The sequence below is a fragment of the Aphelocoma coerulescens genome, chromosome 23, assembly GCF_041296385.1.
Source record: "Aphelocoma coerulescens isolate FSJ_1873_10779 chromosome 23, UR_Acoe_1.0, whole genome shotgun sequence".
NCBI lineage: Eukaryota > Metazoa > Chordata > Aves > Passeriformes > Corvidae > Aphelocoma > Aphelocoma coerulescens.
The window spans coordinates 4,609,439-4,670,754 of record NC_091036.1 but is presented as its reverse complement, the minus strand read 5'-3'; the positions used below and the strand labels follow the sequence as shown (position 1 = coordinate 4,670,754).

The following is a 61,316-nucleotide window of genomic DNA, read 5'->3' as shown; positions in this document are numbered from 1 at the left end:
ACCCCCGCGCTCTGACAGGACCAGCTGGGTTGGAACCCTCCGGGCTGGGCCCCCCGGTCTGCCCTGCCCTGCTGCCCAGCCCCAGGCCCTGCAAACAAGCACCCCCAGGGCAGAACCCCCAGCTCTGCTCGAAGGAGAGCATGTCCCACGGGGTCCCTGTGGGAACAGGTTACAGTGGGCTGCAGACTTTGGTAGTACCGCAGATTTTGCGGTGACAGAGGGGCAGGAAGCAGAGGAGCCAGCAGTGCCAGCATTCCCAGTGTCCTGGGTGAAGCATGTTCCTGCTTTCTGAGGCAGACAGTGCTGCCCCTTCCCCTGCACATTCACTCCCCTTGATCTCGCTCTCTTCTCACTGAACACTTCCAGAACAGTGGCTCAGCAGGGAGCTGAGCACAGACCAGAACCAGCCCCTGCCCAGCTCAGCAGCAGCGGCTCCATCTCCCAGGGAAGCCACACTGGTAACAGCAGGTCCTGCGCTCTGTGGGCAGGGAAAGGCTGAGTCAGGGGCAGTGGGATGGCAGCTGGGGTCCTTTGGCTACTTGACGAGGGACATGAGTAGCTGCCAATGAAACAGGAAATGAGCAGAGAGACCACAGAGCCTTTTAAATGGTGTTATTCCTTACAAAAACCAGCCCTGCTCCTCCGCAGGCACCAGTGAGGGGAACAGCAGAACCCCAAGTCCCTGGGGGAAAATGTTCCTGGGGGGATGTCCTTGCGTGGGATGTCCGGCGTGGAGGGGGCTGGCAGTCCATCAAAGGGGCATGCCCATCGCAGGTCCACCCTGGCTGTTGTGGGCAGCACCCGGTGCTCACTTGTGCTTGGCATGAAGGAACTCCCTGCGGCCCTTGTCACGACCCCCAAAGCACCGCACCCTGTGGATGGCCTGGAGCTGCTCCTCGATGGTGGCCTGGATGTCCACCTCGTCGGGGATGTGCACGTAGCGGATGTTCCTGCCAGTCACAAAGAGCTCGTCCAGGTGGGACACGGCGCCCTGCCTGTCCGTGAAGGTCACCTCAGCCAGGCGCACGTTCATGAAGGCGTCCACGCTGGTGACGCGCCCCGCGGCCGCGCTCTCATCACGCAGCTCCACGGTGGTTACGTGGCCGCGCAGGCCCTGCAGCAGGATGACCAGGCTGTTCTCGGAGATGGTGCGCTCCTTCACCGAGTGGCTCACCTCCATGGCGGCTGCGGCGGGACAGGGCACGCAGGGCTGGGGACACTCGCCCACTGTGCCTCACACGGACCGGTCCCTTCCCATGGGCCAACCCCTGCACATTCACCTGCCCACAGATCAACCCCCGCACACGGAGCAACTCCTGCACACGGAGCAACTCCTGCACACGGACCTGCACACAGATCAACCCCTGCACACCGAGCAACTCCTGCACACGGAGCAACTCCTGCACACGGACCTGCACACAGATCAACCCCTGCACATGGAGCAACTCCTGCACACGGACCTGCACACAGATCAACCCCTGCACACGGAGCAACTCCTGCACACGGAGCAACTCCTGCACACGGACCTGCACACAGATCAACCCCTGCACACGGAGCAACTCCTGCACACAGACCTGCACACAGATCAACCCCCGCACACGGAGCAACTCCTGCACACACACCTGCACATGGAGAGACCCCCGCACAAACACCTGCACATGGAGCAACTCCTGCACAAACACCTGCACATGGGACAACTCCTGCACAAACACCTGCACACCGAGCGACCCCTGCACAAACACCTGCATACAGATCAACCCCCGCACACGGAGCAACTCCTGCACACACACCTGCCCACAGATCAACCCCCGCACACGGAGCAACTCCTGCACACACACCTGCACACAGATCAACCCCCGCACACGGAGCAACTCCTGCACACAGACCTGCACACGGAGCAACTCCTACACACGGAGCAACTCCTGCACACAGACCTCCACACGAAGCAACTCCTGCACACGGAGCAACTCCTGCACACACACCTGCACACAGATCAACCCCTGCACACGGAGCAACTCCTGCACACACACCTGCCCACAGATCAACCCCTGCACACGGAGCAACTCCTGCACACAGACCTGCACACGGAGCAACTCCTGCACACACACCTGCACACGGAGCGACCCCCGCACACGGAGCAACTCCTGCACACACACCTGCACACAGATCAACCCCTGCACACGGAGCAACTCCTGCACACACACCTGCCCACAGATCAACCCCTGCACACGGAGCAACTCCTGCACACAGACCTGCACACGGAGCGACCCCCGCACACGGAGCAACTCCTGCACACAGACCTGCACATGGAGAGACCCCCGCACAAACACCTGCACATGGGACAACTCCTGCACAAACACCTGCACACCGAGTGACCCCTGCACACACACCTGCATACAGATCAACCCCTGCACACGGAGCAACTCCTGCACACACACCTGAACACAGATCAACCCCTGCACACGGAGCAACTCCTGCACACACACCTGCACACAGATCAACCCCTGCACACGGAGCAACTCCTGCACACAGACCTGCACATGGAGCAACTCCTGCACACGGAGCACCTCCTGCACACACACCTGCACACAGATCAACCCCTGCACAAGGAGCAACTCCTGCACACGGAGCAACTCCTGCACACACACCTGCACACAGATCAACCTCTGCACAAGGAGCAACTCCTGCACACAGACCTGCACATGGAGCAACTCCTGCACACAGACCTGCACATGGAGCAACTCCTGCACACGGAGCAACTCCTGCACACACACCTGCACACGGAGCGACCCCCGCACACACACCTGCCCACAGACCAACCCCTGCACACGGAGCAACTCCTGCACACAGACCTGCACACGGAGAGACCCCTGCACACAGATCAACCCCCGCACAAACACCTGCACACAGACCAACTCCTGCACACACACCTGCACACGGAGCGACCCCCGCATAAAGACCTGCACACAGATCAACCCCCGCACACACACCTGCACATGGAGCAGCTCTTGAACACTCCCCTGCACACGGACCAAGCCCCGCACACGCACCAAACCTCACACACTCGCCTGCACACACACATCACCCCTTGCACGCTCACCTGCACATGTATCACCTGTCACACGCCCACCTGCACACGTACTACCCCTTTCACACTTACCCGCACGTTCATCTGCACTCATAACACTCCTCGCACTCCCCTACACACTCCTACCACCCCTCACACACCCACCGCACGTCGCTCCTCTCCCCAATCTCTCCCATTCTCCTCGCCCACCCCCCTGGCACACCGCCCCCGGCCCCCTGCACGCTGGGGCGCTTCGTGTCCCCCTCGCACTCTCCCTGCCCTCGCCCCCCCCCCCACACTCGCTGTCCCTCTCCCAGCTCCCCCCATTGTCCCCGTGTCCCCTCCCCTCCGCACACCGGGCCCCCCCCCCCCCAGCGCGCGCCCCCCGCGCACTCACGCGCCGGCGCCTTCCCGCGCGCCCGCTCGCGCCGCCCCGCCCCCCGCGCACGCGCGGCCCCGCCCCTCGCCCCGCCCAAGGCTGGAAGAGGCGGGGCGGCCCCGCGCTCCCCCCGCGCGATGTCCCCATGTCCCCATGTCCGGGTGTCCCCATGTCTGGGTGTTCCCATGTCCGGGTGTCCCCATGTCCCGATGTCTCCATGTCTGGGTGTTCCCATGTCCGGGTGTCCCCATGTCTGGGTGTTCCCATGTCCGGGTGTCCCCATGTCCCGATGTCCCCATGTCCGGGTGTCCGCGTGTCCCGGTGTCCGCGTGTCCCGCTGTCCGGGTGTCCCCCTGTCCCGATGTCCGTGTGTCCCGCTGTCCCCGTGTCCGCGTATCCCGATGTCCCCATGTCCCGCTGTCCCCGTGTCCCGATGTCCCCGTGTGCCGCTGTCCCCGTGTGCCGCTGTCCCGCTGTCCTGGTGTCCGCGTATCCCGATGTCCCCATGTCCCGCTGTCCCCGTGTGCCGCTGTCCCGCTGTCCTGGTGTCCACGTGTCCCGCTGTCCCCGTGTCCCGCTCAGAGCCCGTCCATCAGCGCCAGCAAGTCCTCGCCCTTCTCGGCGCTGCCCGGGCGCGGCTCCGCCACCTCCAGCTCCCCCAGGATGCGGGACAGCTCGGCCCGCCGCCCCGGCTCCTGTGGGACAGACACCGCGCTCAGCCACCGCCGGTGCCCCCACGCTGCTACCGCGGCCGGGACTGGGCTGGACTGGGACGTGCCCCTTCTACACCCAAGTCGGCTAAACACTTGCTCTGGTATTTGTCAGGATACAAGTTTTCTTAGTAAATAATCACCAATTCCACTGTCTTGGCAGAAAGTTGGCCATTACTCAGTTATGAGCTTAAGTGAAATGGGAAAAAATGTATTTTTAAGTCCCTGCTCTGGGTGAAACACAGTCCTTAGAAAGGCAGGGACGGTGAGAACCAGTGATGTGAAACATGTAACGTACCTGCATGGCTTCAATGTTGATAACCTTGTAGGACAACTCCTCTGGTCTGGTCTGTGCTGCCTGTCTTGATTAAAAACATGAGAAGAGTGGTTAATCTCATGAAGATGTACAAGGAAGTGATAAAAATCAGACTTCATGAGGCTCCTGTAGGCACAAATGATGCTCAGAGGATGCTCATAGGGCCAGATTGGATGGGGCTTGAAGCAGCCTGGTCTAGTGGAAGGTGTCCCTTCCCATGGCAGGGTGGAATTAGGGAACCCTTAAGGTCCCTTCCAACCCAAACCATTCTGTAATTCTATGAAGTCTGAACAATGCCTCTCTTCCTACTTGGCAAATTAACGTGTTCACCCCAGTTTGGAGGCTTCTCCCCATCCTAGATTTTTTTGTTAAGTGTAGAAGAGCAGGAATATTTCTGTAGCTGAGATTAAAAGCAGGTAAAAACATCCTGCTAAAAGGGCTGAAGGTATGTTTCTGTCCCCCCAGACAGATCCCAGCCAGCGGCATTTGGAGCAAGGCTACATCACAGAAAACATCTGGAGCAGGATAACAACCTGCTGGTCTGACCCTAAAGCTGTTGAGGGCCAGCTTTGGTCTCCAGGGCTCCCCACAGGGCACCCCAAACCCAAACCAAGAAGGACTCCAGCATACTCTTCCTCCTCGTCAGTCGTGAACAAGTTCAGCCGAAATCCCGTCTCACCACCAGCAGGTTTCTGGATGTCCAAACCTCCCAGCAGCCGGGCCAGAAAGTTCAGCTCTTCTTTAGCAAGAGGGTTGGGGACTATGTTCTCCTGCAGGAAACAGCAAGGGGCCCGCTGGGCAATTACCTGGGAGATGGGGCTGCAAGGAGCTTTGATATTCCATACATGTCCTTCAGAGGGATATAAACATATTTCCCTGTTGTTCCTGGGACAGATTGTGCAGATAACCAGTAATCACCAGCTCGATATTGGAAATGGTTGCTTGGATTTATAGACTCAGCACAAGATGCTTTTCCAGCTAAATTGGACAAATGAGAAATCTGTAAAGCAAACTTTCTGTTTTCTGAGATTAAAATGGAAGCAAGCACATCCTTGCACAAATGTGTGGAGTCTTTGGGAAAATGTGCCCTTCCCCTGGCTTCAAAGGACTGGGGAGGATTGCATGAGGCTCTGAGAACAACAGAAAAGCTTCCCTGAACTTATCCCGTATCTAGAGACTAAGAATTTGGCCAGTTTAAGCAGTGATAGGCACAGGACAACACTGACCTTTGCCTGGGATGCCAGCTTTTTGGATGATCCTGACATATGTGTCTCCACTGGCCGGGTCACACTGTACCTAGAGGGGAAAACACACGGGGAAGAACAGCCTGTTACTGGGACGAGGTACAGGAACCAGAGGGAGCAGCACAGGATGCAGGATTTTAGGATATTTTTCTGAAGACTGAACAATGGCAATGAGAAGTTACAGCTCAGTGTGGTGCCACAGTGGGGCATTAAGGCATGTGAGGGACAAAGCTGTGAGAAGGAACATGGATCTCTTTGGATGGAACATGTACATTAAGGCAAATGTGGAGAACAGAGAGAATTTCTTGACTGTGGTTACATTAAATCCTATTTCACATAAAATGTAGCACCAGGTGAGAACACTCTTTCCTCAGCTCCACTGCGGACATAAATCAAAGTTTTGCTGTTTTCCACAGCTCTTTAGACACCATCCACACATGTCTGGGTGCAGGGCAGCACCTGGTAACAAAGTCAATCTGATAATTAATAGCAAAAGAGGCCAAAACCACACCAGGCTGAAGATGTGCTTCAGAACAATCCATCAGCATTTGGTTCAGGTTTCTACATATAACAAAAATTACTTACATATTTGTTCCAAGTTTGAGGACTCTGTCTCCATAAAGCTCAAAAGATCCTTCCCTTTGTGGAGTAACGTAATTCCCAGCAGTGGTGAACTCAGCCCTTTTAACTTCCACTCCTTTGTGATTGAATATCCTTAAAAACAAAGCATAATTGAAACATTTAGTAGTTTTAGTCCTGATTTTCAGTACCTAGTTCCTCTGCTTCCTGCACAAGGGGAATAAAAATCTATTCTGTACATTGGTAAATGCCTCTGTTACAGGTTAAGTTACTAACAGCTAATTTACTGGGATAGAAAACTCCAGAAGCAGCTCAGCATTTCATTGCTGGGTGACTTAGTCCCAAATCCTGCCCTTTAAATAGTGTTTACTGGAGGTTCAGCTATCCATGCAACAGGAATGGCACTTTGAGCTGAATTCCTGAGCCCTCTGGAATGAAATGCTCCTCCCTGAGCAGCCCCACACATGGCACCAGCTCACCTGATGAGCCCTGGGACCTCTGTGCCCCACGGGACAGGCCCTGAGATTGGCAGCACAAAGCGACCGTTCGAGTTTTGCACTTTATCCTTCAGAAAGATGGAGACCTGCAAAAGGACACCACAACATCACACCTTGGGGAAAACCTCTGCGGACCTTCCCGTCCAAATTCCCTGAAATCTGAGCTTGAGCCTCTCTGCCTACACTGGAGAAGGTTTCCTAGAGCCCTTGATGTGTGTATAGGGATGTATTTACAAAGCCAGTGATGTGGAATTGTGGTCCAGAGGATGGGCACACTGATCTAACATTAAAAAAACTGTATTCAAAACTACATCCTGTTTGTGCATGTGAGTGTGATCAATTTATTTAGAGAATATCAAGACTTCCTGCTCAGGTTTCATATCAAGTTTCTTCTAAAAGGAAAAATGGATTTATCAATCAGCAGATCATACCAGTAGAGATTCCTTTTTTCATAGCATTGTGGAATTATTCAGCATTATTGTAGTAGATGTGCTCAATTTGCGAAATTTGAGTGTAATTACAAGCACATCAAGATGACTGAAAAGCACAATTAACAAACCCAAACCTGCAGTGTTTATAAGCAGATCCCTTTGTACTCCAGCCCCAAACTTCCTGTCATTCTCCCTGCCTAGTTGTATTGGGCTCTTACCCTGATGTGCATATCCTGGAAGAAAATGAGGAGTGTTTGCCTGATGAGCTGGAATTCACCATCAGAGAGACAGTTGTAGGTCTGGAAAAGGAAAATCATCATGCAAGGGTTTACAGGGGTTCCATGTCCCACCCAGGGAAAGGGAGAACAAGAACATCTGACTATTCTGATCCACAGTATATACAGCATATTCTGATCCACTTGCAGGGGGAGCAGAGATGCTCTAAGAGGGCTGCTGGTCATTATCAGTAATTACTGTCACTAAAACTGATTTAATTTCTGCTGAAATCAGTGGAGACTTAAATCAGGCTGAATAAGCAATATATTGATTTAAACTGGACCAGTAGAAAAATAGCACTTGACTCACAGCCCTCCCCAATGTAGTAATTCATCTCTAAGATGATGAAAGAGGTAAAAACCCCATAAAATCATACCCCAGTGTGTCCCACCCTTTTTCTGAGGATTCTTACTTCGATCAGCTGCCGGAAGGTCTCATCCACCTGGTTCAGAATGCCAGGGGAGTCGGAGATGAAATCCTTGATGGCATCCAGGTGGTTGAATGTGACCAGCAGAATGTCCCTGGGCCGAGGGCACAGCAGCACTTGGTATTTGAAGGCCATAGTCATGAGGTCGTACAGCTGCAAAGGAACACGGGAACGTTGGTCCTGTCACACAGGAAACTTCCCAGGGATGGAGAGAGGGATTCAAGCACTCAGGCCAGCACCTGCCTGTGGCACAAGGAACCATTTTAGCTCCGTTTCCTAAAAAGAACAAGACCTCTGCAGTCCCACCCCCAGCCTTCTTGCTGGGTCTCCAAAGTCACCAATGCTCAGGTGAGGTCACACCTTGAGTGCTGGGTCCAGTTCTTGGCCCCTCAGGACAAGAGAGATACTGAGGGGCTGGAGTGTGTCCAGAGAAAGGAGTGGAGCTGGGGAAGGGGCTGGAGCACCTGAAGTGACTGAGGAAGCTGGGGGGGCTCAGCCTGGAGCAAAGGAGGCTCAGGGGGACCTTCGGGGTCTGCACAACTCCCTGACAGGAGGGGGCAGCTGGGGAGGGGTCGGGCTCTGCTGCCAGGGAACAGGGACAGGAGGAGAGGGAATGGCCTCAGGCTGAGCCAGGAGAGAGTCAGGGTGGACATCAGGAAAAATTTCTCCATGGAAATGTTTATTAAACACTGGAAGGAGCTGCCCAGGGAGGTGGTGAAGTCCCCATCCCTGGAAATGTCCAAGGAACGACTGGATGTGGCACTCATTGCTCTGGGCTGGGTGACAAGGTGGGGATTGGTCACAGGTTGGACTCGACACTCCTGGAGAGCTTTTCCAACCTCAGTGATTCCATGAATTTCAGCAGCACTGACACCTGGGGGGAAGGCTCTCTGGTAATCCCATTCCTACCATTTTTTCCAGAACTGGCTGTGGATACACTGCTTGCAGGCAATAACTCTAACACTGTGCCTGCAAGACAGTGGGTGTCAGTACAGAAATACAGATGTTTATCCACACCCACAGATGGGTATATTTCTAATATATGAAAACATCTGCTAAACTTATGGAATGCTTAATGAACTTGTTCAAATCAAAGATTTAGCTGTTCAGGCAGAAATACTCAGTTCTGAAGTAGCTGATGCCACCATGGATTTTCTTGGCTGAGAACCATTTTCACAAGGAAAGCTGTTCCAAAATGCTTCAACATGGTAAAGCCAAAGGTTAATTATTGCAACAGAAACTGCTGGAGCGCAGCTGGGGAGTGCAGCAGAGCCAGGCCAGGTGGCAGGTCTGTGTTACCTTGTCCATGCTGGCCTGGTTCAGTCTCATGATGGAGGTGTGAGCCAGCCGGTCGTACACAGTGCGCAGGGCTTTCTTGGAGTAGAGATCCTGGGGTTTGAACAGCTCCTCCATGAAATTTTTCTTGAACATGGCAGAGATGATGTCGTTCATAACTGCAAAGACAAAGAGGCTTTGTGGTTTGCTCCAGAACAGCCCGTTCCTGGTCCACCCCAGCTGCAAGGTTCACACCAGGGTTACCTGTGCAGAGCAGGGACAGAGCACAACAGGAGAGGGGGAACAGCACCTCTGGATCCAGCACTTCCTCAGTCCCACCTGGGCTAAACCAGCTGATGTCCCCCAGGGCACAAATGCCACCTGAGCTGAAGGCAGCAGTCCCTGTTTCCCAGTGGGAGTAAGGCTGGCTTTGTTGTTCTGGTTTTACAGCTATGCCTGGCACTTTTCACTTTTAAATAATGCTGCTCTGATGTGCTGTTATCTAAAAAAGCTGCAGTTCTGCTTCCCAAGGAGACTGTTTTGCATTGTGGTAGATCTCTGCAGATTGCAGCTACATGGCTGTGCCTGTTCCTCGACAAGATCTGACACTATCAGTCTATTTTTTAACTTCTCAACGGAAGCTCCTGCAGGGCTCCCTGTAATCTTTATTCAAATGGATTAACACTGGCAGGTATTTAATAAAGCATTTATATCCCTGAGATCTCTATCAACCCATTTATGGCTCTCACAGCTGAAACTTCTGCAGGCCCTACAGTTTCAAATGCAGAACTCCAAACTTCCTGACTTGTGGTTCATTTTTTTCTGTGTAAATTTAGCCATGGAACTGTTATGTGACTTACTGAGGAGTTCTTAGAGCTCAGGAGTGCTGAGGGTGAGAGCTGTGCTCTGGTTATTGAGCTCTTAATACAAACAAGATGGAAAACACTGTGCAGTGGTTCAAGCAGATGCAGCATCTGAGCTTTTGTGCTGGATCTGCTCCTTTTATTATCTCCCTGATACTCTACAGAGTTGTCATCAATAAACATTTATTTCTCTAACAAAAAAAAAGGTAAATTAATATGTCAGGTCACAGACTACTGTACAAGTGTGGATTTTCCTAAGCAAATGACTGTTATGAAGCCCACAATGCCAGACAATTCTTGTGGATTTGAAAAATCTCAGAATAAATAATTTAAAAAAAAAAAAGGAAAAGGAGAAAAAGTGAACATACAGAGAGTGGTAGTGACCAGTGCTTTGAATTATTGTCCCAGTGATTCCCTGGGGGTCAGACACCTGGCTTTCCACACCTGTCCTACACCAACAGACAAAACAAAGGTAATTTCCCTCTCATTTCACCTCTTCCTAGAGGATTAACTCCCCGGGGACTGCTGGGAGCCTGGGCAGGGAGAGCTGTGTTCCAAGGGTAAGGGGCCTCCTGAGGTGATTCTCTCTCCTCCCTAAACCTGCCTGTTACAGGTTCCTCATGCACTGGTCACACACAGCTCAGCAGCCCCTGCGCTGAACCTGACGGGGCTCCCTACTCCTGGTTTAAACACCCCAAAACCACAGACAGATCTCAGCTCCTGAGCAGTCTGGATCATGAATACATCTAATTGCAAACAGGAAAAAAAATCCCTCCTTCCTCCCAAATAAACTGGCCATAAAGCAATCCCTACTCGCAACCCCAGGCAGAAATCCCCTATTTTTTTGGGGAGAAAATAAAATATATTAGTACTAGTAGATATTAGTATTTAGTTAATTTTGCAGGGAGTTCAATTAGGACAAAAATAAGAACTTCTGCTTTATACTGCTATCAAGGAAAATATTTTTCAGCTGCTCGTGTGTGCTGCCCACACAAAGACTTCTCGTGCCTTTGGAGAGTCACAAAGAACTCAAGCCACCAGGAGACAGACATGTCCCAGTACACTGATTTCTCAACAGAATCGAAGGTCTGTGTGAACCACAGGCATAAATTATCTTCTTAAATTAAAACCTCTTGTGTGGGCTATAAAAAGAACTGAGAAAGACATTAAAAAAATCACAGTAAAGGGCAAATTTATAATAAATCTCTCACGTGTTTGATAATGAAACAGCAAAGGCCTCAGGGGGGCCCTGGGGAGCTGCTGCTCACACCAGTGTGGCCATGGCAGGTGACACAGGAGCACTGGCCCAGGGACATGGCACAAGCAACACAGAAAAAGCAACTGAGCAGACGGGGGGGGTCATCAGCTGGGATGAGAGGAGGGACACCAGTATAGCCAGTGTGATGGACAGGCCTGAAGCTGGGGGTGACGGTGGCTTTGGCCTCCCCATGCCAAGTCACTGGTGACAGGCAGCATGTGTCACTTGCTTGGCTGGGATGCATGGCACGAGGCTGGAGCTATGCCTGGGTGATGCTGGTGCTTCCCAGAGGATGCTTGGGGCAGCAGAAGGAACACTGCGAGCTGTGGACAGTCACAGCCTGTGTGCCACAGGCTCGTGGTTCCTAAAGGAACCATGTCATGGCACCATCAGTGACAGCCCCAGGAGGTGACTCCAGGACCTCCCGAGATCCTCTGGAGCACTGAGAACAGGCAAAGTGTTCTCTCTCACAGGAGAAGTGATGGATCAGCCTGGGACCTGCCCCTGAGCCACCCCTGCCTCGCTACGTCACGGATCTGGGCGGCTCCTCGATGTTTTGGATGGGATGGAATCTGTTCCTAGACTTCTGAGATGTTAAAGGCTGGGAAAAGGGTGTGCTTGGAAACAGGATGTAATGGTAGGAAAACAGCTGGGGTAAGCTCCAGGACACCAGTGTTTACCTTCAATAAATATCAAAACCTACCAATGATGCTTATTTTGCAAAACTTCAATCACAACCTTGATCTCTCTTAAAAAAGGGCTGCTCAGAAGGACCCTGTAAATTCTGCTCATGCTCACCGAGCAAAAACCTGAGATTCAAGAGATTCATTTCCTCGTTCCTTAGCACAAACCCTTGCTGGAGGCTCCTGTTCCCGGGCAGATTCCAGAGGGAAACCCGTTCACACCTCGGCTGCTCCCCTGCAACACCAGAGGGCTCAATCCCTCCCAGGATCACTCCAGTCAGGGTGAGCTTGGCTGAGGTGTGGGCATCTGCTCCTTGGGGATCACTCTGCCAGGTGACCACCAGCACAGGTGGGTAAAGCAGCTGGGATGGGAATGCCTTTGATCATCCCTGGAGTTCACCTGTCCAAACCCTGAGCAATGAATTAGACAAAACCTTAGAAAAATGGAATATACCCAAAATTCCTGCATTTAAGCAGAAAAACGACCTGCACGATGCTCACACAATTACATGCTTGCATGAAAACAACAGTAAAGAAATACAAATACCATTTTTGCAGGCAAGACCAGCAGGATAAAGAGTTTTGATCCATTTACAGTCTTGGTTAAATTAACAGCTGATTTTTGAGGCCATACGATTTTAAGATATGGTCTGTTTTTTCACTGATTTACAGTCAAAAGTGCATTTAAGGACCAGGTGAGCATTACTGTTCATTTGTGACACTGACTGAAGGCTGCAGGAACAGCCTCAGGTGTTCAGGCACGATGAGCCCCAGGTGTGCACGTGGGGTTGGACTGGTGCATGCAGCCAGCAGTTACTGTACCTCGTTTCCTGTCCACATCTGTCCATTCATCTACACGAAGCATATAAAACAAAACAGCAGTTCAAGATGTAAGAACAAGAGTTGCAAGGAGAAGAAAAGAAATAAACTAAAAAAAAAAAAAGCTAACTAATGGATTTTGTCACTTCTCATCAGCATTCAGCACTGAACATTCAGCACTGAGTATTCAGAATGAGAACCTCACCCTCCCCTTGGATAAAATCCTGCTGCTTCAGTGCTCATCAAATTTTACCCTTTGCACTGAGCTTGGGTAGTTTTCAGCTGTATTTTGCCTTACAAGTAACCAGTATTTGAGGGAACAGCTTTAAGCATCAACAAACACCTCAGTGTGGATGAACCACATCTCGGTGAAATTAACACACAGTTTTTTGCAACAAAAAACAATCCATGTGTGGACAAACTAAAACAGTCCAATTCTCCTGCTGAGATGCTCCAAGACTTAATTTAGCTAAAATCCTAAACTTGTCCCTGTATGAACAGCAGTAAACTTCTCTCAGATCATTCCCTCACCGGGACACACATGAATAATTACAAGTTGCCCCCTCACAAACAATACAATAATTACACAGTGAACCCTTTATTGTTTAGCACTTCATAAAGGACAGGCAGAAGGGATAACAATACCAAGCTCATATCAAGTTGATTCTTTATCAAAACATCCCAGAGCTTCCCGAGGCACATTCCCCATCCCCTGACAGAGAGGTGCAAGGACTTGTAAAGTAAAGCTGTGGTAATTTGAAATGGTAAATACAGAGGTGCTTGGCTGTGAGCTGGAGTTTCATGGCCCATGTGAAGGCACGAGGCTGTCTGTACAAGGATTTTGGCCAAATGGGATTGTATAAAAGCCAGACAAGGGTTTCGGGAGCCGTATTGGTATTTTAATTTCACACAACTGCATGTGCTGTGTCTGCACAAGGTTTACAAATTTATTCCTGGAAACTCCTTCCCACTGCAAAGCAACCTGGTCTGCCCGAAAACAGTCCAGGACCTGGGCTGACAACCAAATCCTGAGTTATTTTGAGTCCAGAAGTGATTTCTGAAGCTTTAACTCCCGAATTTAGCACAGAAACACCGACACGGACTCCAGTTTCTTCTTCTGTGTGAGAAACTCCCAAACCAGCCTCAGCAACACCTTCGGGCTGTTCTTACCACAGGAACTTCACCGAGCCGATCAACCCAATGGGCTGCGCTTCCAAGTGGAGACCACAAAACACTGAGGGCTGATTACTGCGATAATTACCGTGGTAATTACTGCGATGGAGTCCTGAAATCGGGGCAAGGAAACTCCTGCCCCGGACGGGCACTGACGCCCTTAGCTCGCAGCATCCTCCGCTGACAGCACGGAGTGTCCCTGCGTGTCCCGGGGCGGCACCCCGGGAACCGGCACCCCGGGAACCGGCACCCCGGGAACCGGCACCGCCGGGCGGAGCAGCCCGGGCCGGGGGCACGGGCAGTGCCGCCAGCCCGACACGGCCAGCGGCTCCCGGCGCGCCGCTGGCACCGGGACGCCGGGAGCGGAGGGACCCGCGCCCGGCCCGCGCCCGCCGCTCACCTTTGCGCGCCTTCTCTCCGGGGATGCTCTGGGCGCGCAGCCGCTGGTCCAGGATGTAGAGCATCTCCCCGCCCAGGTTCAGGAACAGCAGCGGCAGCGTCCGCGTCGACATGGCCCCGGCACGGCCCCGGCACGGCCCCGGCCCCGGCACGGCCCCGCACCCGGAGCGCCGCCGCCGTTGCCCGGCAGCCGCGGGGCCAATCGGGGCGCGCCGTCTTGGCCAGCGGGGCGCGCTTGCGCACCGTCCCCGGTGCGTGTTCCCGTCATCCCGGTCTGAGTGTGCGCGTCATCCCGGTCTGAGGGTGCGCATCATCCCCGGCGCGTGTTCCCGTCATCCTGGTCTGAGTGTGCGCGTCATCCCGGTCTGAGGGTGCGCATCATCCCCGGTGCGTGTTCCCGTCATCCCGGTCTGAGTGTGCGCATCATCCCGGTCTGAGGGTGCGCATCATCCCCGGTGCGTGTTCCCGTCATCCCGGTCTGAGTGTGCGCATCATCCCCGGTGCGTGTTCCCGTCATCCCGGGCTGAGGGTGCGCATCATCCCGGTCTGAGGGTGCGCATCATCCCCGGTGCGTGTTCCCGTCATCCCGGTCTGAATGTGCGCACCATCCCCGGTGCGTGTTCCCGTCATCCCGGTCTGAGTGTTCCCATCATCCCAGTCCCTGTGTGCATCGCCCCTGGTCCGCATGCGCATCCTCCCCGTCTGTGTGGGCATCATCCCCACTGCGTGTGCAGAGCATCCCGATCCATGTGCACGTTGTGCCAGTCTGTGTGTGGATCATCCTGGCACACAAGCACGGCCCCTGTGCACGTACAGAATGATTTGGGTTGGAAGGGACCTTAAAGCCCATCCAGTGCCACCCCTGCCATGGGCAGGGACACCTTCCACTGTCCCAGGTTGCTCCAAGCCCCGACGTCCAGCCTGGCCTTGGGCACTTCCACGGATAGGGCAGCCACAGCTTCTCTGGACAGCCTGTGCCAGGGCCTCTCCACCCTCACAGGTAAAGATTCATTCATAATGTCCAATCTAAATGTCTACGTTTCAGTTTTTAAATATCTAAGAAATGTGACAGCACAAACCTCTGGGCGGGCTGTGCTGACAGGACACAGGCAGCCCTTGAGCTGTTCCCACTGACAGACCTGCCTCACAGAGTGACCTACCCAGCACCTGGCCTGAAATTAAACTTCTAAACCACTTAAACCACCCCCTACCCTTCCCAGGTGCTCAGAACAGTGCAGACCACATCACATGAGCAAAGAGGCTTGAGGTCTTTGGGCAGGTGTTTATTGTCAGCCTGTCTGTGCCATCCTGGCTGTGCCACTACACAGGAGTCCCCTCCTGTGCCTGCTTCTCTTGCACCTGCTTCTCCTGCCGTGCCCGTGCTGCCCTTGCTCTCGCCTGCCACTCTCTCCTCTGCTTCAGTCTCTCTGCTGCTTTCAGCTTCTGCTTCTCCTGGAACACCTGTGGAAGCAGAAAGGAGAGACAGAGCTGCCTGCAGAGCTGCTTCCCAGGCTGTCTGCTGCAGGCAGAGCGGTTCCAGCAGGAGCCAGATCAAATCCTCCCTCTGTGCCTTCCTTGCTCCAGGGAACCATCTGGGATTACTCTGTTACAGCCACCCAGTCACAGAATCACTGAATCATTCAGGTTGGAAAAGACCTCTGAGACCAGAGTCCAACCTGTGACCAATCCCCACTTTGTCAACCAGACCAGAGCACTGAGTGCCATATCTAGTCATTCCTTGGACACCTTTGGTCCAGTCCTTTGGTTGTAATTTCATTGGACTGAAATTTAGCATTTACAAACCGAAGGCACGTCCAGCTTTTGGTTCTGCTCAGTTATACCAAGATCTACTGCACGCAGCAGTTACACCCATATATTCTGAGCAAATCGGGGCAGACAGTGGGTGCACCCACGCTTCTGTTCCAAACTGCCATCAAATTATCTCACATATCAGTTCCCATACCAGGATTTGAGAAAAAAGCTGGTTTGAATAAAACATTTTTGAGCAAACCAGTAGCCCATCCCAAAGTGCCTGAGTACAGCATGTGTCAGTGCCCATGACATAAATGTCCCCCATGGAGCTCTTGGCTGAGCTCAGGCAGTTCTCTAGAGACAGGATCAAAGTCAAAGCCTGGCCTAGGAGGACTCAGCTATCAGTCACTTCTAACTTCTACAGAGGGGTTCTTCCCTGTCCAGCCTGCTCCGTACCTTGATGCAGAGAGCCTTCTTGACCAGCCAGCGCTTGGTGACACGGCGGATGTAGGGCTGGGGGGGGCTGTACTGGATGTCCAGCTGTTTGCAGGTGTTCTCAAAGGTGCTGTAGTTCACCCGGCGCAGGTAGCCCAGCATCTTCCTGCGCCGGTCCAGATCCAGCAGCATGCACCGACGGTTACTTTTGTCCTGCAAAGCACCCAACGTTCACTCCACTGCAGACAGATCGTCCTGCCATTCCAATAAATTACTGAGAACACACCACATTTTGGCTGAAAGGGAACAATCAGCTTAAGGACAGCCTTAGAACAATTTCTGTTGGCAGATGCTGCGAGTACATCAGGTCAGCACAAGATGATCCAAGGAGATATCATTTACTTTGCACTGGAATTGCTTTCTCTGTTTCATGGCTCCACCTTCACTTTCCCTGAAGACTGTTTTCATCTTCTGTACAGTTTCAGGCTGTGCCAAAGCTGCAGGGAAGGTCTTCTGGCTAAAACCTGCTTCCCCTGAAGTGTGCTGCTTCAGAATAACACAGAAGCATTTACCTTTGTTTTGCCAGAAATTAAATATGAAAATAATCTGTGACTTGGCTCTGACTGTCTGGTTGTTCTTTGGATGGGCACAAGTGTAGCCTGAGCCACACCAGTCACGGCAATCCCTCATGAGAGACATCTCCCTGTCCTACACAGTGATTTGTGTAAAGAACAGGCTTCAGCCAAGGAATTACAAAAGGTCTCTTTGCTGCGACACCTGGTACAGCTTCTGGCTTGTCATAGAAAGATCAATTCTGTTCTCTTGTACCCTTCAAGTTTTCATGAGTAACAATTATGCACTTCTTTCAGATGCAGTTATCAATCCATTTCCCACCTTCTACCCTGCATAAAGAATCTTTAATATCTCTTGTTCATAAATTCAGTTGAGATGTCTCAAATTTGGGCCTGAACCCAGGCTGCTGCAGGCAGGGAAGCGGGACATTCACACAGTGTTGTCCACCAAACATTTCCATGAGCAGAACAAGCGTGGACTTTGCTCTTTGCTTATCACTGCAGCTGCATTCATTAATTAGTGAAAACTAAGTTGTGAAGCCACATCTGCAGTGATGAGAAACAGAGCTCAACTCTGCCCAAAGGAATTTGCTCAGCCATTTCCTCCACTACAGGAACAAACCAGAACACGGAGTCGGCGAGAATCCAGCTGTGCCTGAGCCAGCAGCTCCCCAAACTGGCACCATGGAACAGCTGTAACTATTTTATAAACCTCCTGAGGAATGCCATAATCCCCAGCATTAAAATCCTTTTGTTATAAACTGAGAAAACCACCTGAGCAGCTGCTGTGTGTGGACTCAGATCCATGAGTTACCTTGGGATGCCTCTGGAGGTGCTCCTCGAGCGTGCGTATCCTGGCAGTCAAAATAGCAACTGTAAAAGGACAGAGAGAGAGAGAAGCTCTGTGAGAGCAGCAGCTTTCCCAGCTGATCCACGTTCATCTGCCTCGCCTCAAGCTGCCAGCTGAGCACTGCTGCTCCTGCAGGTACCCACAGCAGCACAGCAGGGACTGCCCACAGCAGAAGAGTGCCCACAGGAAACACTGTCCACAGCAAGCACTGCCCACACCAGCCACTGCCCACTGCCCACAGCACAACAAACCACAACACACAACCTGCAGAGCTGTGACTGTTACGAGGCTGCTTAATTAGAGGGTAAGATTTTAGCAACACATCCTATAAATTTATCTGTGAATTTATTCCTCTTGCACTCATTCAATTCCCAGTGATTTGACATCCATTTCACCTCATGGGATTTAAGCTCTGGGGAAGCAGACAGCAGGAAAGGTTTTTTTTTTCCAAGGGCAGCAGCCATGTCCCTCTGGTGGCATCCTGCAGAACCAAAGGGCTTTACTGATGACAAAGGGGTGGTCAGTGTTGGTCAGTACAACATGGCCTTTGTCCCTGCACTGTCCTCACTGTGCTTCAGTCACAGCTCTCTGATGCAGAGAAAAATCTGGGTTCCATGGCTGAATTTGGCTCATTTTGGTAACAGCTGCAGCTCAGTGCTTCATGTCACAGAAGCACTCCAAGCAGAATAATGCACACTCTGCCTTTGGAGGGTGGATGTGGAGCAGGAATTTGGAAGTACCCCAGCAGCCTCTGCAACTCTTCCAGACCTGGAGCAGTCCTGCAGGGCATCCTGCAGGCTCCCTGCCTCCCAGGGGCTCTCCTGGAGGAGATTCTCCTGAATTATACAGCGAACTGGAAGTGCTGGGGTGGGAACAGCTGAACAGAAGCAGAGATGTTTCATCTGCCAACAACATCCTTCCCTTTTCAAACTTGCCTTGCACCTCAAAGGAGCCATTGTCATTGGGAGACCTCCTGACCTTCTCCACCAGCTGCTGTGTCTTTACCTTCATCTTCTCCTTCTGTGGGTCACAGAAAAGAGGTTGTCAATGTCTCAGGAACAGCAGAGGTCGGAGACACTCAGCTCTCTTCCCAAACACCCAGATAAAGGCTTTGTAATTCAGACCTTTACTCAGTGCTTTTGCATCTCTTCAAGCTGAAGTGGCAAGCACAGAAGAATGGTGAGATCTTTGTGCCACTTTCATACCTGTTCAATTTGTTTTCTGGGCATATGGAAAGTAAAAATAACTTGAGGAGGGGTCGGCCACGAGCAGCAACAGAACAGCTCATTGCCCTGTCACCCCTGAATACTTTCTTCTCTCATTTTCAAATGCAACTGTTAACATAAAGAAGACTGTGGGATAAATTTTAAGAGCAAACCAGACTTATCACTGTAATGTATTTCATCACCCCAGATTTACAGTCACTTAAAAATACAGTAAGTGAAAGACATTTAACAACATAGACAAGTCTCACATAAAGGTGTTCATTAAATCTATTTTTTTTCAAGCAAGCAGAATGACACTGACCTGGCTTGCCATTTCCAGGGACAACAGCCGTTTCACTACATCATCCACGCTGCAAGGACATGGCAAATTAGCTTATAAACTAGAAACAAGTCTATTTACCAACAGAAATGAGCTCAGGTTCTCAGAACATACTCACTTTTCTCAGCTTTAATTTACTCTACAAATTTACAGGGACTCTCCTCCCCTCCCAAACCTGGAAGCCATAAACTGGTGCTCACACTCCTAAGCAAAATCATGGCTCAGATTACAGGAGTATGGAGCAGTTTTGCTGCAAAAATATTTCATTTTAAGACTGGTTCCTTCAGAGATCAGTGAAAGTCACAGTCGGGCCACTGGGGGCCCTCCCTGCACCACACAGGAGCAGCTCTGCATCAGAGCACAACAGTGCTGAGCCCCAGATCCCAAATTCAGCAGCAGCTGAATTCATGTTGAGTTGTTTAACGACACTCTCCGTCACCTGAGTTCAAGACAGGCACAGATTATTTGCAAGATGACTATTTCCAGTATTTCAAGATTATTTCCTTTTTTTTCCCCATGGACTACAAAGCCCACAGAGCATGTGGGCAACCAGCACTCGAGCTCACACGGAGTAAACAGTCAAGCCCTGACCACTGACTGTGTCTGTAAATTTGACTTTCAAACTGACTTTGCAATTTTTGTGCCCACAGAGCATTAACAATTAATTACTGAGCAGGTGACAACTTCCACATACCATGGTTATATGTAAGATACAAACCCCTGCAGTGAGCAGCCATTCCCTCTCCCTGTTCATACCTGTTCATTATCGGGAGATTGGCATAATCCTTCTTCAGCAAGGTGGGAGGGAGGTCATCCAGATGGCTGGGGATGTCTACAAAGAGATAAACATTTGAGGAAGAGCAGGACAAAGTCAGAGCTCTGACCTTGCAAATCAGATCAGAGGAAACATGTTCTGAAGGAAACTGACTGTGTGCTCCAAATAAGAACAGCAGATTCAGCCAAGATGGCAGGAACTGAGTGAAAAAAAGTCTCTTCCCTTCAGCACTCTGGATTTACAATATGGTGTACATAATCCACTGAGCTCAGAGGCCACAGAATACCATAACAGTTTGTGCTGGAAAGGACATTAAAGCCCATCTGATTCCACCCCTGCCATGGGCAGGGACACCTTCCACTGTCCCAGAGTGCTCCAAGCCCCGTCCAACCTGGCCTTGGACACTTCCAGGGACGGAGCAGCCACAGCTGCTCTGGGCACCCTGTGCCAGGGCCTCCTGACCCTCACAGATCTCCTGCTACTGACAATCATTCATCTCCCCACATTCAGGAGCAGAGGAATCTTCTGAGTAACTTCTGAGCTTGCAATGAACTATTTCTGGAATGATTTCTGTGCCATGAGGATACAACTCTGAGCATGTCAACAGTAAAACATTTGGTCCTGTGGATCTTGACCTACCTTTCCTCTTCCTTGTCACACGTCTGGCATAACCCCTGGCTGCCTGGAGCACAGGACTGCAGACTGGGTGGGAGAAACAGAGAGACATCAGCCTTGCGTGCACTTCTCCAGCTCTGTACACGTCAGATGCTGCTCAGTCTGTCTGAGGTCAGAGCACTGAGCCTCTGAGGTGATCAGTGACCAGACACATCTTTAGTCCCAGAGCAGTGTGGGATAGTTCAGAGTGGCTCTCACAAGGTGCTAAAACAAACCAAGCTGTGCTGCTTGAGAGTGAGCAAATGCTGAGGCCGGAGTGGCAGAACAGACCGCACACACTGAGAGCCGCGAGGGCTCCCTGCGCAAATGTGCTCATTTAGAGGGTTTAAACTGCTCAATTAACTGCTCAATTAACTCAATCTCATGAGCGACGTGGAGGGGCTGCTCTGGACCACCCCAGTGTCAGACCTCAGGGGCAGAGATACCTGGGGAAAGCCTGGGGACAACCTTTGTCTGACACAGCTCGGTACAGACGGGAATATCATCACCAGCCAGGACTTCCTCATTCTTTGACCTTTCAAGAACAAACTCTTCCAGCTGCTCTTCCAGGGCCCTGCTGCTGGAATCAGGACCTGCTTCTGGCCATTCACCTGTGCCCAGCTCGGCCACCGCCGCTCGCCCTCGGTGCTCCAAGGGACTGCCGGGACCCTGCCCGCACCCCGGGTACCCCCAAGGTCACCCGGCCCCCTGTCTCGTTTCAGCGGGGACAGACCACGGGGCCGGCGTGTGGCCCCCTGAGTGACCCCCGGCCACCCCCGACCCCGCGACCGCCCCTTTCCCCTTTCCCCGCATCCTCAGCTCCCACTCCGGCCCCGACCCGGCTGCTCCCCAATTCCTCCAGCGGGTCCCGCTTTCCTTTCCACCCTCCCTCCCAGCGGCCTCCCGAGCCCTCCGCGCCCCTCACCGGGCTCTGCCCTGCCCAGCACGGCGGCCCCGGCACGGGCCGGCCCCGCCAGGCCGCGGCCCAGCAGCGCCAGCATGGCCCGCGCTCACCGGCACGCCGCCATGGGCGCCGCCATCTTGCCCAGGCGCGACTGGCGAGTGCCGAGACAGGGCGGAGGGAGCGAGCGCCGAGCGCGTCGATGGCTGTCCCGGATTCCGGTCCCCTCCCCGTCTTCGTCCCGGTCCCGGACCCCCTCCCTGTCCCCGTTCCCGTTCCCGTCCCCGTCCCCGTCCCCGTCCTGGTCCCGTCTCCATGTCCATGTCCGTCTCCGTCTCCGTCTCCATCTCCATCCCCATCTCCATCTCCCATCTCCATCATCTCCATCTCCGTCCCCGTCCCCGTCTCGGTTTCGTCCCCTACCTGTCTCCGTCCTCGTCCCGGTCCTGATACTCGTCCTGTCCCCGTCCCGGTTCCGGTCCCGTCCCAATCCCCATCTGTATTCCTGTCTCTGTCTCGTCCCGGTCCCGTTCCCGTCCCGTTCCCCGCGTCCCCATCCCCATCCCCGGCCTCCCGCAGAGGCGCCCGGGTTGTTCTCAGCACGTCTCCGTTTATTTCGGAGGGAAAGAGTCGGGAGGGGGCACACACACAGAGCGGGGTGGAGCCGGGCAGTGCCCCGGGGTGCGGCTGGAACCCCGCGGGTGGTCCCCGCATCCCGGGGCTCCCTCTGGAGGACCCGGTGTCGCTGCCCGGCTCCATCCCGCGCTAGTCCGCCCGGCACTCGTGCAGCTCCTCGGCCCCGCCGATGCGGAGCCCCTGCAGCAGCGGGAAGGTGGCGGGGGGCTCCTCGGGGAACCCCCAGTCCCCCGCGCCGCCGCCGTCCCCGCGGCCCCGCAGGTTCTCGTAGAATCGGGGACCAGGCTCGGGGAGCAGCCGCTGCCCCCGGTACCCCGCGCCCCCCACCCGCGCGTACTGCACGGGCTCCCCGGGACCCTCCTGCCGCACGTAGGGCCGGGTCACCGCCGGGAGGGCGACGAGCAGGGCGGGGGGTTCCTTCCCCGGCTGCTTCCCCGGTTCCCCTTCCAGCACGGTGACCGTGGAGATGGCGGCCGGGCCGGGCTCCCTCGCGGCGGGGACCTGGATCGGCTCCTGGGGACCAGCGGGAGGTCACAGCCGGTGCCATCTGCCCCTGCTGTCCCTCACCTCGCGCCCCGGGGCCATGTGCAGGGTGGGCACTGGGGGGCCAGGGAGCAGCCGGCCGGTCTCACCTGCGGCGCCGCTGCCGGCACCCACTTGCCCAGGCTGCTGTTGGCAGGGTCGGGGACACTGGGCCACAGCTGCTCCTTCATCCTGGGGACCACGGGATGAGAGGACTCAGCAAGGCGGGCTGGAATGGGTGGCCTCAGTGCTGGACCTGCTCCCGCCAGGCTCCTGGAGGGATGTCAGCACTCCCGCAGACCACCCTGTCCCACCGGCAGCCCAGCCTGGGGCGGGGGGCTCTGCTACCCACCGCTCGTTCTTATGGAAGCAGATGAGCAACACCATGAACAGGACAAAGATCAGCCCCAGGGTCAGGAAGAGGAACTGGATCTCAGTGTCATCTGGAAGTGGGACAGGGTCACAGGGAACTGCAGTGGGCACTGCCAGCTGTGCTGTGCCATGAGGCTGGGGCAGGAGCAGGGTCTGCGGGTCCCCTCCCATCTCCCCCCTGCCCCGGGTGGCTGCACCCCTCACCCAGCACTGTGGTCACCAGGGTCAGGCTGGTGCCATTGGTGCCGCCGGCGGCCGTGGATGCCATGATGTGCACCTTGTACAGGGTCGATGGCTTCAGCCCCCGGATGACAAAGGAGCTGAGGGAAGGATTCACGGTGGCACCTGGGGGGACACATGGGGCTGTTGGTGTGGTGGAATCCCCTCACCTGCACAGCCCCTCGGATCTCTGCTGGCCAGGGCCCTGTGAGACACCAGAGGGCAAGGTCACTGGTGCTGCAGGCAAAACTCACTGGCCACGTCAGCAATGCTGTTGGCCCAGAAGATGGTGTAGCTGGTGATGAAGCCGTTCTGCATATCCACTGGCAGTGGCTCCCAGCACAGCTCGGCCTCTGACTTGCTGATTCTCCTGAGGTGAAGCTTTGGGGCATGGGATGGTGCTGGAAAGAGCAGGACAAGGGGGACCAGGTGCTGAGCAGAGCCACTGCCTCGGGTGGGAACTGGTGCGGGGGTCCCACTCCCGAGGTGTGGGCATCAGGACCTGCCCATGCTGTGGGGGAGCTGAGAGCACCTTCAGAGATGGGACAGATCCAGCCCCCCAAGCTGAGCTCTTTGGCACAGCTCCTGGATTAGGGGTACATGGGGGAGGGGGTGTTCCTCCTTTTGGAAGGGCAAAGTCCTGGTGGTGGGGCACCCTTCCCACATACCCTTCTGCTGCGAGTAGGCTGTGGTGTGGATGGGCACCCCGACAGTGTCCTCATAGAGGGGGTACAGTGAGATGTTGTACAGCTGGAAAGGCTTGATGCCATCTACAACGGAGAGCAGAGGGGGCTGGGAGTTTGGGGCACTGGATGCTGAGACCCCCCAGCTGCCCCTGCCCGTGCCCCACAGCACCAGCCCACCTACCCTGGGGGTGGATCCAGAGGAAGGAGGGAGGGTGGGAGGTGGGCTGGGGGCAGGGCTTGGTCGTGGTTTGGTCAGGATGGGTGCCAGCCCCCTGGGACAGATGACCAGGGGGTCAGGGTCCCCTGGCAGCCCCCGCTTACCCTGGATAAGGGCTGTGGTGGCTGCCCCGTCACACTCCATCTGCCAGCACGCGCTGCAGTGCCCAGGCTCTGCTGTCACCCGCTGCCACTCCAGGACATAGGCGATTACTGGGGCCAGCGGTGCCTCCCAGTGCACCCAGAGGCTGTGCTCGCCCCCGGGCACGGCCCGGAGCCCGGACAGGGGCTGACCTGCATGGGACAAGCAGCCGGCATGATGGGAGAGGGGAGCACCTCTCCCACATCACTCCCGGTGCGCCCGGGGTTGGAATCTGCCCTCTCCCTGCCCTGGCTGTGCAGCCCATGGCAGCCTGCTCGAGGGGAGCAGAGCCCCGGGGGACACGCGGAGGTTTCGGGCACTGCCCTCACCTTTCCTCTGTAGGAGGACGACCTCGGTCGGTGCCGATTCGCCGGCGGCGTTGTAGGCTGAGAGATAGACCCTCCTGGTCCTCGCGGGCACCGAGAAGTTGCACTGGGTGTGGGTGGTGTTGCAGATGGTGGAGGGGTCCCTGCCCCTCCTCCGGGGGCTCAGGGTGACGCGGTACCCCAGCACTCTCCCGTTGGCCTCCCGCTGCCGTGGGGCCTGGGTGGGGCAGGGGGTGCGGATGTCGGTCCCTGCGGGGATCTCAGGCCCCAGGGCAATGTCCCGGCAGCTCCCGCGCCCCTCGCCCGCCCCTGCTCACCTTCCAGCGCAGCTGCACCTCCAGCCGCTCCCCTGCCCCGGCCGGCTCAGCCTCCCACCACGCGTCCAGCTTTCCTGTGGGGGCTGCAACGGGGGGATGGCAGAAGCTGAGGGGCCAGCGTGGCTATGCCCCCAGCGCTGTGCCGCTTGCCCTCAGTGCTGTGCCGCTTGCTCGGGCAGAGGGGACCCCCTGGGCAACTCACACTCACCTTTCTCGTGGGTGGTGTAGTTCCTGCCCGGGCTCCACTCGCTCCAGTAGGCCAATGCCGACGCTGAGCTCCGCCGGCACCGCATCTGGAACTGGTACTGTGTGCCAAAGAGGAAGCCGCAGCGCTGCGCGGTGCCGGCCCGGCCGATGATGCCGGTGACCTGGTGGCAGCCAGAACGAGGGCTGTGCTGGCTCCTGCCTCGGGCAGGGGCTGTTGTGGGTGCGGGGGGACACTCTGCCGTCCCACTCCCACATGGCGCTCCCACTGCTTGGAGCAAAGGGAAGGTTCCGGCTGCTGCCCGGTCCCACTGCCCCAGCAGCACTCACCAGGACCCAGGCAGGGTCCTCGGGTGCCCGGTAGCGCAGCTCACATTGCAGCTCCATGTGCTCTGTGCCCCGCGCCACATCCCAGGCCAGGGCGATGCAGTCGGTCTGGAAGGGGATGGACTGGATGCTCTGCAGGGTTGGGGGGTCCAGCTTGGCTGTAGGGGGAGCAGGGGAGAGCTGGAGAGGTGTGTGGTGGGCAGTGCCCAGAGCCACGACTTCACATGTGCCTGTTGTTAATGCCAGGAGCTGCAGCCAGGGTGCTGCAGCAAGAAATGGTGGGAAACCACCCCAAAACATTTAGAATGGCTGGTGGCAAGGGACAGGAGCTGGGGTAATGGTTGTGAGTGCAACGCTGGCACTGCTCTGCATTAACACCTATGCAGAGAAAGTGGATTCCATGGGGGCCTGGTGTCTGGAACACCCTACATTTGGGTCTGCTCAGGGGTGAGAGCGTGGCACAGCCATGGGAGGGCTCAGCTGGTTCCTGGGCAGTCTTTCCCCAGCCCCAGATCAGGGAGGATAAGTTTCTGCATCTGGGAAGGCTCCCTTTATAAATAGTTTATAGGCACTGGATCCATTATTAATAGACCTCCTGAATAAATGGGTAATCAATTGCTGGAGGAGCTGTGGAGTGCAGCAGGTCAACTGGCAGCTCGTAACCCGCCGCACGCGCTGCTCTGTCTGTAACGCGGCGCTGGCACTGATTCATCCCGGCAGGACAATTCATCACGGAACCTGCCCGTGAAATGTGACCTCAAAGCCCGACGTGCTTTAATGGCACTTTAATGCCCCTGTCACCGGTGATGAGCTTCCCTGGCCCCTGACCTCTGCACCGTCACTCACCCACGTCCATGGGGTCGATGCAGAGATGCTCTGACTCGGCTGTGCCCAGGGCGTTGGTGGCAGACACCCAGATCTCCATTTGCCGGTACAGCTGGAGCAGCCGGCGTGGCACCGTGCAGTGGCTGTGCCCTCCTTGTGGAGTGCAGCCCGTCACCACCTGGGCTCTGCTCCTGCGGCAGCCAGAGCAGTGGGCTCGGGGTCCCTCTGGCAGAGGACGAAGCTTGCTATGGGGTTTAGCAGGGGACCATGGTCCCGGGACTTACCCGGCGCACTTCAGCACGATGCTGGTGGGGAGGTGGCTGTCAGTTCCCTGCTCCCACTGGCACGTCAGCCCGTAGTCACTGAGGTTCAGGACACAGCTGAGGTTGAGGGGCTTTGCAGGAGGGTCTGGGGGAGAACAGCAGGGAAAGAGCCTGAGCAAGTGTCCGTCCCTTGTGGGGAGGAGGGTGACCCGTGCTGGCAGCAGACTTACAGCCCGCCCTGATCTCGGCCATGCCGATGCGCTGCTTGGTCCCATTCCACTCCACACAGCACCACAGCCTGGCCTGTGTGTGGTTGAACCGGGGCAGGGTGAGGTTGGACACCTCCGTGCCCCCTGGACCCTGGCGCTGGCTCCCGGCCACAAGCTTGTTGTCCAGCATCCAGCTGATCCGGACCTTCCCCTGCTCCAAGCCACGGCAGAGCTCTCTCTGGATGGTGCAGGACGCCGTGACAGCCGAGCCCAGGGGCACAATGGGCGAGCCCACAGCCACCGAGGCGCAGCCCAGTGTCCCTGCAGGCAAGAAAAGCGTGTCACATCCTGGGCACAGCTGTGACAAAGCCATCTCAGCTCCTCAGTGCCCAGGCGGGACATAGGGAGGAGCCTCTTCCCTTAGATGGGCCCCCCAGCCCAGGAGAGGAAGAGCCGAGCGTTGGGCAAGCCACCGGCACGTGCCAGGCCCCATCCTGCCCGCGCCTGCTGCGCTGCCGCCGCTCCTGCCTGCTCCGTGGCCCGGCCAGTCCGGCTGGGGCGCAGGGTGCTGGGGATGGCGTGGCTGTGGGACAGGACAGGATGGACCGCACTCACCGCCCAGGTGGAGGAGCAGAAGCAGGGAGAGCTGCAGCAGGAAGGGTGTCCCAGCACCGCGCCTGGCCATGGTCTCCTCCGTGGCTTTGGCATCACCTGGAACGGAGAAAGCGGCTTGTTCTGGGGATCGGCAAGGGCTGGGGACGAGGTGGGCTGAAGGAGCCGGGCTCCATTGTCACCGGCGCTTCCTGGAGCAGAATGTCCTTTCGCTGTCAGCGTCAGCCCGGCCCCGCAGCCCTTCTGACACCTCCGCCCCCGGCTCGGCGCCCGCGCTGCCGCAGCCGCCGGCGTGGGAAGCGCAGTGGAGAAACCCCGCAACGCGGGTCCCTCCACACCGTCCCGGCCCCGCACACCATCCCGGGCACAGCACCCTGTGCCCGGCCGCAGGCACGGGCTGATTTTATCTCCACTATCTCCAGCCGCTGCCGGGCAGAGATTTGCGGTTTGAGGGCGGGTTGGCGCTAGGACGGCGGAGGGCGATAAGCTGGGAGAGAGGGAAGTGAGTGACCGACAGCAGCAGAGCGGGACTGGCCGGAGCTGCGGGGTCCTGCCCACGCCCGCCACGGCTGCCCCCGTCGGCTGCATCCCCTGCCTGCTGTTGGGAACGGCCCTCGGAGCGGTGGCTGCCTCTGCCCCTGCCCGGCCGCCTCTGCCCCGGGTGGGTCCCAGACACAGTTCGGAGGGGCTGCCCACACTGTGCCCAGCTCCGGGTGCCCACAGCTCCTCACCCCCCAAGCCAACATCCAGAGGGAGACAAAGCACTCGAGTGTGGGAAGTGGGACAGCGGCAACCCCTGAGCACTCGGCATGTGCGGCTGTCCCAGGCAGGGACTGGGTAGAGCAGCCACAGACAAGGTGCTGCTCAGTGGGACCTCAGCACCACGCACCCACCCCTACCTCGCCTCCATCCCTACCTCGCCTCCATTCCTGCCTCTCCTCCGTGTCCGGTGCGTCCGGCTGCCGCTCACCGCCCGCTCCGAGCGCGGGGCTCCGGCTGCCGGCGGCTGGCCGTGCTCAGCCTGTTTGCTAACATGCTGCTTTCCCCGTTAGTTCCTCAAAACCAGGGCCGTTAGTTGCTGTGACGCTCTGAAGAAGGTGATTGCAAAACACTTCCCTGAAGTCTGCGACCCCCTCGCTCGCCACAGGCAGGAAAGCCCAGGGGACACAGGCACCCCGAGCAGCGCCCGGCCTCCACCCTGCCCGCTCCAGCGGCCCGACCTGGCACAGCCGGGATGTGGCACAGACAGTTCCTCACTGCAACTGCCCTGGGGCCACCGGCCTGGGCTGGGGGACACGGCAGAGGAGCGTGGGCTGGGGAATGTGGCAGGAGGCCACTGGCCAGAGAGTGAGCAACTCAAGGGGCAGGAGGCAAACCCAGCCGTGGCTGCCAGCGCGGTGTGATGCCACCTGCGACCAGCTCATATCCTCAAGCCTGTGTCTGTGTCCACGTCCACGTAGTCCAGCTTGCTCCAGGGTGAGCGGTGCGCAAGATGCCCAAGGGCAGCCCACGACATGATGTTCCCACCAGTATATCCCAGTACTGACCATTAACCCGTGTTATTTAAACAGCTCCTTGCCCGGGGCCGTGCCGAGCTGCTGTGCCCACCCGTGTCAGGCTGGAGCACAGCCCCGGCGGGGAATCCCGTGTCTGGTGGGATGGGGCTGGCACGGGGGGTAAACAGAGGGTTGCTCAACCCTCCACACACTCACAACCTCTCGCAACCACGGCGGCTGTTGTGCAAAGAGCTGTTTACTCTGGGGTCGGGGCGGAGTTTCATCTCCACGGCACTCTTCAGTGCTCCCATAGCCCCACGCTGCCAGAGCAGCCCCCCTGGGAGCAGGGTGTCTTGGTGTGGTGGGAGACCAGCCTGGGGACATCGCCTCCTGCAGAGCCGGGCGCTGGCCGGAGGGGATGGCCTGGGGCTCTCACCACCGACCTCACAGCCCCGACAGTGCAAGCAAAGGCACTTTCCTCCAAATCTGCCCTGCTTGTAACGGGTCAGGCTGCTGGCAGGGGTGGAGTGGGGGCTCAGCACCCTGGGCTGGGACACGGGGCCGATGCCCACTGCCTGGGGGAGCTGCCCTCGCAACATTTCCCCGGGGTGTAGCAACCCCCAGTACTTCGGGACGGAAGCTGGTGCCGTGCGGGCTGTTTACCAGCCGAGCAGGAATGTCCGTGGGTAGCCATGGCGACGTGGGCATCTCCGTGGGAACCGAGGGCGTAGCGCTGCAAACACCCAGCTGGACACCGACAAGAGCCCGCCGCCGATGGGGCCCCGCCACAGGGTGGGATCCGGTGTGGGGAGGGGACCTTGCATCCCACACCAGCGCACGGCTGCCCTCGGGCAGGGAAAGGGCTTGTCTCAGGAGGCTCCGAGTGTGCCAATCTGCCGGGCCAGCCTCCTGCGAGCGGGGATGGAGCAGACGTGCATCCTGACAGCGCTCTCGGTTCCCCTTCGGCTCTGAGTCACGCTCACAAGCTCACAGATCCCGTCCCTGGGATGGGACAGGAATACGAGGCAGGCTGCAGGGTGCCACCCCTGAGCCATGGGTCCCAGCCAGCCTGGCAGAGGGGCTGGGCCAGGAGGATGCGTAGGGCACGGGGCCGACCCTCTTGCTGGGGTGCAAGAGCCAGCTGGGTGACAGAGGGTCCCACGGTGCAGAGGCAGGTGGTGACACAGGCCTTGGTGCAGGACAGCAAGGGGGGCACAGTTTGGAGGGAGGGTGGATGCTCAGGAAGCAGGTTTTGGGGTGAGTGGTGGGGCAGTGGCTCCCAGATGTAAGAGCCTCCCAAGCCTGAGGCCATCAGACAAGGGGGAAGGTGGAAAGGGGAAGCAGCTGCGGGGTTTTTCCCGGTTGCAGGGTGTAGGATGGGGACCGATGGCACTGGGCAGCAGCCCATGGGCATGGCCAGACCCTGAGGGCAGCTCTGGTCACAGTCCACAGGCAGCAGCCCCACATTCAGTGCCTGGGAGCTCTCAGCTACCTCTGTGTTCCCAGTGCTTCTGATTCCATCCCTGCCAGCTGGATCATTGCTGTTAAGCAGAATAAAGTACATTCCTGGTGTGTGTCAGCTCCGAAGGCAGCAAAACCCGGCTTCCCTAAGGGGATTTTCCCTTTCTTCTTTTCATTCCCTAAAAGAATAGAATATTGCCAATCATGTAAGATACAATATCTAAGTGCAAAAGCTTCTGCAGTCTCTAATGGGTGAGGAGAGCTGGTTAATTGGTGCCCAATGCAATTAATTCAAACAACCCCTTTGCTCAGCCATCAGCAATGAGGAGGGAGCAGAGGGCTCCCCATCAAGTCACTCTGTGGGTGGGCAGAAGTGGTCAGGAGAGGACCCTCGGCTCGGGATGGCATCACCAGGGGACAGGGGGACATGGGCAGCCTGCCAGCATGGAGCCACTCCTGCGACAGAAGCCCATCCAGGACCCTCCTGTGTCTGCGGGCTCTGGTCACCCAAACACCAGAGATGTCCCCAGTGCTTGTCCCTGCTGTGCCACTGGCAGCTCCTCCCCAGCAAGGCAGCTGCAAATTGGAGAGGATTGATGGCAGAGGTCCTAGAGGCTGACCTTGAACAGCTCCCGACACATTCCTGCAATTAATGAGGCAGGAGGATTAATTTCTGTGTGGCAGATCCGGGGAGGCCCTGATGGGCATGGGGAGGGGGAGGAGGGACGGGATGTGCTGCCATTATTCATCTCTACTCTGTGAGGTGCCAGAGTGGTGCCAAGGGCATGCAGCTCCAGCTTGGCAGAGTGGCTCAACAGGGTGGATGGGTGAGAGGGAGAGATCTTCCATGGGACCACCTAGAACTTGCCTTCCCCTAAATTCCTGCCTCTCTTGCACAGGTGTCCGTGGCAGGGGAACCTCCCCATGTTCTTTGGCTGAGCCCTGTACCAGCCTCTCACCCCTCATATTCCTGGAAATTCCTGCTCTTTTCTGCTGAGTCACTCCAGAACTCGGACTTGTGGAGCATCTTCCCCCTCTGCCACTGCTGAAAAGAAATTTCCCTTTGAGATTTCCCCCCTCAAACCGCCCAGGCAGGGGCTTTTCACCCCCCACCACACCCCCTCACCCTGCTGTGCCCGTGGTGCCAGGCAACATGTCTGAGTTTGATCCCAGCTGCCAGGGCTGCGTGGCCACTCACGAAACTTCCTGGCAATCAGGCTGCAAGCAAAGCACTATTATTTTCTGCTCTAATAAACACCTCTGACAATAATAGAAAAACCCCAGCTTCTATCAGGAGAAAAGGATACCTGGGAATTATTTACTCAGAGTCAATAGTTGCAGGTAGGGGCCGCCAGCCCAGGCAGGCACTGACAGCTGCTCGTGGCTGGAGTGGCCAGAGCATTGCGTGGAAAAGGGGCAAAGCTCTCCCAGCTGCTCCCCCCTTGCTCCTGGCATTGGAACCCCCCATCTCGGCTGTGCTGCCCAGGAACATCCCCTTCATTCCCCGTCCGTGGCACTCCGGGACATGCTGCCAGTGCCAGGCCCCTGGAAGGCACAGGGGGGCTCCGGGTGCTCGAGCTGTGGGGTGGGAACGTGACCTGGAGTAGGCACTTCTCTTCCAAGGGCTCAGGTCTGTGAGAGCAAAAAATCCACGGTCAATTGAGCTAATCACAGAGGCAATGAAATGTCTTCGTGAGGTTATAAACATCCCTGCTTAAACCCAGTGACACAGGGAAATAGGAATCCAACCAAGCAGCCTCCAAAAGTGCTTTATTCCCCATTATTTTCATTAGCTGCCTTGTAATTTGATTTGTCCCTCTCCTGCTGCTGGCTTTTGCCATGGCCAAAAGGAGTGACAAATGAAACACCCACAAATGAGTCTGACAGTGTCCAGGGGGGTCAGGAGTGACGCAGCTCCCCTGGCTCCTGGGAAACGGCTGTGTCTGTGCCCTGCAGGATGGGACTGAAGATTGGGGTCCCCAGACCACCCTGACAACCCTGATACTGCCCAAATCTCCTGGCCAAGACTCCCTGAGGCTCAGGCTGTGGTTCCCAATGCCATCAGTGCCCTGCCTGGGGGGCACAGGGCGAGGGCCCCAGGACTGGCACTGTGACAGCACCACCACCTGTCTTCGGGTGATCCTGTGCCCCCTGCTCCACACTGACATCCTGTCCCCATTATCTGCAATTTCCTTGAAAGCTGTCAGGCATCGACGGGGCCCCTTTGCAAATGAAGAGAGGAGGAAACAACCAGGTCTGCATTTATCCCACGAGAAATTAATCCCCCCTTCTTATTTAAAGGTATCAGTGAATGAGGCCAAGTTGTTAAGTGACAAAAGAAAAATGATTCTTGCCTTCCAGGGTTATTAAAATCATGTTCTACAATTTTAGCAGCCACAAGGAAGCCCAGATAATGACAGATGATGATAATCCATCTCCAGCACAGCCTGGTCTATAATGATACTGCCCATATCTCTTGTATTACCACCAATTACTCAGTGTATAATGAAAATGTACATCCATTCTGGGGAGCTGCATTTGCTGCCTCTGAATCCAATTTCTCCCTCTCCTTCCCCCAGTACTCTCCTGCTACAGCTGGAGCCCCCACCATGCCTGGCTCTGGGATCTGGCTTGAGGGATCCAGCCTGTCCTTGGCGTGGATCGGTGCCTGCAAGGGCTGTGAGTGCCCCTCACCTCGGCCTCGAGCTCCTGCGGCTCCACAAGACCTGTCTGGGGACACGGGTAGGACAGGAGAGGCTTTGAAATGAAAATTGCAGGAGGAACCCGAGGAGATACAAAGCAAAGTGAATCCTCTCTGCTGGCCACGGTGGCAGCTCATGGCCAACCCAGCTGGGGCCACCTCGTCCCGGCAGCTGCCTGTGCTGCCAAAATCCAGGTGAAAGTGCCTGTCCAAATGCTGAGATGGCATAATCCTGCCCAGCACAGCAACATCCAGCTGGGCACAGCATCATCCTGCTCAGCACAGCATCATCCTACCCAGCCCCACATCATCCCACTGGGCAGAACGTAATCCTGCCCAGCAAGGCAACATCCAGCTGGGCACAGCATCACCCTGCTCAGCACAGCATGGCCCCCCTGGGCACGGCACCATTCTGCCCAGCCAGCAGCAGCTGCATGGCCCAGCCTGGAGCAGAGCTTCCTTGACAACCCCATTGTCACCTTCTGATGTCTGGAGGTGACAGGGTCACACACCTCCCCTGCCATGGATGTGTCTCAGGGAAAATGCACCTCTGAGCTTTTCCACACCCTCCCTGGCAGAAGCTGTGCTCCCTGCACTGGCACCAGCTGCATCTCACAGCAGCTCTTAATCCTGTTAAATCAGAGTGGGAATCACTCAGACCCAGGTGGGCATCTGATTGCCACTGGATCCACTCCTGCTGCAGCGCCTGGAAGCGGCACGAGGCTGTGTAAGATTAATGTAGATATATATTTCATCTGGATTCTATTATCTTTCACTTTATTCAGGTCAAAAAGCAGGAGACAACATCTTTTAAGATGAAAACATAATCTTTTGGAAAATTGAAAATATAGATCATTGTTTGGGTAGCAATCTGTGCGTGTGCTGCCACCGGGGCATCCAGTGCCGCTCCAGAGACCCTCAGCCCACGTGGGGGGCAGCTGCACAGGGGTCCCTGGAGCAAAGGAGTATCTTGTGCTCATGGAGAGGGGCTGGCACTGGGAAAGCTCCCAAAAAACTTCGTGTGTGTGTGTATGCACACCATATGTGCACGGCTGGCATGGGGGTGGCCCTGCCTGCCCTTCCCAACACCCACCCTGGTGAGCACCGAATCTCCCACATAAAGAAAGGCCCCACCACAACAGGGCCAGGCTCCCTGTAAATGTTTTTCCTTGGAGCAGAACTCCACAGCCATTTGCCTCGTTAACACGGCTCTCCAGGTAGCAGAACTTGCCTCATTTTCTCTTAAATTAAATGCTTTTATTTTTTCATAACTTTGTGCAATAAATCTCTGTGTGTTTAATACATAATTAAGGGCTCCTCCTGCTCTGAGCTGCTCTGAGCAGAACGCCTGGTACCGCCTTCCCCAGCACAACTTTACATGAGTTATTAAAGAACAGAGGTGCATCTATTAATTATTTCATAAATATTAACAAGCCCTTAATGGCTGGAATCCTGGAATAACAAGTTCCCAGGGAGCTAAATTTTAAAAAGATCATTAACTACACTGACCGCTGGGCTCTGGGACCCCATGCTGTGGGCAATGGCAGCAGGACCAGTGCCAGCACCTACCAGTGCCAGCTGCTGTGCTTGGATCCCTTGTCAAGCTGGCTCTGAACTGAGGACAGAGCTGGGGTCACCTGAAACATGGCTTTAAACTGAAGGAGAATAGGTTTAGACTAGACATTGGGAAAAAATTCTTTCCTGTGAGGGTGGTGAGGCCCTGGCACAGGTTGCCCAGAGTAGCTATGGCTGCCCCATCGCCTAAAGCCAGGTTGGACAGGGCTTGGAGCAACCTGGGATAGTGGAAGGTGTCCCTGCCCACAGCAGAGGGTGGAATGAGATGGTCTGTAAGGTCCCTTCCAAGCCAAACCACGCTGGGGTTCTACGGGCAATGCTTCAGGTGGGTGTCAGCTGCCACGTGAACGAAGCGCGTCCAGGCTCCCTCACCCTGCAGGTTGGCACCTTTCAGAGATCTCAGCTCAGAGCAGCCCTTGCACAGCTCCTTAAACCACCCTGAGCCTCTTCTCATTCGTTACCACCCTGCTGCAGCAGCAGCAGCAAGGTTATGGAATGGTTATCCCACATGAGCTGCGTGCCCCGCAGCCAGCAATGCTGGTGGTGCACCTGCGGCTCCCCAGGCCCTGCTCCTCCTGCGTTTTCCTCTTGGAGATCTGGAGATCCTGCTCTTGGGTCCAGGAGAAGTTATGGGGGCAAAGTGAGGAGCCAGGGCTGGCCCTGCACAGGATTGGGGCTGCACTCGCAGGGGTGGGAGCTGGGAGGAGGATCCACAACCGCCTGTTTGGCAACACTTTTGGAAACACATCCCCAGCGCAGGCTGCCAACAGGGCTGATGTGCAGTGGGTGGAATGGTGACGTCTTGGAAGCCTGGGATGATACTGATTCATTGGGGCAATTAAAGCTCTTTCCGGCCTTTTCTCAGTGGCGTTTTGGCATTTGATTCTTCATGAGTTACAGCACCTTCCTCGTGTGGAGACATTTATAGCCATGAATTTTGCAGATCCCAGTAGAGCATAATTACCTTCTGAGGAGAGGCAGGAGATCAGGGCAGCAGCTCCAGGCATGGGCATTCCTGCCAGGAGCCCCTGTGAATTCTCATGGGCTGGGGCTTCTGGAAGAGAGAAACACCAAGCCAAGCACGGGGAGTTTGGCATGTTTTCCTTCCACCCCGAAAATTGTCTTTTGTTGAGGGAAGATCCCATGGACCAAGCAAGAATTCCGTGTGGAGCATCACTCCAGGGTGCAGGTCTGGCAACATCCCTGCCCCTCTTCAGGCCCGGGGCTGGGGAGGGGGATGCTCCGGCACCGCCTGGAGGGCAAAAACCCCCGGATCCGCTCCCGTACCTCGTGGCTGAGGCTGCTTCATCTCCTCCGGGCCATCAGGCAGCGGCAGCCCTGGCTCAGGCACACCCCGACATGAATATTGATGGCCGGCTGGATGCGGGAACGCGCTAATTTAATCAGGGTGACAGGAGCGGGGCTCCCCGGAGGCGCCGCGCTGCCGCTTGCTGACATTAATGTTACTTTGTGTCACAAGGCATTTTTTAATGTATCTTGCCAGTAAAATAATCAGCCTTCTCCCGGGTACAGAGGCACTTGTTTCTCATCCATTATGATACAGACGTCGCTCCTCAGCTGTCATTAGCGCACGAGAGGAGAGTCAGGGCAACACGTCTGGTATTTTTAGAAGTATGACATGGATGAGAAACATATTCTCGCCTTTCAAAGGCAATAAACAACCTCTGTCGTGCAACTTCCGTCAGGGCACACAGAGGTGACGGGTGCTGCAGCGCCCACCCGGACCCACGGTCTGTCCCTGGGGAGCGGAGGCTGATCCCAGGCCTCAGTGCTGGGGGAGGAGTGGGATTTGGGGAGGTCTGGGGGGCCCTGGGGGACCCCTGTTGCAGTCCCTGGGAGCTGGGTGACCTGCAGGAGGGCACGGCAGGGCCCTGGCAAGGACATCTTGGACCAGAGCAGATGCAGCCCCAGCAGCATCTCGGGGAACAGCACCCACCTGGCAGTGCCAGGGCTGACATGAGCCAGGGCACAGGGCTGAGGTGCCGGTCCAAACACCCTCAGACACAGCGAGGTTTGAAGCCGACTGCCTGTGCTCTCCTGACCAGAGATCTGAGGCAGTTTATCAATTTATGTAGTGAGCTTTCAGCTCACCTTCAAAGCCCCTGACTCCTTGGTGAGCAGCCCTGCTCGTTCTGCTCATGCATCTTTAATCTTGAGTGAAAAATGAGTTTTTTTTTCCCTTTTCACCGTTTGGCTTCAGAGACTAGGATAACAACATCAAATCTCCTCCTCAAGCAGACCCAGAGGGGCTTTCTGTTCCCCAAAAAGCACCATATTGCCTGCTGGGACCATGCCCAGCAGCTTGAGGAGGGCACAGAATGACCAAAGCCAAGGGAGCGGGAGCCAGGCAGCTCCTGTGGAGTGGGAATGAGTCCCACATCGCGGTGATTTAGGCAGGAAGCACTAAGAGGAGCCAGACAGGCACTTGAAGAGCATTAAACCCACTGATGGGTCAAAATGCAACTTCAGCTCCTGCCCCAGCAGGGTCCAGCTGAGGCCCTGGGATCAGCAGGGAGAGCAGCAGCGCCTGGTGGGAGCACAAGGATGAGCTGGTTTGTTTTGAGTTTACTCTATTATCGGTTTTTTTCCAAGGGGAAAAAATCGCTATGGCAACTTCTGCAACTGCGGCGCTCCTGGGAGACTGACTGCGAGTGAGACTTGCCACTCATCATCTGACAATGTTAATCTGCTGGATTTACATAGTAATTAATGTCAAGAGGCAATCTACGACTTGAGCAATCAGAGTTTCTGTGCATTAAGTCAGACTCCGAAGACAGCAATTCATAATTGTGTGTAAGAAAGGCATTTAACCCCTCGTGGGCTTTCCCCAGGGAGCAGGAGGGGTGAGCCCGCTCTCCTGTGTCCTGACACCGATGTGCTGCACAGAAGATCTTTAGACCTCCCTGATCCTGACCCCACCGAGCTCGGGGCTCTCTGGGCTGCACTGGCTGCAGCTTCCAAATCCTGCCAAATCCTCTTTGCCCTTGAACTTCACCAGCTGTTCCCCGAGCAGACAGCTCCTGCTCAGGTCCAGCCTTTCCTGCCCAAGCCACACTGCGTTTACCCTGGATGCATCATTAACTCAGCACCTGCAGGATCATCTGTAACCCTGCTGCCGTCAGACCCCACTGCCAGCAATAACTCACCTCCCCCAGCAGCACCAGTCACCCCCAGCTTTGAGCTGAGCAGTTGCCCCAGCCCCAAGGCAGACACCCTGTATCCCCATCCTGCTCCAGCCATTCCCGTCCACACTTCCAGGCTCTCTGGGAAAGCCACAGTGGGAGCCAGGCAGTTCAGGGTAAAGAGCTTTGGGAAGGGGCAGTGGAACCCCTGGAACTTGGCCCTGGAGGAGAGAATGAGGGGATTGAGGGAGGACAGGGCAGCTTTCCACACAACCAACCTGGTGTCGAGGGGCTGCTCGCATCCTCCTCTGCATCCTGGGACAGGGCTCAGTCCCTGCCTCCCAAAACCCCTCCAAATCCCTGCCTCAAGCTGTTCCTGCAACCTCCTCTGTAAAGAACAAAGCTCTGCTGAATCCCAGCTTCCTTTCTTCCTCCATCCTTTTGGCTGGATCCAAAACTTCAGAGGAGGAATAAAAAAAAATTCTAATTGATTTCTTCCGTATTAACAAGTCAATCATTAGGGTGGGTTTTTTTTTTAATGACTCATAAGCAAGCTTGACGTGTCTGTTAATTAAATAGCCATCCCAGCTCTAATCTGCTGCAAGTTAATCATTTGGGGAATTAGAAGGTGTCAGTGCTGAATACCTCATTATTGTAAGTGCTTGCCTGCCCTTGCTGCTGGGAGGAGCTGGGGTGAGGATGGGACTGAGCCCTTGGCGTCTCTAAGCCCCAAACACCCCAAACCTGCTTTCCTGCCCCCCTCAGCTGCCCCCTTGCCCCAGACCACTCACCCACTGTTTCCTCCTACCAAGCCCACCCAGCTCCCCGACATCCACACAGCCATTATCCCAAGGTGACTGAGCGATGCTCTTGCCATGGGCTGATGGAATGGGACAATTTCAGGGGTAAAAAGATGGTCTGTTTTAATTTTGAGAGCAGGGTTGGTGCCTCTGGTCAGGCTCTTTTGAGTATAATCAAAATTGATATTGATGAAGCCACCACAATTTAATTTATTGGCTCAGTGCACAATCCCGTGACCAGCCACGTGCAGGAGCCCATGGCTGAGCGATGGGATGTGGTGGAAGTGGGTCCTTCCCGGCGTCATGGGAGAAGCTATGGGGGAAAAATATAGTGGAAAGCAATTTAAGAGAAATTCCTCCTTCTGTCTTGTTGTGGTTCAAGACCTTTAGGTTTAAAATCCCTCCTGCAGGGTGTCAGCAGGCCACAGGCTGCACTGGTCACGCAGAGGGACAGAGGATTTACAAGCCCATCAGAGGCTTCTCTATTAAATCTTGATTACAAATTCCTCAAAGCCACTTCTCCTGCCTCCAGAAGATCCTGGCCCAGCCCTACTGCCCCTTTGCCTTCCCAGCTGCTCATCCAACAGCAAATACCTATTCCCTGTATTTCCTGCCTTTCTCAGTGCTTTGTTAAGGTAAACAACAAGAGGGCAAATAGGATAACTCCGGTGGTGAATGAAGGATGCAGCTTCACGTTGCTGTGTGAACTGTATTAATCACTTAGTGACGTGCTGGCTACTGGCCTGATACAAGATAACGAGAGGTAATTAGTTACTAAAATTAGGAGGTGGGAAGATTGCCAGTTGTTTACAGGTGTCATGGTGATGGGGGCAGCCAGGAGAAGGGATCAAAGCTTGTTTTAAAACGTTTGATTCAATTGTGGACCGAAGGCTGAGCTCTGAGTGGCAGCAGGACACAAACCAAATGTCTGCAGGTCTCTCCCAGCTACAGTGGGAGTGTTGGAGCATGGGTAGGATGTGCACCCACCAAGGAATATGGGAACATTCCCTGAGACCTCTGAGCCCCTCACAGTGCTGGAGCTGCTGCTCAGTGCCTGGCTGGAGCATTCCCAGACACTGAGGTCAGGAAGGGGTGTGCAGAAGGGAAGATGTTTTGGCACAGCAAGGGCCTCCCACTGCACCATAACCCACCCTCCTGCCCTCATCCCAAGGGGTAGCCCTGCTCCACTGCCTCTCTGGAGGATGTTTTCACCTGCAGGAAGCATTTCCTCCTCACATCCCCATGCCCAGCACACAACACTCACTGGCACTGCAGCCTCCCCATGGCTGGGGCAGGAGGAAGAGAAGGCAGCAAGAGCAGCTCAGGGGAAACCTTGAACCTATTCGTGGCAGGATTTAAATCTTTTTTCCTGCCACCCGCTCAGGTATTTCACTGGTGTGAGCTGCAGCACCCTGCACAGGTGAGAGAGATTGATGAGTTACTGAGGGCTTGAAGTGAGCATCCTGCTGTGCGTGGTTCCTGCCCAGCCTCCCAGTGAGGTCCTGCTTCTTGTCACACCAACACTAACGTGGCAGATTGCACTGGCCATTGGCTGGCAAAGTGGTGGCCAAAGGGCCAGGAAAGCTGTGAACACATGGAGCTGGGCTCTTCTCCTCCCTGGCCACCTGAGATCCCTGGGTGCCACCGGTGGAGCAAAGCCCAGCTGGCCATGACACGCAAGGTTGCCGTGGTGCCCCTGGCTCCTGGTGCAGCCACGTGGCAGTGCCAGGCTTTGGCTGTGCCAGGAACCACACGCGCCCGGCCATGTGCACGCTGGTACACGCGGCACAAGTGGCATCACCATGGCCAGGAAACCTCCCCTTCACACGCACTGGAACAAGAGCTGCAGGGAGCATTCGATATTTTTCCCTTGTAGATACAACTGATGTGGGCAGAAAATATCAGCTGCCACTTGGCGAGGGGTGCAGAGGCCAACTCCATTAAAGCTGCTGGAATTGGTACATTTGACACGACACTGGCTATAACTTAAAGCCAGAGTATGAATAATAGAGCTCTGCACTCAGACCTGCAAGAGAAATATATCTGATTGTTGGATCGCCTGCTGCACAGAAACAATCCCAAATCAATTCCTGCGTGTCTGGAGTGCGGGCAGAGCCCGGCCAGGCTGCAGCCTTCCCTCCCTCCTCCGCAGCTGCTGCCCCCGAACAAAGAGCCACCAGGTCCCCTCACCGAGGTGTTGAGCCCCTGATTGATCGCTGTGCCCTAAGCCAATTTGCACATCATTAAAAGCAGTGTCTGTGCTGGGTGCGGGGAGCTGGAGGCAGAGCTGGGGCTGTGAGAAGATGCTGTGCCACTGCACGGCCGGGGCGGAGGGGATGGAACAGAGAGACGGAGAATAGGGATGCTAGAAGCAGCGTGACCGTGCCTGGGTTCCTGAGGGAGCCCCTGGCCACCGGCTGGGGATGTATCCCAGGGACATCCTGCTGGGGACCAGGGGCCAGCAGGCTGCACCTGAGGGGTGACAGTTTGCAGCAGGAAGGGTTAGTTTGGGGATAATCCACAGCTTTAGATTTTGGAGCCTCCATGTGTTTGCAGGTGTCCTGCAGAAGTGCTGAGCAAAGGTGTCCTGCCCACAGGTGCTGCCCCATCCTTCACCTCCCCACGGGTTTCGGTGAGGGCTGGAAAATGGGGGGCTGCTCATTAACAGAGGCTTGGGCTTTGCACAGCCTGGGGCTGGAGCACAGCAGGGACCGGAGGAGCATCCTCGTGGGCGAGAGGAGGACGAGCATCACCCCTTGGTGAGAAGGAGATGTGGGCGGGCACGGGGATTCCCGTCGGGATTTCTCAAGCTCAGCCATGGCACATGGCCATGGCAGATCCCTGGTTAATCCTCTCATTGCCGAGGTGATTAAGGAGGGATTACAGCGTTGGGCTTGTGGTGGATTCCTCTCAGTGTGGCAGTGGCCAAGGACTCCCGTTCTCACAGTGAGGGGGTTCCCTGCGGTGAGGGGGTTCCCTGTGCCGCTGGGGCCGGGGCCGGCTGCCGGCACCGTGTGCTACCCTCGATCATTCTCGCTGCCATGCTGGGCTGTACAGCAGGAGACAGGACTGATCCATCTTGTAAAATGCCGTTGCCAGGCGAGCCAGGGCAGGTTTCAGGTGTGAGGGTGGAATCAGAATGGACCAGGGATGGTAAAAGCACAGGACATTTACTCACTGTAGCGAGAAGTCACAGCTTGACCCATCCCCTCCCGTTAGGCTGGGCCGGGGGGGTCCCAGGGGGGTGGACAGCAGAGCACAGGGAGCATGGACACTTCCATCACCCCCGAGCAGGCTTCTGCGTGTGGCACTCCTGAGGGCAGAGGAATAGGCACAGGTTGATCTGAAATTAATATTGCTTGAAAAATGGGTTTCAAACCACCTGCAACCACCAGGTTTTTTCAGGTTGGCAGCTGAACTGACAGGATCCTTGACATGTCCCTAATTCACCGTCCTTTCCCTTAGGGACTGGGAGCCTGTGAGGGGCAGTGGGCTTGGGCTGTCCCTTCCCCAGCAGCCAGCAGGGCTGGAAACACTCTGTCACTGGGAATTTGCAGTTTGTGTTAATTTAACAATTTGTTTTCATTCTCTGTTTTTTTTTTTTTTTCTCCTTTACCTTTATTTACTTTGAGTTTATCTATTTATTTATTTAACCTTCTTTGCTGAAATCCCAATTCCTGCCTGGTTTTGAGAGGGGACATGTCCGTGGGTCTGGCTGACGTGACCCAGCACTGGAGGCACGTGGCGCTGAAGGGAATGGTGCAGCCTGTCCCGTGGAACGGTCACAGCCTGGAGCTGGAAAGAAAGGAGCCGATGTCAGGATCTCCAGTGAAGCCGCGGTGCCATGGCAGCGGTGCCAGAGGGCTGGGACAGCCCGGCGGTGACAGCCAAGCCTCGAACCTCGCCGCCGGGGGAAGGGACGGCCGCGCCTCTGCCGCTCGCTGCCCGGGGCTCTCGCTGCCCGGCACCGCGCAGGGTCCAGAGCAGGTGTGCGGGACCGCTCTGCCCGTGTCCCCCAGGACACACAGCTCCTGCTTGGGCCATCACAGCCTGTGTCCTGCCCGAGGAGCCATCCTCCTGTCCGGGGGTGCCCATCGGGACCATCCTCAGCCCCCACAGCGTCCAGCTCCGGTGGTGCCCCTGGACTGGTCCACGCACTGCAAAGCCGCGATGGGCAGCCCCTCGCAGCTGTCCCTGTGCTGCCGCGGGTGCGAGCCCGAGCTCCCGAGCCCCGGCAGCTGCAGGGCTCGGTGCGGCAGCCAGGGAGCAGGATTGCCGCGTGCTGCTGCTCATCGCCCGGCCCGGCTCCGCTGGGGATGGGGCAAAGGAGATCCGTCCGGCGTGCCCTGCCTCGCCCGGCACAGCCCGGGGCCAGCGCAGCCCCAGCGCGGGGTGTGTCAGCGCTGGAGCCCCGCAGAGCCCCGACAGGAGGAGCGAGGACACGGTGACACTCAACCGGAGCGAGGACAGGGTGACATTCAACGGCGCGAGGCGCCTCCCGACGCGCCCCCGGCCCCTGCACCCCTCCCAGCCCCTTCCAGGGAAATTCTTCAGGAGTAATTGCAAAATCCTCTGGTGCATCACACGCAGCGTGCGATGTTATTAACTCGGCAGCCAGGAGCTGGCAGGAAAGCAATCGGGCTGTTTCCCCAAGACTGAGCCAGGGATAATTGAGTTGAATGGGAAGGAATTGCTACTCTTTGTTAGATGATCTTCCAGCCCTCCCATACTGATCTCATTTTGGGTTATTCAAACAGACTTTTGAATTAAGAGATAAAGCTGTTTCAAAACATTCGGAAGCTCTTAGAAAAACTTGGAAATTCTTTCTGTTTACACATAACCCTTCTCCCGGGCTTAAGCATCATCTGGGAGGGTCTCACCCCTGAGAGGTGTGGGGAAGGTGAAACACAAACTGCCCAACCCATCCTGCTCCCCTGTCCCCTCGCACTGGGGGCAGCCCCATCGCAGGGAGGGGAGCTCAGTGAGGGATGCGTGGAGTTCATGGTACCGAAAGTACAGCGAGCTGGCAGAAAATCAATGCTGAAATATGGCCAGCTGTACTCCCTCCCTTAACTAGCTCCTTTAAGACTGTTTTAAGATGCAATTATTTAAGGTCAGGGAGGTCAAGTACACAGCACAATAGTGCTGAAAATTAACTACACAGTGTAATACTGCTGAAAATTAACTACACCACGTTATAATGCTGAAAATTTCCCTGTTTGATCAGTTTTGCCCCAGTAATGGAGCCTTCTCCCTGGCATTTGTCTGAACTGTGCACTAACTCATCCTAACTGCAGGAGAATCCAGGGTTCTCCTCTCCAAGCTCTGACACATGCAAAAATCCACAAAAATCTGCACCCCTTGGAGTAAACCCAAGGCAGATGGCAGTGCTGGTGGTGGCATTTTGGCCTGTGCTTCACAGGAGCAAAAACATCAGCGGGATAGAAACAATAATCTTATCAAAACACAAGCATTTCTTAATAAATACATCCAGGTGGGAGCGAAATAGGGCTCTGCAGGAGGAGGGTGAGCCATCAGCTGAGAGTTTTGATTGATTAAGATGCCAATCACAGCAGGGTCCCAGCTCCTGCCAGTGCCAATGAAACCCCTTCAACAATAATGTCTGTGCAAGATGAAGCTCCCCAAGTGCTCCCTCAGTTCCCCTTCATTAGCTGCAAATGCTCCTCAAAACACCTGCAGCCAGGTGGGACCAGGAGAGGGACTGGGAGCTCAGGGGCTCCATGGGCTGGGGCCAGAGTCAGGCCCGGGCTGTTGATAACAGCAGGTGAATGTATTGGGCTTGGGCAGAACAAGAAACACTGGAAAACCACCTGGAAACAAGCAGTTGATTAGAAGAAATTGATGCTGAGGCAGCACAGGACTCAGAAAGGGTTAAACGTGGAGAGTGAAGGTGTTGGACCCACTCACACCCAGCCAGCGCTGACTCCCTGCTGCCAGCCCAGAGCTGATGGAAACAGAGCATTTATACCGAGTTTATTAATTTTTCTACATAAAGGGATGCTGCCAGGAGAACAGGCTCTTCCTCCCACTAATAATAAAATCCATATTCAGGAAGTTTGGAATTAATTTCTGTGAATTCACACCTTAGCTGTCAGCAAAAAAAAACAGGTTGTAAATGGGAATTGGCTGTGCCAGGAGTGCCCGGGGGGGCTGTGGGGGCTCCAAGGGCCATTTGTGCTGGGAACAGCCAGGGCAAAGCTCCCCCTGCCCTTTCTCTGAGGGTGTGAGGGACCCTCACTTGTGATGACATTTTGTCTGTGAAAAGAAATTATTGCCCCTTTTGATGCAGTGCCCCAGGTGGGGGGTCCCCAGCGTGGGGGCTGCTCAGCCCCTGGTTCATCCCAGGGTTGGTGTTTTCCACATCCTCATTTGCTCCAGGATAGTTTATCTAATCTATCATCTCTAATTAAAGATAAATAAAATCTTACAATGACAAAAAGTAATAAAAAATCTCATCAGAAAGACGTATCCATCCTTGAAGAGGTGCCAAGTCTGAGAAACCACGTGCCCAACCCACTCCCTGAGACCCATTTTCCTTCTGTCCTGGTCTCAATCCATCTCAGTCCTTGTCATGGTTTCCATCCCAGCCCTGCTCTCCTGGGTCTTCTGCTTGGAGGAAGAAGCTCTTTATCCCCCAAACTCCTCATTTTGTGGCCTTGGGAGGACCCTCAGCTGCTCTGGGACCTCCACAGCCTCCTACAGAATCAACGACAACAAAGCTGGGGCCTTGGTTGAATTAATTTTGCTTCAAATCTAAAAAAAACTTGCAAGAAAAAGAATTAATTATTCACTAAGCTCTTAAGATAATAAAGATAAAAATTAAGCTTGGATTTCAAGACAGAAAATAGTTCCTCTCCTGTTCAAATATAAATTAGGAGTGCAGATAAATGCTACACAACTCAAAATTCATTTTAATTTCTAAGCAGCCATACAATATTCAGAGGCACAGAAGTGATTCCTTGTCTCAGCCCTGAGACGACCTCATTGGCACCGTGGGTAACCAGCTCCTGAAACTCACCTGGATGAGGGAAGGGCTGCACAGCCCCTCCTGGATGGGAGGCTTCATCTGACAGGACAAATCGCAGAATCATTTGGGTTGGAAAAGACCATTAAAATCATCGAGTCCAACCATTCCCTCAGCATTGCCCATCCACCACGAGCCCACGTCCCAAGTGCCACATCCACACGTCTGTTAAACCTGCCCTGGGCTGCTCCCCAGAGCAGTCCCTGCCAGCCCTGCTGGCACCCAGGCACTGAGGCTTTGGAAAAGCAGAAGGAATTATTGGATGTTGGAGTTTTATATCACTTGACAGCTGTTGCCTCCCTCGGTATTCGCAGGGCAAGACCTCGAGCTGTCCCTTGCCCTGACAGGACGTTTTCCTGCCTGTGGAGATTCCGGTGCCTGCCCCTGGCTCTGGAGTCTCAGTCATGATGGCCCCAGACGCAGGGGACAGGTCCCTGGTGGGAGCAGCCTCTGGGAGCAGCAGTCCCAGCCAGGGACTATTTCATCTTCCAGCACCCAGCCAAAGGTTTATCTACTTACCCAGCCTCTGAAATGGGCTGGAGCAGGGAATTTATCCCACTTGCAGCCCGGGTGTTTCCCTCTGCAGCCTGAGCACGATGGAGAAAAGCTCGCCTGGGCAGCGCTGGGGGCACGGGGAGGCACTGGGAGCTCTTCCCTCCCCGCTCACGCTCCCCTCAGCGCTCCCTGTACCCTCTACAGGCGCTGGCCGTGCCCTCAGACAGCTCCAGTGGGATTTCTGGTGGTTTTTCAGATGCTGGATCATTCCAGATGCAGCTGGTCTGGCTGTCGGTGGGAGCAGTGTGAGGCAGGGGCCTTGGAATGCTCCCGCCATGGAATCATGGAGTCATTAAGGCTGGAAAAGCCCTCCAAGATCATCAAATTCACCCCTCAACCAAACGCCCCCGTGCCCATGAAACCATACCACAAAGTGCTGCCTTTGGAGGTGCCACCGAGTGCTGCAGTGTTTTGTCTCTGGAACAGTATGAAAACAAGAACGGGGGAAAAAAAAAAATCTGCATTTTTGCCACGTATCTTTGTAAGTGTTGTGCAATAAATGTGTGTTGAACAAATTAGCTTGTGGTGAGACAGTCGCCGCTGGAACGTTCGGCTGCAGATAGCGCAGGGAAAGCTTTTGAAAGCCAATGCCCAGCTGCACCGACAAGGAGATTGCCGTAAATGCTGCTCAGAACAATTTAAACAATTAATTTCAGCATTTAATGGGCACTTGCACTATCTGCTGGAGCAGAAATGAGAGCGTGTCTTTCATTACCTGCCACACTTCCCCTATTCCTCATCTCACCACCATTCCCCGGGGGCAAAACAAGGCATATGGTAATTGAAATTGCAGCACAGCTGCAAAAAGAGGGGGAAAAAAAAAAAAGGTGGATTTCAGGTTTTTGTCGACCCTGGTTTCCACAGTTTCCACAGGGGGAATGTGATACTCGACTATTTACAAGCATAAAAGTGTCAGGGGATACAGGGGCTGCTGGAGAGCGAAAACAAGCAAACCGCAGCTGCATGTTCAGCCAATGGAGGTGGAAAGTGAACCCGGATGATTTTTGGCTGTTAATCCGTGTAAACTGGTCCCTTGTCTATGGGGAGAAGGGAAATGGGGCAGGAAAATCTTCACTGTGCCTTTCCCCCTTTGCTGTCCCTTTGCAGGGGCACCCGCTGAGCCATGTCACACCTGCAGAGGCTCCTGGATGCTCCAGCCAGTATTTGGGGCTGGAAGGTGTCAGCTCGGGGCTGAAACACCACCCCTGCTCTCATCACCCACTGCCCCTGCCTGGTCCCTGCCATCCCTACCTGCACTTCGAGCACTGTCCAGCACTGCCCCTCGCGGATCCTCCTGCCCCTCCCTGGTCCCCACTGTCCCCTTCTGGAACCTCTGTCCCTCCTTGGTCCCTGCTGTCCCTGCCTGGTCCCCCCTCTCCTCCCCCTGGACCTCCTGTTCCCCCCAGTCCCCTCTGTCCCTGAGTGATCCCCAGTGTCCCTCCCTTGTCCCCCCTGTCCCTTGCCCCTCCGTTGTGCCCCCTGTCCTCCCCTGGTCCCCACTGCCCCTACCTGGTCTCTACTATCCCCCTTGGGCTCCTCTTTTTTGTTTCCTGTCCCTCCCTGGTCCCCACTGACCCTCCCTGGACCCCCTGCCTCTCCTTGGTCTCCCCTGCCCATCCCCGGTCCCTGCCATCCCTGCCTGGTCCCCTCTGTGCCCCCCGGTCCCTGCTGTCCCTGCCTGGTCCCCTCTGTGCCCCCCGGTCCCTGCTGTCCCTGCCGGGTCCCCTCTGTGCCCATCCCCGGTCCCTGCTGTCCCTGCTGTCCCCTCTGTGCCCCCCGGTCCCCGCTGTCCCTGCCGGGTCCCCTCTGTGCCCATCCCCGGTCCCTGCCATCCCTGCCGGGTCCCCTCTGTGCCCCCCGGTCCCTGCTGTCCCTGCCGGGTCCCCTCTGTGCCCATCCCCGGTCCCTGCTGTCCCTGCCTGGTCCCCTCTGTGCCCATCCCCGGTCCCTGCTGTCCCTGCTGTCCCCTCTGTGCCCATCCCCGGTCCCTGCTGTCCCTGCCGGGTCCCCTCTGTGCCCATCCCCGGTCCCTGCTGTCCCTGCTGTCCCCTCTGTGCCCATCCCCGGTCCCTGCTGTCCCTGCCGGGTCCCCTCTGTGCCCATCCCCGGTCCCTGCTGTCCCTGCTCCCGCCGGGCTCTCGCTGTAGGTGGCAGGAGCTGCCTGCGCTGCCTCAGCGCTGCTCGGTGACACTCGGAGCAAAAGCTGCCCCGTGGATGAAAACAGGGGCTGGAAAATGGTTCCTGGCCCTGGGCAGGCGGCTGGGAGGGTGTCGGGGACAAAGAGAGCAGCTGAGGGGGGCAAAAAGCCAAATGTTAGTTTTCTGTTCAACTGCAATTGCCCTAATTTCCTTCTTTCAGTAACGAGGGGCAGGCTCAGGAGTCCTTTTGCTCCTGCCATTTGCTCACTATCAAGATAGCTAGCAAAGCCTCCTTGGCCTGAAAATGATTATTTTTCTTGACAAATCCTCCTGCTGCTGCTTTTTCTATTAATCTCCCTCTGTCTCTTCAGAGCAAAGAGAATTACAGCGGCTGCTCAGAGCCCATTGCTCGGCTGTCCTTGAACCCGGCTGGCAGCCTGTTGTTAGCAGAACTGAGCAAATAGCAGAGAAAGGAATTCCTACAAATATTCTCTCAAATTTGAAAGGAAATTTCCATCCAGCAGCACAAGCATCTCCTTTGTGGTCTTGTCCCGGGAACGTCACAGCGTTTGCCCTGAGCAAGCAGAAACACAGGAAGCACAACTCACTCTTCTGTCGACTCAAACAGAAAGGGTTGTTCTGACTAAAATTACTCACTTTGAACAATGATTAACTGGTGATTAATTTCAGAGTGTGAGGAAGGGGGTGGATGTGGCCATGTGCCTCAAGTGCCACCCCAGCACTAGCCCTGATGTCTTTGCCACCAGTCAGCTGCCAGGACAGACCTTGGGCATCCTTGTCACCACGCCACGGGCTCCAGCACTCCACAAGAGCCTTATAAAACAGAGCTGTTTGGCAATTCACACAAGACAGGCATCCAGAATTTGGGATCCAGGTTTCAAACCCCTATTACTTTCTGCTGAGCACTTAGGAGAGCCTAATCCAATTGGCCATATGGTCCTGGGCTCCCTCCAATCTAATTCAGCCATCCCTTGGGCATATTGAAGGGAAAAGAGGGGGGGGGGAAATTGGAAAAATGTAAATCACATTTTAATAGACTCATAAAAATACACAAAGTGATGACCGAGAAAACTTATCAGATTTTATGGGCATGTGGGTTGCTCGACAGAATATGGAAATGCCATTTAAACGGCAGAGCTGTCCTCATTGGAAACTTCACAACATAATCCAATTTGTGCCGTTCGCTAGACGGAGCAGCCGGACTCATTCAAGCCGTCTGCATCACTGTCACCTCTGCTTCCCTCTCGTGCCACTCAGGGTGAGTGGGAGCTCGGTGCAGCTCTGCACAGCTTGGTACAGCTCAGCCTTTCCGTATGGCCAAGTGGCTGTTGGCAGCAGGAGAACCCCAGGGTGGAGGGTCTGGCTGCTCCCCACATCCCAGAATCCTGGGGGTCTCCAAATTCCAGCATCCTGGGGTCACAGAATCATTCAGGTTGGAAGAAATCTGTGAGATCATTGAGTCCAACCTGTGACCGATCTCCACCGTGTCACCCAGCTCAGAGCACTGAGGGCCACGTCCAGTCCCTCCTTGGGCATCTCCAGGGATGGGTCCCCATGTCCCAGGTCCCAAGGATCAGTCCAGCCACGGTGCAGGTTGGGAGGGAGAAGGGGAATGGTGTCAGGCTTCCCTGGCCACAGCAATGGCATCTTAGAATCATAGAATCATGGAAAATCACAGGCTGGAAGGGACACACAAGGATCATCACACCCAACCCCTGGCCCTGAACAGGACACCCCAACAATCCCACTGTGTCCCCTGAGACTGTTGTCCAAATGCTCCTTGACCATTTTCCTGGGGAGTCTGTTCACTGTCTGGGTGAAGAACCTTTTCCTAATATCCGTCCTAAACTTCCCCTGACAGAGCTCAGCCATTCCATGTTGGTTACCAGCACCCAGAGTCTGCTCACACGAGAGCCAAGGGGAGGGAAGGAAGGTGTTAAAACAAACATGCAGATGGTTTATCTCAGGGCTGCAGGGAGGGCAACAAAGATTTCCTGTTCCTGTTGCCACACACTGGTACCCCCGGAGCTGCCATCGAGGGTGGGGACGGGGGCTGCTCCGGCAGGCGACATCCAGCCCCACTGAACGAGCACTGTCCGGTTTGGATGCTCTCCCCACTGGCACACTGGTGTTTGCAGAGCCCAGTGGAGACATGAGTATCATCTCCTGGGTGCCAACGTGGCCAATGCTCAGAGGTGCAAATCATTTCTCCTGGGAGAGCCCATAGGGAGAATAATTTTTCTAAAAAGTGCAGGATCCGGCCAGAAATGAGTATGCAGAAGCCTTTGGCAAATGCTTTGAGACACCATTCCCAGATTCCTGCTGGCTGTAGGGCTGCACAGTGTTCTTGCTGATGGTAATTCAGCCAGTGACTGTTGTTTGGAACAAAGGAAATGTTTGAAGATTTGACAGACAATTGTAGAGGAGAAAATAGGTGTTGTGCAGGTGAGCTGCTGAAGTTCGCCCCTCTAATTGCTCTGTAATTGCACTGCCTCGCAAAGGAGCTCTCTCCTGAGCCTGGTTTGCTCGAACACCCTTGCAAAGAGCTATTTTGTTGGAAGAATTTAATTTTTGCCATTATGGTGTCCAGCACAGTCCAGCTCTGGGTACTTACCACCAATTATCCGTCTGCTGTAAAGCTAATGTTGACACAGAGGTCCTCGATGCATCGACTCTGGGAATCTGCCAGGAAGGCTGGTTTCAAGCAGAATAATTAGTGGGCACGGATATCCCTGTAAGATGCCCTTGAACTGATGGACTATCTTTATTCACTGGGATGTGATCAATTCTGAGGTTTTTCTTTTAGACAAGCCCTTGAATTTAATTCCATTCTGTACAGTAAGGATTTCTTGTCTGAAATTCACTTTGCATCAGGAGAGCCCTGTCTGAGCTCCCCCATTAGCTATTCTTTCCCCTCATTCCAGAGTCTTAAAGCACTTTACATGGATTAACTAATTAGCTCTCTTCATAACCCAGGCTTTAAGTTAATTTCCCCATGTGCATTATAAGGACGATGCCAGGGAACAAATCTCCCTTCCCCCAGTGTTTTCACCCCCCACTGCTGCAGGTAGCTCTGAGGTGGTTGGGGTTAGAGAAAAAGGAGCCAAAAACCCCATGGGAGGGTGTCATGACACCAAGCAGGCCTGAATCCCACAGTGCCTGTCCTACCCCGCATCCTCCCTGCTCGGGGTGCAGCCGGAGCGCTGGGGAAGGGAGAGGAGCTCCCTTAGCAATCCAGGGCCAAACACGTTGTGCAAAGGATCTGGCAAAAGAGCAGTAGGAAAAACCCAAGGGCAGTGTGAGAAATGAGGGGAGAGGAGGGAGATCCAGCCAGATTGGGGCATTTTGCTGGGGACAGGGTGTTTAGGCAGATCCCATGCTGGGAACTCTGCCAAGAGGCCAGGTCATGTCCCGCACGTGTCCAGGAGCACGCTGGGCTGAGCTGTCACAGCTCTGCACCAGGGGTGTGTGGTTTCAAGGAGGGGTTTGAAGATGAAAATCGAAAAGTACGGAGAAATCTGTCAAAGAGCAAAGCCACGGCATGGGGGGTCTGGGCCAGGCAGGGGCTGCCACCTCCTTGTGAGGTGGTTCATAACCTGGGGTGTCCCCTAAAGCCGGAGTTCCTATTGCCGTGACCACACCTGGTGATGCCTTTTCCTGGTTTTAAAATCAAGAGTCAAACACGGTTAGAAGGGGAAAAGGGATTTTACCTTGGGATTTATTTTAAGGATCCTTAGGTGCACATGTCCAGGTCATAGCATTGAGATGCACCCCGCCGAGTCTCTGTGTCTGCCTCCCCCCCAACATTGGGTATATCATTATAGGTTTTACTAATTAGTATATCCATCAAAGATTCCCCCATGAGAGGCTCGAGTGAGCCCCCCTCCCCAAGGAACCTTCCCCTGGATGGTTCTATCTGAGTTTACAGAATGTGTTCTGGAGAGCACCTTGGGCTCTGGGGCACACTGATCCCTGGCTACGAAGCTTCTAAAATGTTGAGTCTCTCAGCTTGACAAACGAGGCCAAGAATGGAGGCAAAAAGCACTGAGAATACAGGAGTTGTAAAAAAGGTGTAACAGGGGTATAAAAGAAAAGGCAAAAAATCTTCATGGCATCACTGGGAGGGTTCAGGCTGCCTGCGGGGACAGGGGCTCCCAGCTGCCTGCAGGATTCCTCTCTGGAGGATCCTGGGCGAGGACAGGCTGCTCCAGCCGTGGGGAGCACCCGCCCGGCTGCCTCCTCTCCCCCATCCCTCCGGCCTCCCGCACCTGGGAATTGCTGTAACACAAAGGCTACACACAAATGGCTGCCCACCCACAGAGATGAATATATCCATTTAATATCCAGCTGTGCAGCTCCTGCGTTCCCTTTGGAAATGAGCCTCAAACGTGGGCAGCAGCCAGGGCAAGGCAGCGCTTGGCGATTCCCAGCCCCTGGCAGAAATGGGGTGACCACGTCCGTGTGCACACAGTGAGGGGGAACACCCCAGCTCGGGTTTTCTCAGGAGCAGCTCCCTGAGGCCAGTAATTTGCGCATTTTAATTTTATTTATAGGCTGAAATTTCTCCTGCTGGCATTCACACGCAGCAACTCGGCTTGGTGTAAGCCAAGGAAAAAACTCCTGTGTGTGCCTGTCTTGTCTCTCCCCTTCTCTTCCCAAGGGCTGTGATTTTATGTTTAGAGATAATTTCACCAGCCCCTGAGTTTACCAACTGCTCTGTCTCCCTGTACGGGCAGGTCGCTGTGTTGTGTACGTGGAGGGCTGTTTACAGCTGCTGATAGACTCTAGAGACAACAGGAACAGCCACTGCCATACATTAAATGCTGCAGTGTAAAATAGGAGGAAATTAATCTTTTATTTCTCTCCCTTTATAAGCTCCTACTTGCGTTCTATTGCTGTTCTTGTAAGTTATGAAAAGGTTTATTTTTCAGTAAGCATGTTCCATTCTAGCACCCAAAAAAAAGAGCAGTGTGTAAAGCGAGGATAAAATCCCTCCTGGCAGATCCTGGGCATAAGGATGGGGAGAGATTTATCTGAAGGAGGAAGGGAGAGAAATTAAGAGATGGGATTTACACTAAACAGCAGGGAAATGTGTGAGCAGGGAGAGCCCTCAGGCACGGAAGAGCTTCCAAAGACAAGGGCTGCCATGCTGGGATTGCAATATTTGGGAAAATATTGTAGAGTGCGGGAAGCTGGCAGGGATTTTGGATCCCAAATTGCAGGAGGTTTCATTTGCAATAAATATTGGGAGCAAACAGAGCCCTGTCTCCTTCACATCCCCTTTCCTCTTGGCTTCAAAGCTCCATGGAGTTAGGAAGTCCCTGGAAGAGGTGAGCAGTGACACAAATCCCCTGGGTCCCTGAGGGTCTCTCATGGGTCACAGGGAAGTTAATTCTCCCCCTGCTGAAGCCCTTGGTGACGGTCACTGCTCTGGGGACAGGCTCAGTGCAGGTGGAGCCTGGCTGGGGCAGAAGCAGGTGGCTTGGTCACAGCCTCATCATTTGTGTCTCTAAAAAGTGACCTTTCCCCACCTGGTCGGAGGGGACTGAGTGACAGCACGGGGCTGATGGCAGCTGTAAATCTTGGCCCAAGAATGAGTTAGAGATGGAAATTCATTGCTGCACCTTCAGCAGGTGGTAAAACCCATTGTAAATCTCTGAAAGGCTTGTCAGGACGCTAATGGATTGAGCTCCTGATGCTTAAATTTCACAGCTTCCAGTTCTCCCGAAATGTCACCTGGAGGACTCTGCAGAAGGACAAGGGGACAGAAGGGACCCCCCTGAGCCTTTGGGGAACCCTGACAGTGGGGACAGCCCCAAGCTCTGGCACTGGAAGGGAGAGATGGGGACTTGTATCCAAGATACAGCCTGGGGCTCGCACGGGGAGCTTGGCTCCTGCTCCAGCACCAGTCGAGGGCCAACACAGGGCAGCCAGTTTTGGTCCCCACCTCCACTGCCTGGGTGGACACGTCCCCCAGCTCCCCATGTCCACTGCCTGGGGGGATGTGCATCCCACTGCTACCACTTTGCTGCTCTCTCCCCTCCTCTGCTGCCTGTGGGCACTGGGACAGGGCTTCCCCCAGCTCCAGCCTCACATCTGGGGGCAGCTGGGGGTGGTCAGACCTTACCATGCCCCTCCCAGCATTCACCCTATGGATTCAGCAGCAGACTGAGGAGTGAAAAACCAAACTCCTGCCTGGCTTGGCTGCCTGCAGCACAGGGAAGGTGTCGGGGCAGACCTGGAGCCCGGCAGCAGGAGACAAATGGGCCAGGGGTGAGTGGCATTAATGTGCCTGTGGTGGCATTAATTTTACCTCTGCCTTACCCAGGTGAGCAGTGCTGTGGCAGCACCTCCCCGAGTGGAGGAATGATGATCCCTATTTATCTTGTCTGGCATCTCAGCTCTGGAAGCATTTTTAATTCAGTTTCTCCATTTTCCCCTCTTTTTGTCTTCCTAGATTTAGATCCCATTAAAATCTGTCTTGTTGGCTGCTTTGTTGAGCCTGGCAATGGCAGGCAGGAGAGAGGGATTTCAGGTATTTCTCTTCTGAAGGTCTGTCCTGACTCAGAGTGAGTTAACCCATTGCTATTTCTAAGTTACTCCTGTTGTATTCTTTAATTTCTTTGAGTAAACAAAAGGCAAAGGAAGATTCTGCTCTTGTGACAGCCCTGAGGTCAGAGAGCTTGCAAAATTAAAGCACTGTTGCTTTGTTTAGTCATGTCTCTTCTGTAAAATCAGATGTGGATTAGCTGAACAGATCGAGGGGGTGCTGGGTGACTCAGATCCATCCCACTCCTGCCACGCTGTGTCCAGATTTCCCAGCGAGTCCTCCCTCACACCAACGGGGAGGCAAGGGATGCTGTGCCACAGCTCTTCAGGGCAAGTGAACCCCAGAGAGTCCCTTCCTGGAGTCAGTACTGGCTTGTAGGGGGCTCAGGAGTGGGGGGCCGCTGGCAGGCTGCCGGGGGGACTCGGCAGTGGCTCGGGTCAGGCAGCAGCAGGAGATGGAAGAGGGAGCACAATGCAGCCACTTAGAAAAAGCAAACTTTTCCCCTAGGCCTCGTTCTAAGCAGGAGCCCCAATTCCTGCCTTTCTGCCCCTCCTCACAGCTCAAGCTGCTGGCAGAGAATGACCTAAAAGTGCATTTTACAGCGTTGATGTCGCTGTTAAACTGTTGCCAGCTGGGAGGTTTCAGTGCATGAACTGGCTCTGGTGAGGCTGTCAGGATTTGCAGTGAGCAAACAATAGGAAACAACATTTTTCAACAAATCTTCTGTAATTTCAACATCATGCCATTGATTTTGAGTCCCTTGGGCTGCAGTAGTTGAACCATTATTGGTTTGTGTCATTAAGGACTGGGGCAGGGGAGCTGTGTGAATCCCCGAGGCAAGGGAGTAAATATTAGGGCTGGTTTTTCTTTTTGTATGTTACTGCCTTCCTTTCCAATAAGTTGCTACACCACAGGAGACTCCAATCAATTAAAATAAAGTAAATTAAGAGTGGAAAAATATTAGGCATAAAGACACAAACTGAAGGGATTTGCTGGTGCTGCCGAGGGTCTCAGCAGGAAGCTCCGGAGCAGCACCGGCAATCCTCCCTTTCCCCAGATTTTGGTGCTGATGTCTCAGCCTTGCCAGGGTGATTAGTAGCTGCTTTTAGGGTCAGGATAGATTCTGAGCAGCCCAAAGGCATTCCACAGTGGGAAACAACCCTTGGTTACTGCCACACCACAGCACAAAAACAGGCACCAGAGATCAGCCGCTCCCCGCTGTGGGGGCCGGGGCATTGTGCAACATCCCCTTTCCAGGTGTCCCTAAACACCCCCAGTCTTCCCCAAGCATGCAAGGGGCCACAACACCCAGAAGAGAACCCTGAGGGGCAGCAGGAAAGCAGGGCACCTGCTGGGGCAGTGGGCAACATCACCTGGGCTGGGACATAATGTTCAGCCGGAGTGCAAACAAGCTGCCAGCAATGAATGGATGCTGGTGCGCGGGTCGCCTTCTGCACAAAAGGAATATCATAGCATGCAAATGTCGTTTGTATTGTGATCATTAGCTCGAGCTGTGGGAGGTGCCTTATATCAGTTAAATCCTTCCCGGGGCTCCCGCAGAGCTGCCGAGAACTTCTTAAGTGCACAGTGGCATTTAAGAGATTGCTGCCTGCTCCGAGCAGATGTTGCATGGATTAGACAGCTCAGTGTGCAAGACAGCTTCAAATTAAAACAAAAAAAGATGCAATATTTATGGGCTGCTCTGCATGTGCTGGAAATCTGAGAGGAACACACCGTGTCTGGTAGTAAGGGTACAACCAGAAACACACCTGCAAACACCCAGAGTTTGGCTTCAAAGGCAGAGCAGCAGCAGTGAAGGCCAGTGCAGGGATGGCTGAATTATCATTTCCTGAATATTTACAGTAATTTACACAATTCTTCCCTGTGAGGGTGGTGAGGCCCTGGCACAGGCTGCCCAGAGAAGCTGTGGCTGTCCCTGGATCCCTGGCAGTGCCTAAGGCCAGGTTGGATGGGGCTGGGAGCAGCCTGGGACAGTGAGAGGTGTCCCTGTCCATGGCAGGGGGTGGGACCAGGTGAGCTTTAAGGTCCCTTCCAATCCAAACTAGTCTGTGATTCTCTGATTTCATTTATCTGGATAGTGATCAGCAGCTTTGGCTGAATCCATGACAGTCGTGGCCTGGCCCTGCCAGGGTGGCAGAGTTGGGGCTGCTCAGATAGCCAGATTTTCAGAGATTTGTCTTTGTCTTTGGCAGCACAGTCACAAACAGAGGCGGCTGCCTGTGCCCTGGACCTTTCCTCAGCCAGCCTTCCTGGAGTGCACATCCCCAGCCTGACCAGAGCCCAAACTGGTGCTGAGGAAGGGGCAGCAGCACAGACAGCCCCCACCTGCCCTTCCCTCCATCAGAGTCAATCCAAGGCTCAGGCAAGCAGCTGATGCTGCCCTTTTGTCCCTCAGCACTCCTCACCCACACCTGCTCCTCTTCCTTGTGCTTCCCTTTAAATCTGCTGCCTGCAGAGCTGCCCTCTCCTTCCTTGGATGCGTTTTCCCGTGCTATCCTTTACCCCCTCTGCAGGGGCTGAGCTCTGACTTCCAAGGCTTCCTTCCTACAGGAGCTCTGGGTGGGTGCTGCACGGAGCAGGCTGGGCACAGGCGAGCTCTGCGCTCAGGTCTCGGGGCGGGGAGCGGCCAAGCCTCCTCTGTGCCCCTGGAAATCCTCTCCAGGGGCTCCTGTCCCGGTGCTGTGCCCTGCGTGCGGCTCCGGGGCAGCCCCGGGAGCTGCTTGCTGCTGCAGAGTCGCTATAGGTGGCAGCATTGGCGAGCCAGAGGCTCCTCGGCTGCGCTCACTGGGGTGATTCAGACACAGAAGAGCAGGAGGTGTGATACAGGTAATCCCGAGCACAGCGCTTCCCTCGCTGCAGCTGCACCTCCCGGAGTGGAGCTGCCCTCCAAGGCTGGGCTTTCTATCAGGAGCAGCTGAGAACGGATGCACCGGGCCAAAGCTCTTGGGAGCCTCCAGCTCCTCTGCCCTGAGGTTTGGGTCGCTGTCACCTTCCGCAGGGAGGTTTTCTCACCCAAAATCCTGCCCAGAGGCAGCCCTGGGTGAAGGGATGCTGCCACGGGCGGTTTGGGAATGCTGCACGGAGGATGGAGAGCGAGGTTTTCCCAAGCCCTCGTGTCCTCCAGTATTTATAGTGACTGGCGGTAACTCAAATACGGTTTGTGGTTCGACCTGATGAACCTGAAGCCCTAAATCACACGAATCTGCCGAGTGAAGCACTTTAACCTCTGCCCTCGCCGCCGTAAACAGCGACGGGCTGTGGCTCCCGGGAGCGTTTAATGAACCGCCTGCTGCTGCCAGCAGACTCACTAATGCTCCGTGCCCCTCCTCTGGAAGTCCCCTGCCCCCTTCCCCGAGCTTTCTAAAACCTTCTCCTGTAATTGCTGCCCTTCTGCTGGGCAGAGCAGTGAAGAGCCACTTCCCTGGTTATGGCCCTGAGAGCTGGGACCGGGGACGGGCCCAGTGGTGGCCCTGCAGGAGCAGGGGAGGGGAGGTTCCTTGGTTCCCCACGCATCTTGGAAGGGAAAAGGGAGCAGAGAGAGACGAGTGACTCTTTGGGGACAAGGGACTCTGATTTGTGCCCCACAGGGGAAGGCTGCTGAGCAGCAACAGGCAGAGACAGCTTCCCAAAGTGGGTAAGGGGAGCGAATGCCTTCTGTGGGCACCAACTGTGAGAACAGAGCTGTGAAAAATCCCATCCAAAGCCTCCGTTATCTCAACAAGTTTCCTATTTATTTTCCAGGCACAACACACTCCGTAACCTCCTGCTTTACTCAGAAGGGAAACCCTTTCTATTTATTTATTTATTTAAATTGAGAACCCTGGTGGAAAACAAGCTTTGCTTCCTGGAGCAATTACATTCCATCTCTTAACTGGATTAGGTAACTTGATAAAACTCCAGTGGAAAAATATTTGCTCATATTTAATCATTTGTTGACTTGGCACCTCACGAAATAAAGCAAAATTAAATAAAAATGTGTAAAGGGCAACCCGCTTGCTGATAAATCCAGCCCACTCTGAGCAGTTTATTACAGGAGCAACGATCCATTAGCTCACACATAAATTAGAATCGTGCATCCCGTTTATGGAGTTGCAAATTGTTGGTGGCTGCTGTTGTGTCAAAACCAGGCTGTGCCAGGAATGAATCACGGCTGCTGTCGGGACTGCCTGCCCTCAGCAGTTTAGGGTTAGGCAGGATGAAAAGCAAAAGGAATTAAAGCCCTTTGTTTAATTTCGTAGAATATCATGGAATGTCCTGAGCTGGAACAGACCCACAAGGATCATCCAGTCCAACCCCTGGTCCTGCCCAGACACCCCAACAATCCCACCCTGTCCCTGAGAGTGTTGTCCAAATGCTTCTGGAGCTCTGGCAGCCTTGGGGCTGTGACCATTCCCTGGGGAGCCTGTCCAGTGCCCACCCACCCTCTGGGGAAAGAATATTTTCCTAATATCCAACCTAAGCCCTCCTCTGACACAGGACCCCCTTGGGTCCTGCCCCTGTTGCAGAGAACAGAGATTGGTGCCTGACTTTTTGTGCTGCTTGTACAAACAAAACAAGCAGCACATTTGCATGGTAACAGGATCTGCAGCCGTGGAATGAATCCTCTGCTGGTGCCCTGAAAACCAACCCCGTCCATCTATCGACCACAGCTCTGTGCTATCTGTGCCCACGTGTGGGAATGCAGCCCCTGAATGGAGATCCAGCCATCAATATTCTCCCCAGCTGTACCTGCTGCTGTGCTCCTTATTGCAGGTCGGATCACCTCCTGAGGAGCTTCCCATTATTTCTCAGCCCAAAAGGAGGGAATACTGCCTGACACAGCTGCTGCTACCTGTGGGCTGCTAACAGGGAAATGAGAGGTTGCGAGGTTACCTGGAGTTCCCAGGTGATCATTATACAGCTCCAATGGCAGGAAAACAATTGGTCTGGGGGGAACTGCAGCAGGAATGGGTTCAGCCAAGTACTGGCATCATTAGCCCTGGCAAGGCTCGCTGATGTGCAGCTGGGCTGAGCTCTGGCCTGGATGGGATTCTCAGGAGCATCAAAATGAACAGCAGATGAGTCAGTCTCAGGTGAAGCCCATCCCAGAGCGATGAGCTCGGCCAGGCTGTGCCCTCCTCCGGAGCACCTGGTGCAGCTCCCGGCAGAGCCCACCCCCAAACCCGCAGTCAGTGTTTGGCCACAGGCTTTGGGATGTGGCTGCAGTGATCCAGCAGCTGCACAGGCTGCTGGGATGTGCTCCTACAACGCTCAGCCTGGCAGATGTTACACACAGAGCTGCATTGGCTCAGCACAGGGCCCGAATGCCTTTGGGTGGGATTTTTGCCATTGCCAAGGTGACCCGAAGGACTTTCACTCCTGCCTTTCCTGGGATCTCAGCTCAGCCCACACAAGGGGGGTCAGTGCCTGTGGTTCTCCAAGAAACCTGCAATTTCTTCGCTAAAACTGTGACTGTGAAGAGCAGCATTTTGAAATCTGCAGTTTTGTATTTCCTGAGATTGTGAGGGCTTCTGAGGACGAGCCTGTGCTCTGTCCTCTGTGTGCTGTCAGTGCTGTGTCCCCTCCACGCCTGTGTAACTGCAGAGGTGTCAGATCACAGCGGTGGGATCTGGCACAGGCTCCCCTGGCCAGGCCATCGCTCCAGCTGATGCTCTGCAGAGGTTTAAAGATCTGGAGAGGGCAGAGCCACAGGGAAGGACTGCACGGGTTATTTTGTGTTCTTTGGCCCCACACGGCAGTGCTCTGTTTAAGCTCCCCCCAAGGCCAACACCACCATTCCAGGGGCTCAGCTCTCCCTTTGTTGGTGGCTGCAGCTGCTCAGGGTCTGTGGAGTGCCAGGGCTGGGTGACCCTCTCCTTCCAGATGTGCTGATTTAAGCAGTGGTTAATGACCCCTGCTCACCTGCACAGCCAGAAGGAATGAAATAAAAGAGGTTCTGCTTTATTTATTCTTCTTAATATGAAATTCATGCCCTGATTGCCTTTTCTCTCTCCAGCCAGGCTTCTGGGAGGTGAGAGATTCAGTTTATGAATCTGAATTTGGGGAAGCTTCATC

General features: G+C 55.0%; 4 protein-coding genes across 5 annotated transcripts; all 4 read right to left on the bottom strand.

The window, feature by feature from the left end:
- Positions 1 to 597: 597 nt before the first annotated feature.
- Positions 598 to 3,514, bottom strand: LSM10 (LSM10, U7 small nuclear RNA associated). Of its 2 annotated transcripts, none has more exons than XM_068994389.1 (2): positions 3,469 to 3,514; positions 598 to 1,185 (listed from the first exon to the last, which is right to left on the bottom strand). In XM_068994389.1, the coding sequence occupies exon 2, from the start codon at positions 1,178 to 1,180 to the stop codon at positions 809 to 811; it is 372 nt and encodes a 123-aa protein (XP_068850490.1). In that variant the 5' UTR covers positions 1,181 to 1,185; positions 3,469 to 3,514; the 3' UTR covers positions 598 to 808. The 2 variants fall into 2 exon arrangements, with proteins under 2 accessions (XP_068850490.1, XP_068850492.1); XM_068994391.1 differs by having other exon boundaries at positions 3,465 to 3,512.
- A 437-nt stretch (positions 3,515 to 3,951) lies between these two features.
- Positions 3,952 to 14,608, bottom strand: OSCP1 (organic solute carrier partner 1). The gene is made up of 10 exons (XM_069035964.1): positions 14,398 to 14,608; positions 9,226 to 9,380; positions 7,912 to 8,079; positions 7,442 to 7,522; positions 6,775 to 6,878; positions 6,302 to 6,430; positions 5,699 to 5,768; positions 5,103 to 5,242; positions 4,455 to 4,518; positions 3,952 to 4,141 (listed from the first exon to the last, which is right to left on the bottom strand). The coding sequence occupies exons 1-10, from the start codon at positions 14,507 to 14,509 to the stop codon at positions 4,025 to 4,027; spliced, it is 1,140 nt and encodes a 379-aa protein (XP_068892065.1). The 5' UTR covers positions 14,510 to 14,608; the 3' UTR covers positions 3,952 to 4,024.
- A 1,056-nt stretch (positions 14,609 to 15,664) lies between these two features.
- Positions 15,665 to 22,029, bottom strand: MRPS15 (mitochondrial ribosomal protein S15). Its single transcript, XM_068994417.1, has 8 exons — positions 21,905 to 22,029; positions 20,965 to 21,027; positions 20,307 to 20,382; positions 19,533 to 19,581; positions 18,941 to 19,025; positions 17,970 to 18,028; positions 16,605 to 16,796; positions 15,665 to 15,857 (listed from the first exon to the last, which is right to left on the bottom strand). The coding sequence occupies exons 1-8, from the start codon at positions 21,978 to 21,980 to the stop codon at positions 15,717 to 15,719; spliced, it is 741 nt and encodes a 246-aa protein (XP_068850518.1). The 5' UTR covers positions 21,981 to 22,029; the 3' UTR covers positions 15,665 to 15,716.
- Positions 22,030 to 22,470: 441 nt separating this feature from the next.
- CSF3R (colony stimulating factor 3 receptor) lies at positions 22,471 to 28,729 on the bottom strand. Its single transcript, XM_069036003.1, has 16 exons — positions 28,673 to 28,729; positions 27,760 to 27,855; positions 27,166 to 27,465; positions 26,957 to 27,080; positions 26,694 to 26,863; positions 25,851 to 26,005; positions 25,525 to 25,684; positions 25,317 to 25,399; positions 25,003 to 25,216; positions 24,637 to 24,825; positions 24,298 to 24,399; positions 23,884 to 24,030; positions 23,615 to 23,755; positions 23,391 to 23,481; positions 23,149 to 23,230; positions 22,471 to 23,029 (listed from the first exon to the last, which is right to left on the bottom strand). Exons 2-16 carry the CDS (start codon positions 27,827 to 27,829, stop codon positions 22,646 to 22,648), a joined length of 2,412 nt encoding a protein of 803 aa, XP_068892104.1. The 5' UTR covers positions 27,830 to 27,855; positions 28,673 to 28,729; the 3' UTR covers positions 22,471 to 22,645.
- Positions 28,730 to 61,316: the final 32,587 nt, after the last annotated feature.

What these genes read in the sequence shown, in the direction of transcription:
- LSM10 (XM_068994389.1), bottom strand. Translation starts at nt 1,180, where the DNA reads ATGGAGGTGAGCCACTCGGTGAAGGAGCGCACCATCTCCGAGAACAGC.
- OSCP1 (XM_069035964.1), bottom strand. Translation starts at nt 14,509, where the DNA reads ATGTCGACGCGGACGCTGCCGCTGCTGTTCCTGAACCTGGGCGGGGAG. An exon ending in CCTTCCGGCAGCTGATCGAA is followed by an intron (nt 7,523 to 7,911) that starts GTAAGAATCCTC and finishes TTCCTTTTCCAG; the next exon opens with ACCTACAACTGTCTCTCTGA. An exon ending in TCAACATTGAAGCCATGCAG is followed by an intron (nt 4,142 to 4,454) that starts GTACGTTACATG and finishes TCTGTCCCACAG; the next exon opens with GAGCCGGGGCGGCGGGCCGA.
- MRPS15 (XM_068994417.1), bottom strand. Translation starts at nt 21,980, where the DNA reads ATGCTGGCGCTGCTGGGCCGCGGCCTGGCGGGGCCGGCCCGTGCCGGG. An exon ending in TGGCTCCTTTGAGGTGCAAG is followed by an intron (nt 18,029 to 18,940) that starts GCAAGTTTGAAA and finishes GTCCTTTTACAG; the next exon opens with TTGCTATTTTGACTGCCAGG. An exon ending in AGAAGGCTCTCTGCATCAAG is followed by an intron (nt 15,858 to 16,604) that starts GTACGGAGCAGG and finishes CTGCTTCCACAG; the next exon opens with GTGTTCCAGGAGAAGCAGAA.
- CSF3R (XM_069036003.1), bottom strand. Translation starts at nt 27,829, where the DNA reads ATGGCCAGGCGCGGTGCTGGGACACCCTTCCTGCTGCAGCTCTCCCTG. An exon ending in TCTGCTCCTCCACCTGGGCG is followed by an intron (nt 27,466 to 27,759) that starts GTGAGTGCGGTC and finishes TCTTGCCTGCAG; the next exon opens with GGACACTGGGCTGCGCCTCG. An exon ending in TGCCGGCAGCGGCGCCGCAG is followed by an intron (nt 23,030 to 23,148) that starts GTGAGACCGGCC and finishes GCTGGTCCCCAG; the next exon opens with GAGCCGATCCAGGTCCCCGC.